Below are 72,089 nucleotides of genomic sequence, written 5' to 3' on the forward strand. Positions count from 1 at the left end.
AATAACAGTGAATCCAGATTGTCTAGGTTCTACACCATTCAAACCACTGACGAAAAACACAGCGACGGACCCCCGGCGTTACTGGACCCCGACAGCGGGGAGTGTGTGGACGACGACGCGAGCAGTGTGACGGCGTGTTCTTTTTGGGCAGAGGAGGAGACCGCCGGATGGTCAGAGAGACGCGAAGGAGCGGAGCTTCAGCAGACGGATGCCAATGAGCTGGGCTTGAGAAACCTGCGCTACCCAGAAGACGGCGAAGAGAACAAGGTCGGGGCCAAGTTGGAGCCTGAGACACAGCTGGCAGCCGGGGAACTGAGCAACGCCACGAGGGAGAAGTCACCTCAAAGGGAAGCGGCGAGGACAGAGTCGACAGAGAAGGACTCGCCGGTCAGCAGTGGGGAAGAGAGGTCACCCGAGTGTCTGGAGCTTAAAACTAAAGACCTGTGGAATGCTCTTGAGGATGAGGAGGAGGAGGAGGAGGGTGAGGGGGACGAGGAGGAAAGGAGAGGAGGCTGTGGAGGAGGAGTGGTGAAAGGAGAGTTCGATTGCCATCGCTTCAAACAAGGGGAATTACATTTGTGGCCCGCCGAAAATGACCAGTGGGCCTCTCCGGAGAACAGGAACCGAGATGCCGAACTAGGATCGGAACTCTTCTCAGGCTTCAATACAAAGGCCTGGGAGGTAGGAGAGAGGCTCGTTGTGGGCCGTGAGTTCTGGGAAACGGAGGAAAATGATGAGATGGCAGGGAGTGAACCTCACCCTGCTGTCCTCGGGGGCTGCGAGGAAACCGGTAATGATGAAACCCAGGGGCAAGTTGGCCAGCTCGCAGTCGAAGCAAAGTGGGATTCCAGCGACTCTGATCTCCTACAAGCTGTCCCACCTCCGGACACACAGCAAGAGGAAAATATTGAGAATCTAGAAGAGGTTGTTGATGAACAAGACAGTGGTCTGGAAGGTCGAGTCTCGGAGATTGAAGTCGAGAATGAAGAAATCCCGGAACGAGAGAGCTCAGACCACGGGGAGGAGCAAATTAAACCACACACAGAGCTGGTCAGCTCTAGTGAGGCCCGACTCCGCTCCACAGAGGAGGAGGAGGAGAATCAGAACTTTAATAGATGGCCGCAGAACACCCAAGAACCTGTTGAAAATATTGTACAAGAAAATATTTATTTTACAAACACGTTAGAGAATATAAGCTCGAATAGCTCTACGAATAGCATCCCTGAAGCTGCTCAAGAAGACTTATTAAGTTTGGAGGGTTTTGCACCGTTAATGGACTCAGGGATTGCAACGAGTCCTCAACTTGTAGGGCAAGAGATCCGGGGAGGTATGAGTGTCATGAATGTAAGGGAGGACCTTTCTCCTTCAACCGACGTCCTCTCTCGCCCCGGCGACAGTGGATTGTCAATAAAGGGCACCGATCAATGTTATGCACAGTTAGACAACTTTAGCTCTGTAGATTTCCCCAGTCCTCCGCCCAGCATAGACCTCGATGTCCAAGATGACAAGCTGGAGAGTTTAGACGACTCTTTCCCTAGTCCTCCGCCGTCTGTCGTAGAGGAAGAGTTTATTAGCCACATGGATTTGGAAGACTTTATAGCCAGCGCAGAGACACAGCCACATATTTCCCACACTTCAGACACAGACCCCTCAGAGCTTCCTCCACCTGCCATGACCCAAAGCCGAGGGATCTCAGCCAACCTGAGCGTTTCTCCTCCCGTGCACATAACGTTAGAAAGCGAGATCGACCACGTGCACCACCTCGTGAGTCACGACGAACAAAATGACCTGTCACACAAAACGCCCCTGACCACGCCGCCTCTAACCCGACCCTCCAACCACGACTCCCTCCCAGAGCTGCTGATCTCCGAGTGGAAGGATCTGGACGAGGAGCCCCTGGAGGATTTCGAGAAGCTGGAGAAGCTGTGCGGCATATCCGGGGACGGGGAGGACGACCTCTTCCTGGAGAACCTGGAGCTCCTGGAGTCTCTGAAGAGGACGCCGCCCGAGCTGAAGCCGCGCGGCGCGGGAGACGGCGACAGGGTCGAGGAGGCCACCTGCGGCTCCCCCTGTCCCGAAGGCAGGAGGGTGGACCTGAAGGAGGACATCGACGGCAGCTCTGAGAAGGTGACGGCGTCCACTCCGTACACGATCCCGGATTACCAAGACGACACGCCGTCAGCTCAGGAGGAGAGGTGTGACGCACAGAGCCCAGGATGCGACCAGGGGTCTCTGTCGAAGATGACTGCTAAAAATGGACTAATGATGCAGGTGAGCATGTGACCTCCGTGTAAAACGTCGATCAGTGACTATCTTCGCTTCAGATTAAATCAGCCTAGAGTCATAATTATTATATTATATCGTTGCTGTAGGGAGGAAACCACCTAACTCAATTTTTGAGGTGGTTTCTTTTGGGCATAAATCAGTGCTATTGAACACCCGTCACGTCTTAGGTTAAACAGATATTGAACCAATGGAAAGTATTAAAAAGCGCTTCGGTGTACCTCTTAACTCCATTGGACCCTCAAACGGTCCACTAAAACACCTAACTCCACCACCTCTCCCCCTCTCGTGCAAGTAATTGCCAATATATAAAATCACAACACCAACTTTGATGAGGCAGTATTGCTTTGTTTTCAAAATATAAGCTTTCCTTCATTTCCTGAAAAATGTATGTTTCATTTTGTGAAAAATGAACATTCTGCAGCTGGGTGGTTTCTTCCTGACAGCAGAGATATACAGTTATATATTTTTATTATTTACTATTATTTAGTCACAATATTATTGGTTAAATATTTATGAACCCCCCAGATAGACTTAACCACCTCCAACCTGGCGCCCTTATTGTGGACATGGTGATTATTTTCCAACTGTTTCCAAATTTCCACTTTGGCAACTAAAAAACACGGTGAGGCAGCTTTCTGCTTCTACGGGCCAACGGCGTGGAACAAACTCCCACTATACCTTCGACAGGCAGCCTCTGTAGACATTTTTAAAGCACAGCTCAAGACCTACTTCTACACTCTTGCTTTTAGCTGATCTTTTACATTCCTTATTATACATGTCTTCACTTACATACTTACATTTTTATCCCACGATTTTGTAACCCAGTTTTCTTTTCACCCAGTGCCAATTATCTAATGTAATCCTGGGCGCTACACTTCCTCTGCCAACCTGGGGGGGCAGCGGACTGACCTCATGCCTCCTTCTATGCATGAGGAGTCCAAGCTGCTTCTTTTCACCTGACAGAGGGGAATTTCCCCAGCCGGACGTAGCGCGCGGAAGGGACACGTTATTCCGACCAGTTCCTTTCCCCTCCATCAGGCGCCCCGGCTGGCCAGGGGGAGGTAGTTTTAGAGACAAGGATTACGGCATGTTTTTGTGAGGGTATCTACCCTAGGGGACACGGGGAGAACATGCAAACTCCACACAGAAAGGCCCTATCGCCAACCCCCGCCTCGGGTATACTGCTATTATTTTAATCTTTTATGCCTTGCTTTTACTTGCTTTTTATTATCCATTGCTCTGTGAAGCACTTTGAGCTGCATTTCATGTCAGGTGCTATACAAATAAAGTGTTATTATTATTATTATTATGAGTTGCGTTGTGAGCTCGTAGACAGCCTATGCTCACTACATTTGCATGACACTGTCTTACGACAAAGTTGCATGACAAAATAGGCCCTTTATTTAATTAAGTTGATTCATTACAAACATGTGACCTTATGTGACCGATATGATTTGTAACACTCCATTTTCTCCTTTCTCCAGGTGTGTGAGGAGAGGTTGCAGTTCTCCCTCAGTGAGAACGTCCAAACCAACAGGTTGTGGGGTACGACGGTCAAAGACACTGTGACTCTGAGGCCCTGGGGCGACCACAGCACAGACGCCAGTGAAGAGCCAGTCAGTGTGAAAGACAAACGTGACGACGAGAGGTATGACATGACATCTGACGTTTTACATTAGCCTGGAAACCAGACGAATCTGCCACAGGGAGAGAGAAAAGAATTATCCCTGGGGAGATTGGTCTGGCACTCCTCAGTTTGAATTACATATCCACTCACCCCCAGAGTTGACCAATCAGAGCCCACTATTCAAAGTCTATATTTTTGCTGTGATGTTTGAATCTGTTTGCAAATCCCCCTTTGGAAATGAATCTTCAACACCGAAGTTTCAGTCTGGCCATGCCAGGCTAGGTTTACCATTACTATTTTAGTTGCATTGAGTGATCAAAAGGTACTTAAAGTACCAAAAGTAAAAGTACTCATCATTTTGTAGAATGTCCCATTTCAAGTTTTTGTATGCAAATATTTTGAAAATAGCAGATCTACAAGCTCACAATGTGATGTAGGCCTACTGTATATAGGGCTGAAGTGTATAATGTATTTTTTGTAATAATAATCAAAATCGAATAACTAAAATAAATGTAGTGGAGTAAAAGTACAATATTAATAAGTAAATTGGAAATAAAAAATCACCCGTGTGAAGTGAGGGGCGCTAATATATTAAAGTCTAACTCATGTTGATTAGGTGACGTATTGATGTAAAACAAACGGTGCAAGCACAAACATCAAACGCCATCAACAATAAAGAGACAATATGACGTAAATGACACATTATGACGTAAATTTTCAATGCGTTTTACAAAACAAACATGGAACTAAAGACAAACCTGTGTATAGGAGGGGCTAGAGCTCCTCAAAGAAAATCCAGAGCAGAAAACTAACTTGAGTTGTATGAAATACTTGCCATTAATATAGTGGTTGCAACTGATTTAATTGATTGCCAGAGTCCTGTGGTGGGAGTTCTGCTCTGGTTTTGGTGAAATATCAAGTAGTTCCGGTCATTTTGTGGGGGGTACTGGGGGCCACGCAGTAAAAGTAAATTAATTCACAAAACTAACGTCATTTGTATTGTTGACCTATTTCTAAAATATTAGTGCAACTTTCGTTCTTTTTTTACCCCTCTATCACACAGAACTATGTTTTTTGTGTCCATATCACTACGCCCAATTTTTTTTCCATGTGATTAATTACGTTAATTTTGTGGATAAACTTTTACTGCGTGGCCCCAGTGCCCCCCACAAAATGACCGGAACTACTTAATATTCACTAAAACCAGAGCAGAACTCCCACCACGGGACTCGGGCAATCAATTAATACAGTTGCAACCACTATATTAATGGCAAGTATTTCATACAACTTAAGTTAAAAAGAATCTCAACTATCCCTTTAAGAGTCAAGCATTCTTCCTTTTTGCCCGCTATAGCCAAGAAGAGCATGAAGCTGCCTCCGGCCCCTGGCCTGGCGGTGACCGTGGGGACACTGCTCCTGAACCGCACACTGTGACTGAGCAGCCAGAGGCGCCGATCCCTCAGCCTGCTGGAAACCTGGCCATGAAAGGTACCTATGTTTTGTTAGTTGGTACACATAACATTATTACCCCACTATAGAGTATACCGAAGTCCTGACATCACTCGCTCATCCCCTGCGTCACAGACGTTTTTCTCTATGGAAAATAACATAACAACAAAGTCTTATTCACAACTGATAGGCTCAGAGACAGGTGCGTAGGCAGGGCTCAAAGTATTCAAAAAATGCACATAAAGTGCACAAAGACCCGCTCACTGTCTGCACTTGCAATACGAACACTATTATTAACAACGTTTCGGTCAAAGACCTTCTTCAGGGCCTGGGGGGCTGAGGCACCTATAGGCCGGTAACCCAGCCCGTCGGCCTTTGCCTTTGAGGGCCTTTGGCACTCAGCATCAAGGGTTGGATTGGGTCCCTGCAACATAAAATAGCCGATCTAAGTGTAGTAGTTGTTTTACAATGACGTGTATAGGTCTTAAGTGGTTAATGATTTTGATGTATTATCCTCGACAGTTGGGAGAAATTTAAATAGATTATAAATAAATTAAAACAGATGCAAACAGACTTGGAGCCCGGCGCTGAGCTTGTGTAAATGTTATCATTCCACAATGTGTCTCTCCCAAACTCGCAGCCAAACTGGCCCGTCTGTCTCTGGCGCTGCCGCCCCTCACTCTGACGCTGCCCGTGGCCACCGGCGGCAAGGGGGGCTTCGGGGACGGCGGCATCGGGGGTCGGCTCAAGCGGAGGAGAGGCCTGACGTCGCCGGGCAGCGACGTCGACGAAGACGAGGAGGAGGAGCCGGAAGATGAGAGCTCGAGGAGGGTGATCGTGGTGACAGAGACGGACGTGGACAAGCGCGTGGGCCTGCGGAGTCTGCTGAAGTCCCCCAAGGAGCCGCTGGCAGGGGAGAGGGACAGGGGGAGGAACGTGTCCTTTTTTGACGACGTCACGGTCTATCTGTTCAACCAGGTATCTATTGCTCCTAAAACGTTGTCCTATAGAAAATCCACACTCAAATCGGTGTTGATTTTGACTGCTAATTTTTAGTTTTAGTTTTAGTTGTTAGTCTCTTAGGTAGTTTTTAGAGATGTTTACTACTGTATCGTTATCGGCCCTTATTTGTCATATCGGGTCAAATCGGTATCGGCGAATATGCCAGTCTAACCACCATAGACACAGGGGTAAGCCGGGGTTGACACTATGGCAGGTAAATAAAATGTTGGGGCATGTGGAGTTTGCTTTCGAGTTGCCCAAACTGTAATTGCACTTTTGAGTGAGGTGTCTGTTATAAACACAACATGAGATATATAGCTAGCTAGATAGCTATAAACACAACACGAGATCCCAAACTGGTGTCGGTATTTGGTATCGGCTAACACAGAAATTGTGGTATCGGGATCGGATCGGAAAGGAAGGAAAAATCCCTAGTTCAGTCAGACAACTCACGAATAGATTAACCATTTATTGCAGAATGAGTAACAAGTGTGCATATGATATTTGACTTGGCGTTCGGCTCACCGGTGGTGCTGGGGTGGTGGTGGGAGAAAACATCACATACAACCGGGAACCATGAGCAGAGGAAGGCAGGAAGAGCATGGAGTCTAGTGAGCTTAAGTAGCCTGCCCAATTGGTCAGCTGACTGCCGCATCTGCGAATGAGACTTGCACACACTTATACGCCCACATAGTAATGCAGCATGTTAACCTCTTGAGTATAGAATGAGCCTTTGAGCATGGCAAGAACCCCCATTGAGGTTGACTGACTGAACTGACTCCGCGTTAGGGTGGCCAGACGCCCGGTTTCACGCCGGACAGTCCGGTTTTAGACCCACCTGTCCTCCTCCCACCTCATCCTCTGGCCGGACACATAATTGTCCGTTTTTTGTGATATACAGTGCTTGTGTAATTTACTGTCATTTACGTCGTCTGCCTGGGTATTAAAATCTCCGCAGCGCTGCTCAGCTCCGCAGCGAGCCGGCCACACTGTCTTAAAAAGAGAGAGGCGAGTGGAGACGTTCGGAGTGTTGCCATGTCCGCTTAATTATAAGCTTGTTTTATATAATAGGCTACTAAGCCTAGTCAGGCTTCTTTTGGGCTTGTTTTCATAGACATGGTTGCTTGGTTCTCTTCCAAAACCTGGCAACACTGCCAGTGGGATGGTCGGTTTGTTTGTTTGCTCTCACAATCACTTTAGTATAGTTAATGCAGAGATAAATAAACCAAATATGCCGAAATGAAAAACTACATTTAATGAGCAATGGAGCAAGGAACTCGACATCATAAAGAAAGGGAGGCTAAAGCACTGTGAACATATAGGCTACTGGCATCATTGTCCCACACCGATGTCCCACACCGATGACCATAAAACTGTATAAAAAGACCCACAAGAAAGAGATTAAACATAAAACATATCTAAACATGAAATAAAATAAACTGATTATAAAATGAATGGCCTTTGTGGTACCCTATAATTTAAAAAGGTTAATTTAATTAGCAAATATATGTTCTCTGTGGACATAATGCTGGAGATGATGGTGGTCAAAATCAGGTGCAATAGTAGTAGTAATAATATTAATATCTGGGGGGGGGGGGGGGGGGCAATCTGGGAGGGGGGGGGGGTTGGGGGAGCGAGCCCCGCAAAAGTGTCCTCCTTTCTGAAGTCTTGCAGGTGGCCACCCTACTCCGCGTGCTGCGTTTGATTAGTTTTAATTTAGTTTTAGTCACATTTTAGTCACCCGGAATGTTTTAGTGTCAACTAAATATCATACGATTTTAGTCGACTAAATCTACTGTTGATTTTGTCGACTAAAATGTATTTGGCGGGCCTCGATGCCATCATAATGACAGATTTTACACTTGAAAATAGCCGATCTGCAATCTCACAACGCGCCGTGACCTTGTAGATCTGCTATTTTTTTGCCTGCAACCAAGTGTAAAATGACTTATACTGGATCTCTTGTCCACTACCCTTCCTAACATTTTAGTCTAGTTTTTATTTGTTGACAAAATTGTCAATAAGTTTAGTCTTAGTTTTAATTTAGTTTCCATTTAGTTCAGTGAAAAGAGGTAGTCAATTAAAAAAAAATTGGTCATAGTATTAGTTGACGAAATCAAATATGTACAAACGCCTATTCTTTAGTGTTTGATTATTCTTACTTTATCTATAGTAAATCAGAGCCTACATATTGTACTGTTCCTCCCGCTGGAAAAGATGTTTGGGCAGAAGATAAATTGCGTTTTTAGTACCTTTATTCACTATACATGTTATGGCTTCATGTCAGTATTATGCCAGTACCATGTCAGTAACTCAGTATCATGTCAGTAACATGGTTAGTATCATGTAAGTATCATGTCAGTATCATGACAGTATCATGGTCAGTATCGTGGTTAGTATTATGTCAGTATCATGGTCAGTTTCATGTTAGTAATGTATCAAGTCAATATCTTGGTTAGTATCGTGTCAGTATCATGGTCAGTATCATGTCAGTAATCATGGTTAGTATCATGGTCAGTATCATGTCAACATTCATGGTCAGTATCGTGGTCAATATCATTCTTGTTTTTCTCTTTTCATGAAACAGGACACTCCCACCAATGAGCTGAGCGGTTCAACGCCCACCAGCCCAGCTCCAGCCTCTGCCAAAATCAGCAAGTTGGACTCACATGGTACGTATATTCATAAACACAGATCTCCGTGTGATTTTGTAAGTGGTGCAACTCCGTGTGGGGTCCCCGGGGGGTCCCTGGAACATCCAGACCCCCAGGAACGTGCGCAGGGGGCCGGGCCAGGCCGGTTCCGGCGAGCCGCCCTGCATCCGAAACGGTTGAGAAATTACAGAGTTACCATGTCCCTCTACTGTACTGTACTGTACTGATACACCTGAAATCATCATATATACAGTTAATATGTATGTGTGTGTTAGGCTGCACAACAGTGACACTTGGTTTTGAAAACCAACCAAATGCTATTTTCGTGCTCAGACACAGGTAGCCAGCCAGCCAGGCAGCCAGGCAGGCACACACAAAGCTACTTAAGTCATTCACTGCCACCAGGGGGCGCCAAAAGGCTCAGACCGCCACCATATATCATTTAAAAAAAAAAAAAAAATCTAAGAAAAAAGAAAAGAAGTGAAATAAGTCCTTGGCAGTCATTGAGTTTTAATGAAGTGGTTGCACCACTTCAAAATACATCTAGCATTCGTTATTATTTAGTCATATGCACTTTTTAATACTTTTCATTGGTTCAATATTTATAAAACCCACAGACACAAAATTAATTTTCAAAAATAACAAAAACAGCAGATATAGAAGCTCACAACTCATTGCATCATGCGCTTATAGATCAGCTAGTTTAGCTACTTGTTCCCCGATACCAGTAAGACGCCTGAGGGCGAGAAGGAAAATCTGATATCTCCATAATAATTTCGTGCACGCATCCGCCTGGGTGACAGCTGGGTGAGCGCTGGTGCTTTGGAATGGGGGGTCAGATCAACATATGGAATGAATTCGGTACTGGCCTATATGGAGCGTGTCTTGAGTGTACAGGGTTTGAAGAGGCCAGATGAAAATGTGGAATGTCAGAACAGGTCAGCTCCATATATGTGACCAAATTTGACTGAGAGACTTTGAATTTTCGTTTTTTCATGTCATATGAAAGTAGGGAATCATATATGATTCCCTACTTTCATATGACATGACATATGACATATGACAGCTATAGTTTGACATATTGGTTGTTCAGTTTGACCCACCAGTTTTGGAGATATGGCTTTTAGAGTAATGTCTTGCAGAAAACAGCGAGTTGAGAAAACAGGCTTGAAAGGTTCACTTCTGTGGTCTCTAACATTACACCTAGCTACATGTTTAAGCATTTATTTCATATTTACATGTCAATTTCAGCTCTGACACTTATTTCAGACATGCTCTAGTATGTGATCACAAATGGAGATCTAAGGGTGGCAGCGGGGGCAGAGTCTTGAGTGTACAGGGTTTGATGAGGGCCCTGGTAGGGCTAATTTTGTCTCCAGAAGTCTTCCAGTAGTCTCTCTCTCTCTCTCTCTCTCTCTCTCTCTCTCTCTCTCTCTCTCTCACATGCACTGGTCGCTTCATTTCACAGAATAATGAGAGTTTTAGTCTCAAGATTTGCCCCTGGGCTTGTGTGTTATTATTGGGGCAAACGCCACAATTTGTACTTCATCACAGGACGGTGTCTTGTGCCTAAAATATCAGATCTAGAAGCTCACAGCACGTGTATTGTGTATCACCACCCCTCCCCTCATGCACGGTGATGGCTGTGTGTGGGATTTGATTGTATTTGCCCGTGAAACCTAAAACCAGCTCCTGTGGGGGCACCTTGTTGACTCAGGCTGTAAGCTCTAATCTGAAAGAATTGTAGTTTTGGCAGAAGCATAAATGAGGCTTCGCTTTCTGACAGGCACAACACAAGCTGTGATGTTCCGACATCCAGATTCGGAACACTCTATAGATATACCCCCCTCTCTCAGTTGTCTTGTAAATACCTTTAAATATGTATCAATGCTGTCAGGAATGAATGAATGAATGAATGAATGAATGAAATAAAGAAAACCTTATATTTTGAAAACAGAACAATACTGCATGAGAGGGGGATAGGTGGTGGAGTTCGCTGCTTTGGCACAGTTTGTGGGTCCAATGGAGTTAAGAGGTTTTGTCCAAAGCGTTTTTTTACTACCTTCCATTGGTTTGTTTCCATTACCCCAATCCAACCCATGATACTGTGTGCCAAGCAGGCAGGCACATGAGGGTCCCATTTTTCATAGTCTTTTTTTTTGTATGACCCGTCCGGGGATCGAACCCCGACCTCCCAGTCCCAGGGCAGACACTCTAACCACGAGGCCACTGAGCTGAGGTTTAATATATACATTTAGAATAAAAAACAACTCCTCCTGTCTCTTTACATCAGGGGTGAACACCAAGGGCAAAGATTCCAGGAGAAAAGACGACCTGCCGTTCAAAGCCAGATCACCCGTGGGAGCCAGATCGCCTGTGGGAGCCAGATCACCTGTGGGAGCCAGATCGCCTGTGGGAGGAGCCCGGTCACCGGTGGGAGGAGCCAGATCACCCGTGGGGGTCAACCACCCCATGACATCGTCGCGCTTCACCGTCAGCCCTGCCGATGACCCCCACCTGGTGTGACGCCGCCGCGCTGCGTCGTCATGGGAAACCTTTCAGAGCTGCACCCTCTGAGACCGGTCAGTGAACCAGCACCAGCCACTCTCTCAGAGGCTATTTTTTTATTGAATAGGCAAGACGATTGGGAAAGGAAAGACTCCCGTTCTAGAAGCTGGGCACATTCCAGGTTTTACCAGCTACAGGAACGTTTTGTATATGTCAAAAGGGTTTGCCGCGCTCCTCCGTGCCACAGTTTATTCAGAGCCTCGTGGCTCGGCAAAAAGTCTTCTGTTGAGGAAGTATGCAGTATGATGCTATAGGAGGAGGAGGAGCCTGGAGCTTAGTAAAATCTGAAACAGATTTGACGGCTATGCAATGGGAGTCTTAACTGTGTACCAGCTTACCCTCTATTTTTTCCCCCCCGGCTTCGTTCTGTTGTATTTTCCCCCCATAATGTGCGGGGAGTGCACTTTCTTTGGTCATCTATCTTGTCTTATGTAATGCCTAATTTATGCTCCGCCATACTTTGCACGGCGGTGTCGCGTTCCCAGAAATAGCAGACCTACAAGTTCAAAGCTTGTAGGTCTGCTATTTTCAGGTTTGCGCCGGTGTCATGTGACAGAGTATGAATAGGGCTTAAGCGCTTTGTTAAAGAAAAGAAAAACTGTTTTTCATTGCAGTCCGTCAGTTATTCTCTCGTAGGCAGCCGTTGGGGACAGAAGATGCTTGACTCCTGTGTTTGAATCCTCATTCAGCATTTGTACAAATACCGTAATACAGGTGTATACAATATCATTTTAGAGCTGTTTAAGTTTAGATGTATTCTTAGACTGCACGAAAAAAAGAGAGAAAAAAAAAAGAAGCAATTAAGCTATGTTACTTTATACTTTTGAATTTCAAAAGGCTATTTCTATTATTTATTTATTATTTATTCAAATGCAATTTTCATGCTATGTAAATATTATTTATTTAGGTTTGCTTAATTTTTAGCTCTCAGAATTGTTTGGGACAAAACGCATCTAGGTTTAACTTCTCATGGTCTTCAAGACAAATAAATCAAAAATATTTTCCCGAACTTCTTAATTGCTAAAAAAGTATTTTGTATAATTTCACTTGTTGATATAATCCCATCCAGTATGGAGCTATGTCTTCTAATGTAATGTTTTATTTTTAATGTCAATGGATTTTTAGCTGTCTTTGTCATTCCTTTTACCTTGTTTGATGACAATTAATGTAGCTTAGCATGAAAAAAATGGAAGCTTATCATCGGTAAAAAACTTCATTTGTTGATGTCTGTGTTAATTTATCTAATTTTCTACTAATAGCAGCCAATCATACAGTCGAGGTCCAAATAGTCCCTTTGTTTAGTCTGTTTCAACGTTGGTTTAAAACCTTGTATTGTTTAAAGAATGGTTTTCAAGGGATACTGTATGAACAAGGGGAAATAAAGTCAACATAAAAACTGTGAAACTCTTATTGAACTGTTTAATGACAATAAATTGTATTGACGTATACGCACACAAAGGTGTTCCATTTAATACGAAAAATCTTTCTGAAAACTCTTGACATTCAACGGTCTTGTTTGCCACTGCATTCCACTCATGTTTTTGTTTTTTTTAAGATTTAGATTTGGCTTTTCTGTCTTTATTGATAGTTTCAAGTGAAGATACAGACAGGAAAGAGGGAGAGAGAGAAGGAGAGACACGCAGCAAAGGTCGTCATGAACGGGACTCGAACACGCGACACGCTGTCAGGCCCAGAGCCTATATGTGGCATGCGACTGGACCACTAGGCTAGCGGGTGCCCTTCATGTGTTTTCTTTGCCCACACAAATGAATCGTGTCAATTAAATTCCCAAAGTTCCCCCACACTGTCAGGCTCTGACTATAGTGCTGTGCATGGTACATGTCCAGTCAGGAAGCTCAGTGCACAGTTGCTGCTGGCCAACCATTGGTCAGACTCGGCAACCGTACGTAGGTCTCAGCCCCATGCTTCTATTCTCAACCAATCACACTCACATCATGGAGTGCTCCAATTAAAATGGGGAAGTTGCATTTCTCATTCCTTTCTGTTTGCTACCACCGTCTGTTCTGTTTTTTTTTTAACTTGCTGCCATCTTCTTGCTCTGCTCAGTCTGCTGTGCTGCCATGCTTGCGATGAAGGCCAGGTTGTATGGCCAAATTGTTCTTGGTAGATATTTAAAGACAAGCCTACTTGTAAACTGCCCACTGCCTTGTTTTGCTTACCCTCCCCCCTCACTGAGTCATTTGGATTCTAACAGACCCTTTTCACAGCAGGTCTGTTTCTGTGTGAGGTTACACCCTTTCAAACATGTCTGCTATGAAGTCAAGTCCGCTTATTTAGTTCAATTACAATTGACTAAAAGTATAACCAACACTCAGATTTATACAACCAATGTTAATGTCCAGAAAGCAGGAGAGAACATGGAAATATTGTGGCAGACAGTCTAGCGAAGTCCAACAATGAATGAGTCCACTGATCATCACAAGTAGAAAGAACTAGCAGAAGAGGATCCAGAGATACTCAGCCCCTAAACTGCTCCCGGTGAGTGCTACCTTGCACAGTTGCCTATGCTGTGTGTGTACAAATCTGTGTAAATGGTGAACTGTAATGCACTTTTAAGACACTATAGAAATGTAAACAACCCTGGTCAACAATAGGGCTCAGTATGGTTAGAGAATCATGCAGCTATACCTATGACATGGTATATTTTATGTCTTAGTTCACCATGGATGTAGGGCCTAAAGAAGCAAGGCCTGTACTCAGTATAGAAAACACCAATCATTTAGAATCCTCAGAAGTGTAAAATGACCCATTAAGTTCCATGTCTTATGCCCTTAAATTAACTTAAAAGGGATGCTTCACTTTCAAATAAACATTAAGAAAATATTGAAAAAATAAATTAAAAGGTTTAAAGTATAAACACGGCTCCCTCACGTATTAGGACAATATCAGTCCTAATAGAGCAAACATGTTTGAAAGTGAAATATCCCTTTAATTGACCAGATTCAATCTAATAATCTACGAGCAACTATGAGGACATGGAGCATCTCACCTGACCTTTAGTCAGAGACCGCTTCTTTTGACCAGTCACTGTGATGACCCGAGGCATGTAGAAAGCTCTACATTTGAGTTGACAAACTCCTTAACCTTCAATTTTGAAGGAAACTTGTTAGTTTTAGTCCAGTGGATTGTGTCTTACAAGATTGACTTAACCACTTGTCTTAGACCCTACTTCATGGACTGGGGTCCCCCAAGGGCCTACTCTATACTTAGTCCCCTCGTTTTTCGCCTCTTCAAATCAAATCTGATCCGCAAGCTCAAAACAACGCACTGCCTTCAGACATTTTGTGAGCTGGTGGAGCTGCCATGTTTGCATATTGACATTGACAGAATATGAAAGTTCCAAGCAGAAAAGGAAAGAAAATCATTACACTACAACGTTATTTTTCTTTAACTTTATTTGAACCGACTTCTGCAGTTGAAGTGCAAATGAAGAAAAAGTGACTCGTTCTGCTCTGTACAATTTTAGGGTACTTAACTTTCTAAACATGAACCCCTTTTTTTTTAAATGCAAAAAAACCCAACTCGTACTTGTAGCTTGAAACTATACAAAAAGAAAAATCAAATGTCAAGTAAATCAAAATCCATCCAACGATGCTCAAACTCAGGGGCTAAGGGGAGGGAGCAAACTCGAGGGCAACCTAGTGGGCAGATTGAAGGGCGTGGATTCGGGAATAGCGGGCTGAAGGGAACAATCGGTGGCCGGCTTGGCGGCGAGCTTCAGGGGAGACAAAGTCAGAGGGTGGTTATTAGCGGGATTAACGGGCGTCGGCTGGAGAATGAATATGGTTGGCTTCATAGCAGACTGAGGGCTGCCGCCCGAGTGGGCAGAGTTCGGTATCGCCGGACGCAGTTCCCTCCACTTCCGCTGAGGAGGGGTCGCCGGCGCGGGCTGGAGGGTCCGTAATAAGGCCGACTGGAGGGCGGCCGTCGAGACGGACTGGATTGGACTCGTGGTTGCCGTCGGCGCCGTTTGAAAGGTGAACGTGGTGGTCTGGAGAGGGGCCGTCGTCAGGGCAGGCTGGACGGTGAACGAGGCCGAGTTGAGGGGTAACCCCGACGCCGACTGAAGGGTGATGGAGTTCGGCTGGAAAGAGGCCGCCGCGGCGGGTTCCAGCGTGCTCGAGACCGTCTGGAAGGTGACCGTGGCGGGCGCCGCCTGAGCTCGCGTGACCTTCAGAGGGCCTTTGTATGTGGACCCCCTCGCGCCAAACTTGCGCTTTGTCCTGCCCATTTTGTTTCTCAGCAGAGACTTGGGTTGGGCGACGCCGGGGCCTTTGCGCTTTCGGTTCCCCGCGTCGAGTTCCATCGCCGCCTCCGTGATCATCGGCTGCATGTCGTTCAGAACGGTGGTCAGCTTCACGCTCAGGTCCTCGAGGGTGTTCTGGTCTTCTATGACGTAGAGATTGTCAAGAATTTGCTTGTTCAGACTGACACACTTCCTCCACGCCGCCATCTTCTTGGCACGTTTCCGCGGAACAGTGTGTCCACCGTCGATGACCTCTATCTCACAGGTCGTCTGGCCCCCTGGTGACGTGGACACTGAAAGGGAATTTTGATAAGAGATGGCAGTCATTTCTTTAAGTCCAACCCCTTTTGGTGTTTTAAAGCATTACGGTATACTTTTAGCTATTGAAAAATAGCAGATCCACAAGCTCATAGTGGGGCACAGAGTGTCGTGCTACGAACTTGTAGATCTGCTATTTTTTAAACTGAAATTGAAATTGTGAAACTGTGCCTCAAATCCTTATATATATATATATATATATATATATATATATTCTTTCATATATCTTTGCTTCTGGGGGGGTCCCTGGAACAACATATTTTCAGATGGGGGTCGGCGGCCAATTACATATATTTTTGGAGGTCCTTGACATGAAAATGTTTGAGAACCACTGACATAGAAACATTGGGTTTTCAGAAAACTGCTTTAGAAGACATTTGTAGAATCGTCCTCAGGTCTAAATGGGTCAAAAAGGAGCACATCACCCCTGCATCTTCATGTAACGGGTCCTTTACTAAAAAAAGCTCATTATCAAATGGCACTATTTCGGTTCGCTGCCTCACTCTATGGACAGTGGAGAAAAGGGATGGGGATTCCAAGCGAACAGAAACTACAGCCCCCTTCGTCTTCCTGGAAGGTTAGCACACTGAAAGTGTTCTTGCAACAATACAAATAAAACGTTTCAGAACTGTACAGAGCCCTCCTGGGAGACTGAGTAGACAGAAATGGGTGCCCATATAATGAGCATTAGTGAGGACCAATTATATGATAGGATGAAACATTTGGTGAAGTGGTCCCTTAATTTATACACTTTAATTGTCATTTCACAACACCATCTTGACTGACACATCTAGATGTTGGTTTATTATTTATGATGTATGCATTTACATTTCTCAGTTAAAGTTTCACCTGAAGCAAGCAATGCATAGATATTGCCCACGAGATCTTGTAGTAGCAGTGGTTAATCTCAACCTTTTCTGGATCAAGGCCCACATGGAGATGTTGAAAGCATTCGCGGCCCACCCATCTGACCACTTAACCCATTTAGACCCGAGAACTGATTCTACAAATGTCTTCTGAATCATGACAGTTTTCTGAAAAACCTATGTTTCTGTATCAGTGGTGCTCAACCTTTTTCATGTCAAGGACCACCAGGCAGCATTATCTGTATTTGGCTGCTGACCCCCCCCCCCCCCCCCCCATCTGTAAATATGTTGTTCCAGGGATCCTCCCAGAAGCAAATATTTGAGTTAAAACCAGTCACTGTGAAAGAATATATATTCAAAAGATGACCACACATTTTCACAATCTTTCAAAATGAGCAGATCTACAAGCTCGTAGCGTGGCACTCGGTGCTATTTTTCAACAGGTAAAGTTTTAAATAATTGTTAGTGGTTAATAGCTATAAGGCGACACTGATGCTATCAGATGGGTGGGCCACGTTCATTTCCAGAGCATGCTCATTTGTATATACGTACGTCGACACTAGGTGGCGTCATATCCCAAGTCCGTATATATACGTATCCCATTTCCAATGTATTATCCTTCTATATAATGGTTGATGCCTACGGAAGCCTTTAACATTGGTCCGGTTCCTATAGCAATGCCCCACCGTCCCAACTATGGGATGGCAAATATATTCACAGTGCAAGGCAGGTGAGAGCAGGATTTTCAAACCGCCATAAGTCGGATTCTTGGATCGCGGCCATCCACATTTCGGATTTTAATTTGTGCCTTTGTACCGCGACGCTGCCGCCATGTAAACGCTTCTGACGAGAGGTAAAGAGTGTGTGTGTGTGTGTGTTCCAATGATACTAGAGTGTGTGTGTAGCGAGTGTGTGGGGGGCAGGGGGCGAGCAAACTGACTTTTTAAAGTGAACGCGTATGCTGGCCCCTGGAACTGGGGTTCATGCTAACAGCTAGAGATAGTAATAATCAATCGATTATGTTCCACCTACCTCCTAACGTAGTATGCTGTAGGTTCTTATTTATTGGTATAATGTTTTTTGCTACATTATTGTTAAAAATCTTATGTGTTTTGACAATTATTTGGGCCATTGTGGAGGTACTTCGCCTACTTGCCTATTTACTGGCGGCCCACCGGTCGAGAACCATTGGTGTAAAGCAGTGGTTTTCGACCCGTTTTTATTTTTTAATTTGTTTACCAAGGCCCATTATTTATTGGGCATTTGAGCCACAGACCATTTTGATTAGATTTAGCCTCTCAGACCCAAAACTTTGAATATCTTGTTGTTGGATAAGATCTTGTCCACAATTCCATGCTGCATTAATGTTGGTACAACAGGAGAGATAACAGGCAAACATTGATCAAAATAATTCTCTAATTGTGTAGACTTCTTGTAAATTAAATAATGCAGATGTTTAACAATAATTTAACTCTTGAAGTTGAGAGCGTAAAACTGAACCCCTTCAAGGACTACAGGTGGTCCCCGGACCACTGGTCGAGAACCACTGGTGGAAAAGGGCAACACAAAACAACATTCACCTTCACAAGTGATAGGCTCTCCCACGTCGTCCATTGCCATGTCTTCTCCTTCAACAATAACTTGTTCAATGAGGCTGCCCGCGTCCAGCGTGTAGCGAGGAGCCAGATCAACTGGTGTCAGCTGTTGCCACGTCCAGCCCGGTATGAACTGGAAAACGGCAAATGAACACTGAGCTGCAGCACTTGATCCACACGGTGCGATGACTAGGATTTTATTTGTTATAAAGTGGCTATTAAAAAAATGCCCTATACATTATTTTATTATTTATACCGCCTGAATTCAATTATTTGAGCCAATAGAGCGTCGCAGTCCCGCCCCCTTTCATGACGACGCCAGGCCGAGGAAATAGTTCCCAATGCATTTTTTCCATAGACATTTCAAAACTTATTTTTTTAAAGACCTTATAAGTGTCGTACAAAGCCAACTCTTGTCGTGACAACTCATGACAACAAACACAATATTTTGGACCAAACAAATAATTACAAAGAAGAAAAACAAAAAGTGTTGTAACCAGCCGTTTTCTTCTTCTTTCTAATTATTTGTTCAGCCCGAAGAATTGTGTTTGTCGTCATGATTTGTCACGACAAGAGTTGGCTTTGTCCGCGGTGTAAACGTCTTTAAATACCGTAAATACTTTCTGAAAAGTCTATGAGGAAAATGAATTTATTTTCTCTCGAGGGGTGGGACTGCGACGCTATTGCAGTGATTTTGAATAATGGTTAGGGTTTCAATGCTGAAAATGCTTTCAAATAGAGTAGACGATTGACAATTTGATATGCTCAGATGTATTAGCAGATGTGCAAGCTTACTGACTGAGCTTGCAGATCGGCTAGCTGCCATTGTCACTGTTTTGTAACATTTCTTTTAAATAACATCAAGTATATGGCCCTGACAGAGAAATGTAACATGTTTCCATGTTCAATTCCAAAAAACACAATACAATCTTGAATCCGCAATCATTTGAATGACAATCGCCAACTCAATTTCAAGATTGTAATAGCCCCATCTAGTGTTTACCTCTCCTTCCAATGTGTGTCCAACATGTGCACTGGGGTTTGTGATTATGTAGATGTTCTCCCACACAACTGGATCCCTCCTCAGGGCCGTTCTGAGCGCCTTAGCAGTCATCTTTCTGGCTCTGTCAGTGTTGTTCTCCAGCTAACATGAAAAGGTGACAAATGCATCACATAGTTAAAAAAAAAAACAGACCTCGGGGCGCCCACTGGCCAAGCGGTCCAGGCAGGCGCATGCCACATATAGGCTCTGGCCTGACAGCGTGTCGTGTGTTCGAGTCCTGTTCATGACGACCTTTGCTGCATGTCTCTCCCCTTCTCTCCTTCCCACTTTCCTGTCTGTCTTCACTAATTACTATCAATAAAGGCAAAAAAACAGACCTCATCAGCTTAAAACAAAGTACTTACTAACCATAATTATGTATCATATCAGTGCAAGCACAGACATAGAACGTACACTTAAAAGGTATCTTTGCACAACATTAACTGAAAACTGTCTTATGTTGAAGCACCCAAATGCAGTGTCAATTTTGGCGACAGTTCTGTCGCATGGCTCTCAGAAAGCGGCATACCCATGTCCTCCTGGTTCCAGTTAGTTTTCCCATAGCTTAGTTTGATTGGCTCAGCAGCAGATTTGAAGAGCCTGTCACACAACAAGGCTATGGGAAAATGCACTGGAACAGAAACCACCTTCTGGGACAACAGTTATGCACAGATCCTATTCATGGGAGAAAAGGGGTCTGCTTCAATAACAGCGTTTGAATCTCAGGGGTAGCACATAAGACATACAGATTGCAGCTTTTATAAAAAGAGAATGTACCTACCGCATATCTGGGGAACCTCGCTATCCTGGTGACGTGTATGGAGGATGGACACCCCACCTTCTTCGTGTCCTGCCCTAAAGTCCTTCGCTTTTTAAAGCGATGGCCTTCGAGCTGCAAGATTAAATGATTCAAGTCAGGTTGTGAAACCTTTCGGTCTTCAAAAGCAATAAAGATGCACATTTACATAGAAAGGATGTTAGTTACCAGTGTGCCAATCAAAGTCAATTTGTGAAACATTTTGCGAATGAGGGCCAACTGAATATAAGAAATTATGATTATATTGTGGCGGAGACCAAATGTGGCTCTACTGTAGAAGATGCAGTCACCTGCATTAAACTCACCAGTTTCTTTGCTTTTTGCTCTCTATATCTTTGTTTCTTCATTAGAGAGAGGTCTTTCCCATGGTGGCAAATCATCTTCTTTGACCCAATGAACACAAATGGCACCCCTGTGTATTCGATAGCCGGCGTGCCAGCTCCGCGAGCCCACTGCCAGTAAATTCGACTTTTTGTCGAGGGCTGCCATGCTGTCGAAAACAAAAACACAGTAATAGTTACTTATAATTAGTGATAAGTATTAGTGAATCTACAGATTATAATAATCGATATTTCACTGTCTCAGTAACAGATCAAACTAAGCTACAATACGCAAGTTGTCGTCGTCCTCCTGACAGGAGTGGCAGTCGCAATGAGAACACCCAGGATTAATTTCAAATACGGGTCTCGTCAGTGCCTTATCCCTTAACTTCTTTGCCTTTTCTTTTTTACTATTTTGAAAAAAAAAATTGAATAGTTCAAATAGCCAATCTACAAGCTCACAACGTGTGGATGTACATCGGCTAGTTGGAACAAATTTAAAATGTTTTTCAAGGCCTGGGCAGTGGCTCAGCGGTCCAGGCACCTTGGCTGGTGATCCAGTCTGGCAGTGTGCCGTGGGTTCGACTCCCGATCCCGACGGCCTTTACTGCATGTCACTCCCCATCTCTCTCCCCATTTCATGTCAGCCTACTGTCTGTCCCTCCATAAAGAAATATAAAATCAAAGGCAAAAGCCACAAAAAAACATCTTGTTTTTCAAAAACCAATGCATTTGTGCTGGTATTAACTAAGTTATTAACATACTTATGACTATACAAACTTGATATGTAAATCTCACTGTTCAACTTCAATCCAGAAGAGCCAGTAGTAGGTAAGGTAGGTACAGTTTAAAATAGAACGAAGGAAGCGCTGCCTGGGTTCAGTCAGTGCCTTTTGCCAACAGGTGCTCTTTAGTAAAACAGGTAGGTATACTGGATGGAAGCATACAAAAACAACTACTGCAGCTTCGTCAGACCTGTTGAAGTGTTGGAGCATCCTCTGTTGCCTCGCTCAATACATTATTTTTGAGGGACGCTAGCCCATCCTATGCCCAGCTTTGAGGGTTTGTGTGAACACAAACATTGGCTGTGATGATTGGCTGATCACCCCATATAGCGATGATTTGATTGGCTGAGCAAAGTACATATTGAGGATAAAGTGAGGGCAGAAACACGCTGGGCACGATATGCGCAGTAGAGTGCATTGCTGGGACTTCTGCCAAAATCCTGTACAAGTGTTGTGATTGGTCGGAATGATATTGTATCCGGGGGAAATACATTTGCCGGATGTTCCGGACCGACACATCCGCCGATAGCGTCTCTGCCTTAGGTTGTGGCCAGCCTTTTCTTTTCACAGATGAGTAAGCCTGGGACTATATGTATGATAAGAGCGCCCCTCACTTCACACGAGTGTGATTTATTATTTTTTCTTTTACAAATGGTTCATTTTGTACAGTTACACAGAAAAGGTTGAGAAAGAATCTAGAGGTCAGTGGCTTCCAAATCATGTATACTCATAGTCGACTTTGGGGTTTGAATTAGCTCTGGTCCATAACTCTAATGCCAGAGCTATAGGTTTGAATAAGACTCCCGTCTGGTCTGGTCTCCCTTCACTACCCCCGTTCTGAACCCTGTATGCCTACTTTGTACTATTTGGGACTGTCATCCTAAAAATAAAATGTATACAGGGTTGAGGAAAGGGGCTATCCTCTGGGCTGTCACTCTCGCCAATATATATGTATATTATTTATAATAAATGTGGCGCGATCGCGTCAACACCCCTCCCCCGCCATTTGATTTTAGTTATAAAAATAAATAAACGCCATGTTGTTGATCGAGCGTCGTCGTGCAATAAGCAACGAAGCCTGCTACATAAAATAACACATTACATTTACCCCGACGTCACACCAGAACATCACATCATCACTAACTATTGTAACAAAATCAAGAAAGAAAGAAGACATAGTTCAACATAGTTAGTATTACTACGTGTTATTAACATGGTATTATTCATTTAAAGAACAGATGGACTTATATTAGCAGAAGCTAGTAGCAAGCAGCTGGCTAGTACTAGTACTGGCAGCGATTCGCCTGTACGACGGACGGTGTCGCGCGGCCGCGAAAATAGCAGATCTACAAGCTCGCAGCGGGTCGCGGAAGCGACGCGCTGTGAGCTTGTAGATCTGCTATTTTCGCACCAGCTAGCCCCCGGAGGCTAAAAAAAAGATGCTAATGGAAGAAAACAAGCCAAACCTCTGTCCTTGTAGCTCCTCTCCACGGAGTAGATGACAAAGCTGGACAGCGTCGCCTGCTCGAACAGCTTGATGTACTCGTCCACGTCGTCCATGTCGTCAAATTGTCGCGTCATGTTTGCTTTTAATTAGAGTTTTCCCTCACTGCTATCTCAATCTATCTGCAACTGTGCAACTCCTCCCGCCCTCCTCCTAGTAGAGTAGTAGTACCTCCGGCTGGATGGACCCAGTGTTGCCAGATTGCGTGAGCCATGCCCAAAAGAAGCGACTAGGCTACATGAGCTTAAACCACATTGATTGATTGATTGATTGATTGATTGATTGATTGATTGATTGATTGATTGATTGATTGATTGATTGATTGAAATGTTTAGAGTGTGATGTAATGATGATTAGAGTATATTTGTACGTCTCTAATTGTTATGATGAATTGAACATGGTGGGCCCTATTGTAAACAAGTGTAATGCTTTATCGTGTCGTCCACAGTTAACAGTTTTATTTTGAGTTGTGCTTGAAATGTACTGAAATTCTCCAATCTGTTAATAAATTCATCAATCAATCAATCAAACATGTATTTTTTTTGGGGGGGGGGGGGGTGTAGAGCCCAGGATCACATTAGATAATTGACACAGGGGTGAAAAATGGGTTACAAAATCGTGGGATAAAAATTATATAGAAAAACATGTATTTTTATTAACAGTTTGTAGAATGTGTAAAAAAACATTCATGCTTTATGGTGTCGTCCACACTTAACAGTTTTGTATTGAGTTGTGCTTGAAATGTACTGTAATTCTCCAGACTGTTTGCCAATTTTTTGGCCATGCACACCCGTTACCTCCTTACCTAGCTGACGCACCACGCCCACATGGAAATATAGATTGCATAAAGCTATAGAGACATACATTTCCTATTCATCCACATATATGCACATAGGCCTATATGAACCTGAATATGGCATATGCAGCTACATTCTGCATATACTTGCCATGTATTGGCATAATATGTTAATATATTTAAAATAAAACCATAGCCCCACCATTAGCCTTTTCATGCCGCGAAACGAAGTCCACACCCACAACACCAGAGGGAGTGCAACAAACCATGTACAACCCAGATTCGGCACAAACAAGGGACTAAATTATTTTCGCTCCTATGCCACCAAAATGTGGAACGCCCTATCAACAGTCATTAAGACATGTGAATCCCTTGACTCCTTCAAAACCGCTCTCAAAGGGCACCTACGGATGGCTGCAATTCGAAACTGGCCTCTGTAAAATCTGAATCCCCCCCACCCCCCCCACCCCATTTTCCCTCACTGTATATTGTATCTTTTCCCTTTTTTGCTTCCCATATGATGAATTTAGCTACATAGAAATGTCTATTTGTATGTCTCTAAATGTTTGTATGTCTTTAAATGTTTTGATGAATTGAACAATGTGGACCCTGTTGTAAACAAGTGTAATGCTTAATTGGGTCGTCCACTCACAGTTGACAGTCTTTGTATTGAGTTTGTGCTTAAAATGTACTGTAAATTCTACAAACTGTTAATAAATATTTCAATCAATCAATCAAAACCGCACACCGCCTAGAAGGCGCTCGCGCACCACAAGGGGTGCACGCACCCTGTGCGACTGGGGCTCAAGAGATAGAGCTGGGCGGTTTGAATCCCGGCTCCTCCATGTCTACATGTCGACGTGTCCTTGGGCAAGACACTGAACCCCAATTTGCTCCCGATGTGCTGGTTGGTATCTTGCATGGCTTCCGCCGCAATCAGTGTATGAATGTGTGTGTGAATGGGTGAATTTAATACACAATCTATGTAAAGCGCCTATGTGCTGCCTTAATGCAACAAAGTCATTTAATAGAGCTATTGACGGTATGGATCAGAGCTAACATTACATATATCTACTTGAAACTTGAACGGAACTGGGGTTGAGTCGTCCAAAAACAGTGGGCAAAAACCCTTTTCGCAGTATATAGTTTCCAAAAAGTAAAGGTATGTAGAGTAAGGTCCTTGGACAAATAGCCTACATTAATCTGGGGGTCCATGGCATGAAAATGTGTGAGAATCACTGGTTTTGAACAACATTAGGAAACAAGCCCAAATAAGGGCAAGCCTGCAACTGGCAACTACAGGAAAAACTAAAAAGCCCAACTACAGGAAAAACTAAAAAGCCCAAAGTTGCTTATAATAAGCAAACATGGCAACAGCTGCAACACTGGATGTATTCTAAAACTTGTCACCACCACCCAGTGGAATGGAGGGTAAGGTAAGACAGTAGGCTAGTACTTATAGTATGAGCATAGACTGTAAAAGTCAATCTACAATGTAGATTGACTCATACTATAAGTACAAGCCTACTGTCTGCCACATAAATAGAGCCTGCCACCTTTAAACTAATTTTAAATCTGAGTCTATTATTTTTGAGGGGCAGGTTTAATGTTTGTTTATAGTTCAATGTTTGTTTTAAAAAACACCATTGACAATGAAGGGGAAATTTACATCATCTTGTCCCTAAAACATGAAAGGTGCTATACAAATAAAGTTTTATTATTATTATTATTAAAACAAATATTTAAATGCCATTAACAATAAAGAGAATTTAATGTTTGTGTTGGCAACGTTTGTTTTCACCATTACATCACCATATCAACATAAGTTAGACTTTAATGTATTAGCACCCCTCACTTCACACAGGTGTGATTTTTGTATACTATTTCAATGGTTTTGAGTTCGCGGGGGGGGGGGGGGGGGGGGGAAGAAAAGGACCATTACTGCACCAAATGTGCTTTCCCTGGTTATGTCCTCAGTAGCAGTTTTTGTATTGACCTGTGCTATTCTACATACTGTGAATACAATAATCAATCAATCAATCAATCAATCAATCAATCAATCAATCAATCAATCAATCAATCAATCAGAATGCCGGAGATGGAGCTGGGGCCAAAGAGAAGAAGAGGAAGGCCAAAGAGGAGGTTTAGGGATGCGATGAGGTGAGAGAGGACATTCAGGTGGCTGGAGTGACAGTGGAAGACGCAGAGCACGAACAGACAGACAGACAGACAGACAGACAGACAGACAGACAGACAGACAGACAGACAGACAGACAGACAGAATTTAAGACAGTGTAACACAATTATAGTCCTATATTTTATTCAGATTTATTTTTTAATCCAGATTCCACTCCACTCCAGGAGGTGGCGATGGTGATTACTCACTTAATTTGGCTGCCGCCATAAAACAGCAACAGGAAGAACGGCTGACGTATATTTTGTGCGACGATACGGTAAACGGTGAGAACTTCAAGACGACGCGATGCCGTGGAGCACGAAGGACTGAAACATCGGGCTAAAGTTAATAACAACAAATAACAATACAACTGAAACCTTTGTCACACAACAGTGACAACACGTTGTTTTCTTGAACGACGGGGATATTACATTCCCGAGGTGAGTTACTTTGATATGCCATTAATTTATTGTGTGACTGAGTGAGTGTTGTGGTTCATGTAAACATTGGCTAACTAGCTTCTTCAGGCTCAGAGTCTAAATATTGGGCTACATTAGCCGCTCTCGGAACCCTCCATAAAGCTTTTCTGAAATGTTGATGTCACTTTATTGTAGGGTCCCTGTTCATAACTATATTTTCGTATGGGATTTTTTGAAAGGGGACATAAATATGCTCACTAACATCGTATCTGCGCCGTTTGACGGCCTGTTTTCATTTGAGGGCTTCTGAAATCGTGAACTATAAGTACCTATACAAACCGCTGCGAATATCTCCTGTGGCGCGGAAGCCGTTAAGTATTTTTAATCTTTGTTTGACCGATTTGGTCGCTTTATTTCTTCTTGTTTGTTTACCGTTTATTGTACCGCCTCCCGGTGTGCGGTTGGCTTGTGCGGCTACGTCCCTGCCTCTGATCTGCTCTGTCATAGCTATAGCGCCACTAGCTAGCCAGATAGGCGGTACAATGAGGTGTCAATAAACTAGCCCTGAAACATGACTGCCATGATGATTATCATGACAGTCATGCAGAAACTTAGCCCTGTTTTTGGCGCTCGCTGCATTTACAAGATTTCCGTATATATAAACATTCAGATTTCAAATATAAAGTACTCACAATTTGTCCCACGGGTGTTAGTTAGTAGCAGCGCCAGCGATTAGAATTGCTGCATCCCGCGTTGTTTAATAAAAAGCATTTTTGTCCGAGCGCCCCGGCTACTTTTTTCAAACTGGGTTCGTTTGGGAAATCCACAGTTGCACACCGGGAGCGCACTCGCCTATTAGTCTGTATTGGCAGGGCGGTCAGCGTACCTATATCGAACACTCTGAGTGCCACCCTCCTCCCGAACGATAGGGGCGCGTAGTTGAAAGCCAATGGCAAAATAACACCTCGGATAAAAATGCTTTTTATTAAACAACGCGGGATGCAGAAATTCTAATCGCTGGAGCTGCTACTAACTAACACCCGTGGGACAAATTGTGAGTACTTTATATTTGAAATCTGAATGTTTATATATACGGAAATCTTGTAAATGCAGCATTCGCCAAAAACAGGGTGAAGTTTCTTCATGACTCTCGTATGAATACGAGAGTCATGAACCATGGCTATCAATAAACAAGGAAGGAAGAGAAGAATCAAAGCGACCAAATCGGTCAAACAAAGATTAAAAAGACTTAACGGCTTCCGCGCCACAGGAGATATTCGCAGCAGCATGTATAGGTACTTATAGTTCACAGATTCAGAAGCCCTCACACGAAGAAAAAAAAGTCGTCAAAGAGCGCAGACAGGCCGTAAACACGGTGTTTATGTTTTATTATGTCCGCGTACCAGGTGGCAGGATACTGCTGCAACAGGACCCCATGGTCTGTGTCGTCAAAAATGTCAGAAACTTCAGTACCATTGGGTTCTGCTTGGAGGGCTAGGGCTACATTAGGCTATGGACCAGAGCTACTCTAAGCCCAGTATAGTACTCTACTCGGTGTACTCACTGTACTGGGTCACTTAATGTAATGTTTATATAGTAGCCTATCATTATAGTATCATATTAGACGCAGTCCATCTAATATGGAGCTCTGGTCCATAGCCTAATGCACTCCTATCCTAAATGCAACGGCAGCAAAGAAGCATTAGGGCTATGGACCAGAGCTACTAATATGATACTACTTAATTATATTATATTTTAATTTAATGATACTATACTTTTTATTACTTTTACTATACTATACAGTACTTTACATTTTGTAAGGGATGCCACTGTATCGTCAACCCTGTTGAGTTTATTGTGTAAATTCAGTCAAGGCACAAGCTTGGAGAAAGCATGATAACAATCAAATATTGAGGTTTAACACTAAATGCATATAATGCTTATACTCATATAATTGTCCAGCTCTTTAGCATTGGTTACAAAATGACTGTATACCCTAAATCAGGGGCCTTGTTGTTGTAGTCACTGGATTAACTTTGTACTAGTCATCGGCAGGAACCCTCAAACCAGCATTACCCCAAATTCCCTGTGATCAAGGGCATCATAATTTTAGGGCCTACCCAATAAAGGCCTCGATGCGGCGTATGAATCTGACAAGTTTCTTCGAGTACTTTGTGGGAATAGTTCGTTTGGTATATCTTTTTTTTTTTAAATTTCAACTCATAGCGATTGGCGAGACTAAAAACAAACGGGGGACCAAAACAAAGCGATGGCAAAAAAATGCGGAACCCTCAAACAGGAATAAGAGGGGTTTTTAATGTTTTATCAACCGGTCTAAACCTCACCTAGACCTGATCACACGGGCGATAAGTAACAAAAACAGACCAGGCTTTCCTCTGAGGTGGAAAGTCTGGTGACACGAGGTTTAACATTCCAGACAGTAGTAGAAACATAGCAGTCTTCAGCTTTATTCAATCACAGTAACTGCAATTAACAGTATCTGTTTGTTAAAGCAAAGTGATGGTGATTACAAAATCACGTAAGACAGAGTTTCTTTAAGTGGGGTCCTGCACAGGTCCTTGATTGGTTCCAGGGGTTCCTCATGAAAATGAACAATTTAAATACTTAAGCCCTGTGAGCTTGCAGATCAGCTATTTTCAAAGAATCTTGACAAATGGTGACAACATTTCTCTTAAGGGCGTCCCCTGGCACAAAACCTTTCAAATGGGAGTCACTCTGCACCCAAATGCGTCAAGTGTCCTGACACGAAAACACTTGAGAACCAGTCATGACCTAAGGAGCCCTTCCTACCTCAGGGCCGACAAGGACAAGATCAAGATCAAGATTCAAATGGAATTCAGTAACTGAATTAAGACGGTATTTATTTTCTCGTCCACAAGATGTCTCTAGCGGACGAGCTGCTGGCGGATCTGGAGGAGGCCGGAGACGAGGGCGAGGATGGGCTCTATCCCGGAGGAGAGGAGGAGGACAGCGATGGAGAGGCGGTGGAAGGGGGGAAGTCAGAAGGGGGCTTGGAGGACATCCCAGAGGAGATGGAGGTGGACTACAGTGGAGCTGAGAGTGTGGCGTCCATCGCCAAGCTGCGCAACAGCAAACAGGTTAGTTTGATAGCGTTTGTGGGTTTTTTTTACGTTTTAGCCACTTTCAACATTTCATTCCTATTTGTGAATGTCAGATTTTATCAGATTTTATTAGCAGAAATATCAGACCATACAATATCAAGCTTGTAGATTGGCTACCTAATATATAGGGCTTAACCCATTTTGGCGGGAACCCCTTTTGGTGTTTTAAACATTATGTTATAATTTAGCTATTGAAAAATAGCAGATCTACAAGCTCATAGCGCCACCGAGTGGCACGCTATGAGCTTGTAGGTCTGCTATTTTTGAAAAATCGTAAAAATGTGGCCCAAATCTTTGAATATATATTCTTTCAAAGTTAATGTTTTTAAATCGGGTCTAAATGGGTTAAGTGGTTAAGATTTATACGGCAATGCACCATTTCTCTTGTATAATTGTGTCATTTCGACCCATTTCATCTAATTGTAGCCAAAACATATATTCATATCGGCCGGGTGGTCAACCTTTCATATGGGGGTCGACTCGGGGGTCCCATGATGGCATAAATGGAAGTCTAGCCCCTGGGTTACCCCAGTGAGTGAGGCTAATGGTTATGCTATCAAGGTTACCTCGCGATGCCTAAGATGCTTGTGAGTGGATTTTTGTTGCAAGGTATGATGCTAGGTTCCTGATAAAGCTGGACTAATTAAAGAAACCTGTTTGTTATGAGCCGTCACTGATCCTGTGGCTTTGTGTATTTATGTCATTACTGAGGGTGCAACCCTGAAATGTTGTGGCTGGATGGAAGTGATATTTAAATGTTCTCCTGATAGAAATCATTGCTATAGAGTGTTTGTTCAGTAACAGGAGGTCTCTCATCTCTCTAGTCTCATCACTCCAGCACTTTAATGAGGATGAAATACATTTTCAGTTCAGGATGCCGATGCCAATGGCTACGTTTACATGGACAGTTAAATCCCCTTTTCATTCAGAATAAAAGTTAAATCCTATTAAAAGTTGTCATGTAAACACCTACAAAAACTTAAATCTGAATGAAAATGGCCAATCTGACTTAAACTTAGATCTGATGTAACTGACCGGATTATTACATTTTTAAATCCTATTGAAACAATTGTGGACTCATGTAAACACTCATTCGGATTTAAGTTCATTCTGGTCTTTCTGCGCATGCCTGTTTCCATGTAATTGGTATGGCTATATTATGCTCTTGTTTTGCGATTAATTATAAGAAACTAGACATGTTTAATTTCACATCTCTGAGAGCAACCTCTCATAGGCTACAGGATACATCAAATATAAAGTAATATGGCATAAAAGTGTTTTTTTATTATTATTTTGTTTTACCTGAAATGTAGTGGAGTAGAAGTAAAAGTATTGGAAATTGGAAATACTCAAGTAAAGTAGAAATACCTAATGTTTTTACTTTAGTAGAGTACTAAAGTAAATGTACTTATTTACTTTCCACCACTGGACGTAAACATATCCGCCCCGCCCCCCATCCAATCAGAAGCCTTCCCAGCCCCAAACCTGATGTGGAATGAAATAATGGGATTTAAAAGTATTGTCCATGTAAACACTCATTCGGAATGACCATTTCCCATGTAAACACGCAGCAAAAAACTTACTTCTGAATTAATTAATTCTGAAGTTTTCATTCTGAATGAAAAAGCCCTCATGTAAACGCAGCCATCGTATTTGCTCGAATCAGGATCAAATGCAGTACAAACATCTCTATATTTGCTCCAGAATAGGAACTCTAGGGTTCATGTGGTTAATAATCTATGTCTATAGTTTTCAGAAATCATGGAAAAAATTGATCGCTACGTTGGGAAGCAGCGCAAGAACTCGGAAGGTGAGAATGACCACAATGTTGATTTTCTGCTTTGCCCAACTGTCTGTAATGTTTCTTTCCCTCTGCGTTCATTGTTCTACTGGCCTGGGGTGGAAGAGCCATCTATTATACATTTTAGCATCCACGTTCCACAATTGATCATCATAATCGCAAAAATACGACTATTAGGGCCAAGCATGAAAATGCAAAAGACCTATGGTAATCAATCACCCTGTCTGAATGTCAGTTAAGACATTTATTATTTTATGTACGTGTGGCTGATTTGAATGCTATGATCTGATATCTGTCCTAGTTAATGACTGTCATATGGTTCTAGCTAAATTGTTGAGCAATCATTTTGCACTTCTAATCCGGTTCCATTTTATCTTCTTTTATGATGATGATTAATTCGATATTTAAATCCGACGTCATTTTGTAGTGCTACGTTACGGCCGGGTCCAAGTGGCACCAGCTCCCGTCCGCTTCTCATTGTAAATAGAATATCTAAACGCGTGAATCTTTTTACAATGACTTTATTTTTCAGAAAGGAAGCCATTGAGTGTTAAAATGTGTCTTAATGCTTCCAACTAGAGTAGAATTATTAATGTTAAGTGTCCATGATAAAGAAAATACATGATGTGGAGACAATAAAGACTATTATTATCATTATTATTGAAGATGGTAACAGTCCATTTGCTCAGTACAATATGTCGGGGGCATATTTAGAATGAAATAAAATGGCGATAGTATCCAGTGTGGGGCAGACGGCCTGTCACAGCCAGACTTGGGAGAGCAGCAGCTTTGTTGTCGCGAGGAAAGCGGTAAAATGAGACTTTCGTGTTTGTTTTCGTCTCAGATTTAGTCCGACGGAGTGTCACAATATAACTATGGGGACACAAAAGCGACACAAAAGTTGGACCCGGAAGTATCTCCGGAGGGGGCGCTCACGTCATGGCTAAAATACTGAATAGCGACATGTTCTGATGACATCTGAATGATGTGTTCCATTGTTTCCCCCTGCAGTGTCCGGCCCGGTCGAGTCTGACCCAGAATACAGACTGATTGTAGCTGCCAATAACCTCACAGTGGAGATCGACAATGAACTCAGTGAGTTTTATCTGTGATATTTCCTACTTCACAGAGCCTAGAAATAACAGATTTAATTTGATTATTTTCCATGCAAACAAATATTGACCTTCATTTTATTCTTCTTCATCAGATATCATTCACAAGTTTGTCCGTGACAAGTACTCCAAAAGGTTCCCAGAGTTGGAATCCCTGGTGCCAAATTCTCTAGATTACGTCCTGACAGTTAAGGTGAGTTTTCGGTCGAGATCGGTTTTCAAGTGACCGACTGTACAACAATTTCAGTGTCGACCTGTTCCGATAGGCGGTTGTCCCGAACCGCCGATCCATATGATATGCCATATATGGGCATAAAAGGGACACTGGTAGACGGACAGATACGAACTAGACAGATCTCTATATATGGGCACAAAAGGGACAAAGACATTTGGATGTGGTATTTTTGATTCATCCAAAAATGAGATGAACAGCAATTTGCGCATTTGTCACCGGAGTGCCTCTGATATGGACACAGTCTGTCTGATCAGTGGTGCAACGTAATTACTAGAGCCTCTCGTAGAATCCATCAGCCGGTTATGGCATCACTCACCACATGGTTTGGTAACCTGTCCGTCAAACTCAAATCCCAACTTCAAAACCTATAGTCGGAGGGCTGGTAAAATCATAGGTATGCAGCCCCCATGTTCTCTTCAAAAAATCTTTGGGAGAACAGTGAGGAAGCAGGGCCTCAAAATCACCCAAGACCCAAATCACATCTGCCGTCTGGCAGACGGTACAGGTCACCATACTGTAAGCTCAATAGATTCTCCTTTGTTCCACTGTCAATCAAAGCACTCGATAATAACAGATTACTAACCTATAGACTAACTACTGCCGGGAACGGGGAAGACCTTATGAAGGGAGAGTGCAATACTGTAATACTTGAACCTCTTGATATATTTGCACACTGTGGTGTATGAACTGTATATGTACAGTATGTCTGTCTGGAGTTGGTGCCCAAGACAAATTTCTCCTCGGAGACAATAAAGGCTTATTGAATTGAATTGAGATCACTTCATAGCAAACCTGAACAGCTAGTTTTAGTATAAGAGCACATGGCTGCATGATCTAAAGTTCTAAACAATATATCCTATTTGTGCTAAACATTTCAATAGCGAAATGTACCCAAATGATACCCAAATTCTATGTAATCAAATTGTTTTTGGGAGGGTGGTTTCCTAATGTTTAGAGGCTAGGGACGTGGCGATATCAAAAGCTGAATGTTAAAAAAACGTCCTCCAGCTTAATGACTCAAAATCAGAGGTGCTAGTATTTGGCCCCCCTCTCGCCAGAGTCCCAAATAGAAAAGGACCGTGGCCCCTTAACCATAAATCTCAGGCCCACTGTCAAACGTTTCGGCGTCACTTTTGATCCCGACCTCAACTTCGAACACCATATTAAGAAAGTCACTCAATCCTCATTTTATCATTAAGAAACATCGCCAAGGCCCAGGCCGTAGCGTAACGGTCTGGGCACCGGACTGGTGATCCAGTCGCGGTGTGCCGCGGGTTCGACTCCCGGACCCGACACGGCCTTTACCGCATGTCATCCCCCCATCTCTCTCCCGTTTCCTGTCAGCCTACTTTCTGTCCCTTAAAAAATCAATAAAAGGCGTAAGCCGCAAAAAAAAAAAGAAACATCGCCAAAATCAAATCATTTCTATCCACCTCTGATTTCAAACTCCTCCTCACCACATACAAGGCTAGGTCCGGTCTCGCTCCTCCCTACATCGCCGATCTAATTTCCCCCATGTCCCAACCCGTAGCTTGAGATCTTCAACTAAAGGGCTTCGTGATCCACAAGTCTGTAGGCTAAAATCAAGCTTGCAGATCAAGCGTGCTGATTCAGTGTTAAATCCCTTTTTTAAAACGCACTTTTATAGATTGGCCTTCAGTGCCAACTCCTATTCATACTTTGTATTTAGTTTGTTGATTTTCGCTGCTGCTGTTATTATTTTGCTGTTTTTTTGCAATGTTTTCTTCTGCTTATTTTCCTGTTTTGAATGTAAAGCACTTTGTAATTGCAATTTTGAAAGGTGCTGTAAAAATAAAGTTGTATTATATTATATTTCAGCCTCTCTAAAGAAGGACGTGTGTTTGCTTTTCAGGAACTGGGCAACAACCTCGACAAGTGCAAGAACAACGAGAACCTGCAGCAGATCCTGACCAATGCTACCATCATGGTGGTCAGCGTTACAGCCTCAACCACACAGGGGTCTGTACAGTGAATTTAAACACACAAAGCTTTGTACCCCTTTTGGGGTACAAACTTTGCTCACCGACTGTCGGCTTCTTTTGATCTCAGCTATATTCCATATTACTATTCGAGCAAGGCACATAAAGCCTAACTTGTCCCGGATGTGATATTAATGGCAGCCACTGCTCCTAACAGTTAGTTTCTACTAACTCACGCTAACATTTTTATCTATCTATCTTCAAATATGACTGTCATTGCCGGCTTGTTAAATGATATGAACTTGTGTGTGTGTGTGTGTGTGTGTGTGTAATCAAATAAAACAAAAACTGTTTTGATTGTCTTAGGACGATGCTAGGTGACGATGAGTTGAAGCGATTGGAGGAGGCCTGTCAAATGTCTCTGGAGCTGAACCAATCAAAACACAAGATCTATGAATACGTGGAGTCCAGAATGTCCTTCATTGCTCCAAATCTCTCCGTCATCGTTGGGGCGTCGACAGCCGCTAAGATCATGGGTAAGTGAAGACGGTCAACAATTATATGATAAAATGGGTCGTTATTATCGCGTTACATCTGGTGTGATGATTAACTGCTGTCAGTTACACTCATTGTGGTTGCAATTAAAATGAGAGATCTGCAGAAAAGGGCACGTCATGTATCCCAATCAACAAATGAGTAGCGATGCCTGGACGATGGATGCTTGGAGCATTGGCACAGAGCATTGGATGGTTTCGTCAGTTTAAAAAAAGAATTTGTACAGAAAAATGCAAATAGTTATACATCACCATCAAAAGGATAAATGCAAGAAAGCCAACGGCTTATTTCCATTGCAGTCCCTTAGTTGGGAATGAAACGCAACAATGAATGTGTATGAGTGTATGTTTTAGGAATGTGTTGTATCATAATTATTATGTTATTATTTTTGTGTTTTTCACCTTTTGTTGTTTGCATTATGTTATGCTTTAGCTATTGAAAAATAGCAGATCTACAAGCTCATAGCACGCCACTCGGTGAGTGGTGAGCTTGTAGGTCTGCTATTTTTTGAAAAATCGAAGAACGACTGACATGGAAACATAGCTTTTTCAGAAAACTGTCAGGATGTAGAAGACATTTTTAGAATCTGATCTCGGGTCATAATGGGTTAAATGGGGGCCTGTAGCCTATATGTATGTATGTGTACACAAGTTCCATCTCAACATTGTTTCTCGTGATCTGTGTGTGTGTGTGTATGTAGGTATTGCTGGTGGTCTAACCAACCTGTCCAAGATGCCGGCCTGTAATCTCATGCTCTTGGGAGCCCAGAGGAGAACCCTGGCTGGATTCAGCAGCACCTCACTGCTGCCTCACACGGGCTACATCTACCACTGTGACGTGGTGCAGACGCTGCCCCCGGTCAGTGCACACACAGGTTTTCACACGGTCGCTCTGACAGCTCCTCTTTTTTTTTCTTTTGTAGACTTTAACCCATTTAGACCTGAGACAGTTTTCTGAAAAACCTCATGTTTCTGTGTCAGTAGTTCTCAGTGTTTCATGTCAAGGACCCCAAACATTATTATGTAATTGGCCGCCGACCCCCATCTGAAAATATGTTGTTCCAGGGACCCTCCAGAAGCAAAGATTTGAGTGAAAAACGTTCGCTCTGTAAGAATATGTTCAAAGATTTGAGGCACATTTTAACGATTAAAAGAAATAGCAGATCTACAAGCTCATAGTGCGGCACCGCGCTAAGAGCTTGTAGATCTGCTATTTTGCAATAGCTAAAGCATAACATAATGCTTAAAAAAACACCAAAAGGGGTTCCCGCCCAGAATGGGTCGGACTAGTGACCATTCGATTCACAGACGGCACCTCTACTCACAGAGTTACTGTTGCCAACATTGCTGAAAACAACTTTGAACGTTATTAGGCTTTAATGTCACACAACAATAGATTTTGGATGTGGGCAACATCTCTATCATTAGTGTGGTTGTCCTAACGGGGCATTACTATAGTAATTACCTGACTTTATTTATAGACTAACCTCAAAAAGTCTATTTATTATTTCCACCCCCTGTGACATCATGTGGGTCAATATCATTATACTGTACTTGGAGATCTATTTGAGCCAAAACAGTGCAACCACACTCGCAATTTCCCAGAATTGCGCCATTCTAGTTGAATTTAATTTTGGGAGACCCATTGTAGTTAAACAATGACAGTACCGAGTGGCGCGCTACGAGCTTGTAGGTCTGCTATTTTTGAAAAATCGAAGAACGACTGACATAGAAACATAGCTTTTTCAGAAAACTGTCAGGATGTAGAAGAACTTTTTAGACTCTGATCTCAGGTCATAATGGTTTAAATGGGGGTCCGTAGCCATATTGCATATCAAACTGAGGGTGGTTGAAATTAAAGCAAGTTGAGAATCACTGCTAGAGCCGTAAAAATGTTCTCTTATGGGGTCCCTGGCATATCTTTCCTAATGGGCGTCTGCGCGCTAATTAGTGTCCATTTGGGGGTCCTTGACATGAAGGAGTTTGGGAACCACTGTACATTGTATGAATTGTATATTATATTTTGCCCTCGTGTGTGTTTTTCTTTAGGACTTGAGGAGGAAGGCAGCTCGTCTGGTGTCTGCAAAGTGCACCCTGGCCTCCAGAGTGGACAGCTTCCACGAGAGCGCAGACGGCAAGGTGAGGAGCAACACGAAGCAACATCCCCGTTTCGTTCATGTTCAGCCTTCCTGTTTGAAAGGAAGGAATCTCTCATTCAACTGATATTTCACAATGTTTGATTCGGGTTTCTTCTTGGTGGGTGACACCTTTTTTTTTTAACCTCCGACCACTACAACAGTATTTTAGCAGTGCATTGAAGCTTTAAGGGGCATACAAACTCTTCTAAAGGAAATAGAGCATGCATCTCCACTCTAGCCCAGGTGCTAGACAAAAGGCAGTACAAGAGAAAACGTTTGATTCAACGTTTCGATCCCTTCGGATCTTCTTCAGGAATTCCTGAAGAAGATCCTAAGGGATCGAAACGTTGAATCAAATAAACCAGTGGAGCTGAGTTTTTCATACCAGTGTTGCAGACTCTATTTTTTCTCTCATACAAACTCTTCTCCCTTCTGGCTCCAAAACTGTGCAATGCACTTCCCATTGCAGTCAGAACTGCAGCGTCACTCCCAATCCTCCGCCGTAGTCTGAAAACCCACCTTTTCAGACTCCATCATGGCACCCATAGCACCTACCCTACCCCCTTAGATAGCATTTCTGTAGACTTGGATAGCATTTGATACAGACTTATAGCATGTTATGTAGACGGCACTATAATTGTATGTAGTCATAGCACGTCATAGTACATATGTATAGCATAGTATAGTGTATATATGTATAGTTTCATTATATATTCCACTGTTACGTTCTTAGCTTATGCATGTTTCATGATAAATGCTTTTTTATGTGATGTCATGTATCCCATGCCTTTTTGTTCTTGCTTAATGTATGTCGCTCTGGATTAACCCATTCTGGGCGGGAACCCATTTTGGTGTTAGCACTATGTTATGCTTCAGCTATTGAAAAATAGCAGATCTACAAGCTCATAGCGCGCCACCAAGTGGCGCGCTACGAGCGGCGCGCTACAAGCTTGTAGGTCTGCTATTTTTGAAAAATCGAAGAGCGACTGACATTTTTAGAATCTGATCTCAGGTCAGAATGGGTTAAGAGCGTCTGCTAAATTGTTATGTATGCCTGAACAGAATTTGAGGTTCAATGTGAACACGGGCAAATGCCATCCCCTGAATCCCCAAATGTGAGCCACCATTCCTATCCCGACCGCCACCTGGCCTGTTGTGTTTCTCTGCAGGTGGGATACGACCTGAAGGAGGAGATTGAGAGGAAGTTTGATAAATGGCAGGAACCTCCTCCAGTGAAGACGGTGAAACCACTACCAGCCCCACTGGATGGACAGAGGAAGAAGAGGGGAGGAAGGAGGTATATACACACACACTCTTAGAAACCTTCGCACTGCATAGGTCATAATTAGAACCACTTGAATTCTAGCCGTCACGATTATACATTTTATGCAACGATTAATTGTCGCACAAATAATTGCGATTAACTTTTTTTTTTTTTTTTTTTTTTTTCTTTTCTTTTTTTTTTTTTACAAATTACAAACTCTTTCAGTGCCACCTGGTGGTCACCAGTTTAGGCTCTGAGTGCCAATTCTCCCATTATAAAGAAAGAAAGAATTTGTAATTATATTATGCATGTAATGTGCATGTCATCACCTGTACACCAGATTAGAGGAATTTTCAAAATATGGTTGAAGAAAAATAATAAGAATAAGAATAAAAAACGGCAATAAGACGGGATAACGTCCCTGGCACTTAAACAGTTTTAATAATATAAATTATAATTTCATGTATATGAATAATAATAATAATGGATTGCATTTTTATAGTGAATGGTGGAGAAATGGCTGTTCTACAAGTTCACAACGCATCTCGATCCAGCGCATTGCGATGCGTTGTTGGCTTGTACATCTGCTATTTCCACTACTTTTTTAATATGTTGGAACGATTATGCAAAATAATTGCTATTATCTCAAATAATTTGCGATTTGACGATTATATGTAATAATTGTGACAGGCCTACCTAGGATCCCTGTTCCCGGAGCCAACAAAGTAAATTGGGTTTAAGTGGTTAAGACTAGGGATGGAGCTCGATAATCGCTGTAAGCCTGTTATCGAGCATAGCGCCCCATGACGTCATGTTTAAACAATCAAGACAAGAGGCGGTCAAGAAATAAATGTAATAATCCATGCTGGCACAAACATGTCGGTCTTAAAGTGCTGTCCGCATAAACGAAATTACGCTTTTAGAGTGACGGTACACATATTAACCAGTTAACAGTTTCTTTAATATTATTTTATTGGTAAAAAGGTCAACTGCCTTTTAAAAGTAAAATATACTTGTTCTGTTCAGAATTTATTGTCTCCCGTATTTCCACAAAACAATAATTAAATTATGCTCGATAGTGGGCTCAATAAGAACCCGGCTCAACAAGCCTGATCGATAAGGTGCTCGTTATCAATAAAGATTAACGAGCTCCTTCCCTAGTTAAGACAGAGAGCCTTGCTGGAAAAGCTCCCCCCTCACCCCACATCTAGTTTTCATAATTAACCTTGGAATTGACCACAGCTGTTTTTTGTTTCCTCCTCAAGGTATCGTAAGATGAAGGAGCGTCTCGGACTGACGGAGATCAGGAAACATGCCAACAGGATGACGTTCGCCGAGGTCAGGAATGGGATTCGGTGTTTCTCAAAATGCTGCCACGTTAAACACTCTGGTTTATTATGGATGGGGAGGGTTTAATAATTGAATCGGTCTTTGTGTTTTTCAGATTGAGGACGATGCGTACCAGGAGGACCTGGGCTTCAGTCTGGGTCAACTGGGGAAGAGTGGCAGTGGGCGCGTCAGAGGCCCCCTGGTCAATGACGCCACCAAGGCCAGGATCTCCAAGTCCCTCCAGGTATACAGCCAGACCACCTGGATTAAAGTTCTCAGTCGATACATGAGTTTTTGAAGTGATAAAACTAGCAATAGAATACAAGTTTTAGAAGCACCTTCCAGAAACATGACTGGTCTCAGAAATGTCATAAAAGCAACCTTAGTGGCCTCAAATATGTGATTTCTTCAGCTGGTCGGCCTAAAACATTTCATTTTCAGTCTTGATATTTAATTGTTCTTTATTCCATGAGACCACACCTGAGAAACATGATGTGTAATGTAGGAACTAGGGGTGGGAAAACTACATCGATTCTTAGATTAATCATGATTGATTAATTATTTTACAAAAAAAGGACGCTACATCTCTGAACTACTGCATCTCCTTGGCAACGTGACGTCTCTCAGGTCTTCTGAGTCGGTCGGTCGCAAAAGCTAGACGCAAAACTAAGGCCATGTTTACATGGCAACGATCAGAATGGAAAAAGACAAAGTGCCGTTGCGTTCTCGTTCAACCCCCGAAAATACTGAGACCGTTGGTGTCTAAATGGAAGACACATTTGATACTTCATTTGGCCTTTTTTCTTGTTTTTCCTCTAAAAACTGAGACTTTGCAGTAGTTTCTCCCATACCGTCTCCCCTTGTGTCAGTTGACTGCTTTCCTATGCCCACTTAGCACTAGTCTATTTTATCACTGTATAGCACCTTGTAAGTGTTTTAAATGGCGCTTTATAAAACAATGTTTACTTACTGTAATGTCTTGAACATGCCGTCTTGTGTTTGATTTTCCCTCCCAGAGGACACTGCAGAAGCAGAGCATGACGTATGGAGGGAAGTCCACCGTCAGAGACAGGTCGAATGGAACCAGCTCCAGTGTAGCGTTCACTCCTCTCCAGGTACCAAAGATGACCCACTGCACATGGGATTGGTTGTTCGGTGGGAGGGGCAGCGGTGGCCGAACGGTTTGCGGAGCGGTCTTGATATCGGAAGGTCGCTAAAAATCAAATTGAGCTGTGCTGGCGGAATAAGTAAAATAAGGCACGTGCTAAAACACCCAGGTTCCATTTAAGAAACCATGATTGAAGTAGTAGTCGGGGCTTAACCCATTTGGCCTGAGCTCGATTCTACAAAATGTATTTTCTGAAGAACCCTATGTTTCTATGTCAGTGGTGCTCAAACTAAATTATATGTATTTGCCCCCCCCCCCCCCCCCCATGTCAAAATATGTTGTTCCATGGACCCACCAGAAGCAAAGATTTTAGTTAAAAATGTTCGCTCTGAAAGAATATATATTCAAAAGTTTGCGCCACATTTTCACAATTTAAAAAAATCGCAGACCTACAAGCTCGTAGCGTGGCACTTGGTGCCGCGCTATGAGCTTGTAGATCTGCTATTTTTCAATGGCTAAAGTATAACATAATTAAACACCAAAAGGGGTTACCGCCCCGGAATGGGTTAAAGATTACCACGGTTGTTACTTATTCCTAACGGCTGTTTCCCTCTGTTGTGGTCAGGGTCTGGAGATCGTGAACCCTGGGGCAGCAGAGAAGAAGGTGGCTGAGGCCAACCAGAAATACTTCTCCAACATGGCAGAGTTCCTCAAAGTCAAGAAAGAAGAGAAGATGTAACTGTAAAACCATACAGTACCCCCCCAACCCCCCCTTTACTCAACCACAGTGAAGAGATGGGTTTTTTTTTATGTGTATAAGTTTGCTTCTGTATTTTATGTTATACCTTTTGACTTATTTTTATTCTATTTTTGGTCCAATTTGAATAAATGCAATGCAGACTTTTGACATGTTCTCGTAATTTGTATAATGGCATAGCAAAGTGTATGGTTCTACCTAGACTGATGGATCACTGTGATGATTCTGTAATATAAATATACATCAGAATTCTATAGCAACTGTTACTGAGTTAACAATTGACAGTCCTCTATAACTTTATAATAAAAACTGAAGAAATAATCAAACTCTAAGGTAATGTGCATACTATATTATTAACCTCGACACATTTGAAAAACATTTGATACTGTTCTTAGTTTAAAGCAATGAACACCAAATGTCAACAAGGCAGACATTGATACAAACAAGACTTGTCAGTCCAGTTTTTCTACAGTGCTGCTCCTATTTTTCCAATGCATGCAGATGCTTTGACGGTAGACAGATGAATAACATGACGGAACTATGTCAGGAAATCCACATATCCCTCACATTTTGTACATGATGAGACACATTTGACATATTGGTTATTCTTTCAAAGTTCACTGAAGGGATATTCCTGGTGGTGCCACAAGATGACCACATGGTGGCAGTAAGACCTGAAGATTTAATCTGCATTTGTATTTGGTGGAAAAAACAATACTGTAAAGGCGTTTGTAAATGTATTATAATTGGTAATAAGATATCACAAGTTGCCTCTGATAAATTCTTAGGAGTCTTAGTAGACGAGAAACTTGGCTGGAAAGAACACATCAATTTCATTTCCATAAAGGTTTCCAGTCACTCAGAGTCATCAGGTAAAAAACAGAACTGTCTGCTTTATACTATAGCTTGATTTATCCACATCTAACAACATAATGCAACATTGTCTGGGCTGGTACACATGTTTCTTACCTCCACAGTATTTACTACAGAAGATTGTTAGTACTGTTTTACTTTTTACTAATGCTACTAGTCCTACATACTTACACCTAGAAACCCCATTCAAACCTATTTATGTTCATCTTACGGTTACTTACATGTTTACCTGAAAAGGAATCTTTGACGTGCCAAAATCTGCCATTGAGCCCCATTATAAAAGTCTCAAATTTGAAAGCACTATATTTCTAAAACTATGACACCTTTCAAAGATTCCTTTTCAGGCAAACATGTCCACCGTAAGATGAAACTAAGTAGGCTAGAATGGGGTTGGTAGGTTTAACCATCTAAGACCCAGCGTTGCTTTAGCAACACATTTATTTTAATTAATTACTAAATTATTATTTAATTTTTCTGTTCTTTTTTCACCTAAACGTCATCAGTGATGTTCATTGCAATGCCATTGCAATGCCATTGGTCATGATATTTGCATATAAATACTCCCCCACAGAGGCTGAAATTCACACAAATTAAAAATGTCTGGACTCTGTGCGATTTTGAACATTTTTTAACCTAAGACTTTTGACCTTTACCCTAATAAAAGTAGATAAAATAATTGTAATATATGTTATTTTGTGATCATTAGAATGTCTAGAACATGTTTTATTCATTATTGTGAAAGATATCCCCCAAATTATTAATTTATTATAATTATTATTATATAATTATTATATAATTATTATAAATCATCAAACTTTATTTTTTTATTTCTTTTAACATATTTTTTAGTCTTAGTCCTAGTAGTACAAAGTAGTAGTAAGGTTGAAATCAATTTTTTGCAAGTAGAAATTAATGCGGGTGTTAGAGGGTTAAGTATGTAGGACTAGTAGCATTCCAAAGTTTGTGCTATTGCCATAGAGAATGCATTGAGCGTTTAAGTTAAATAACTCAGAAACTATAAAACATTTCAAAGTAAAAAAGTTCCAGCATGTGTCTCCACAGTAAGCTGAATAATAAAAAGTGTGAATGGAGTTTCTAGGTGAAAGTGATTTTTGACGTGCCAATGTCTGCCATTGAGCCCCATTGTACATTTGAAAGCACTATATTTCTAAAACCATGAAACATTTCAAATATTCCTTTTCAGGCAAACATGTCCACCGTAAGATGAACCTCAGTAGGCTAGAATGGGGTTGCTAGGTGTAAGAATGTAGGCTTCTATGTTGTTAGAAAAACATCATCATGGGTGTTGCGGAGGATGAGAAACAGTTTCTCATCCTCCGCAACACCCATTCTCATACACCGCTATGCTTTTAAGTATGTTGCGGTAGAGATCATTTTGGACCATGGGCTATAGCCCATACCGTACGGCATACTATAGCACGCCGTTTTTCATCATTTTTGAGGATTTGAAAAAAACAAAAAAAAACATGGGTTATAGCCCATCGCTTTTAGATTTTTTAATTTTGTTTTTATCCTCGTTTTTCATCATTTTTGACCATGGGCTATAGCCCATACCGTACGGCATACTATAGCACGCCGTTTTTCATCATTTTTGAGGATTTGAAAAAACAAACAAAACATGGGTTATAGCCCATCGCTTTTTGATTTTAGATTTTTTTTTAATCCTCGTTTTTCATCATTTTTGAACATGGGCTATAGCCCATACCGTACGGCATACTATAGCACGCCGATTTTCATCATTTTTGAGGATTTGAAAAAAATTCAAAATTTAAAAAAACATGGGTTATAGCCCATCGTTTTTTGATTTTTTTTTTTTTTTTTTTAGCCTCGTTTTTCATCATTTTTGAACATGGGCTATAGCCCCTACCGTACGGCATACTATAGCACGCCGTTTTTCATCATTTTTGAGGATTTGAAAAAAAAATCAAAATTTCAAAAAACATGGGTTATAGCCCATCGTTTTTTGAAATTTTGATTTTATTTTTTTCTCGTTTTTCATCATTTTTGAACATGGGCTATAGCCCCTACCGTTCGGCATACTATAGCACGCCGTTTTTCATCATTTTTGAGGATTTGAAAAAAATTCAAAATTTCAAAAAACATGGGTTGTAGCCCATCGTTTTTTGAAAATTTGAATTTGTTTTTTAACCTTCCTCCGCAACACTCCGCAATTCCTCCGCAATACTCCGCAATTCCTCCGCAACATAGCAGAAGAATGGATTACAAGAGCAATAATTTTTCATCATTTTTGAACATGGGCTATAGCCCCTACCGTAGGGCATACTATAGCACGCCGTTTTTCATCATTTTTGAGGATTTGAAAAAATTTAAAAATTTCAAAAAACATGGGTTATAGCCCATCGTTTTTTGAAAATTTGATTTTTTTTTTTAACCTCGTTTTTCATCATTTTTGAACATGGGCTATAGCCCCTACCGTTCGGCATACTATAGCATGCCGTTTTTCATAATTTTTGAGGATTTGAAAAGAATTCAAAATTTCAAAAAACATGGGTTATAGCCCATCGTTTTTTGAAATTTAGATTTTTTTTTTTACCTCGTTTTTCATCATTTTTGAACATGGGCTATAGCCCCTACCGTTCGGCATACTATAGCACGCCGTTTTTCATCATTTTTAAGGATTTGAAAAAAAAAATCAAAATTTCAAAAACATGGGTTATAGCCCATCGTTTTTTGAAAATTTGGAAAAAAAAAATAACCTCGTTTTTCATCATTTTTGAACATGGGCTATAGCCCCTACCGTAGGGCATACTATAGCACGCCGTTTTTCATCATTTTTGAGGATTTGAAAAAATTTAAAATTTTCAAAAAACATGGGTTATAGCCCATCGTTTTTTGAAATTTTGATTTTTTTTTTTAACCTCGTTTTTCATCATTTTTGAACATGGGCTATAGCCCCTACCGTTCGGCATACTATAGCATGCCGTTTTTCATAATTTTTGAGGATTTGAAAAAAATTCAAAATTTCAAAAAACATGGGTTATAGCCCATCGTTTTTTGAAATTTTGATTTTTTTTTTTTACCTCGTTTTTCATCATTTTTGAACATGGGCTATAGCCCCTACCGTACGGCATACTATAGCACGCCGTTTTTCATCATTTTTGAGGATTTGAAAAAAACAAAAAAAAACATGGGTTATAGCCCATCGCTTTTTGATTTTTTAATTTTGTTTTTATCCTCGTTTTTCATCATTTTTGACCATGGGCTATAGCCCATACCGTACGGCATACTATAGCACGCCGTTTTTCATCATTTTTGAGGATTTGAAAAAACAAACAAAACATGGGTTATAGCCCATCGCTTTTTGATTTTAGATTTTTTTTTAATCCTCGTTTTTCATCATTTTTGAACATGGGCTATAGCCCATACCGTACGGCATACTATAGCACGCCGATTTTCATCATTTTTGAGGATTTGAAAAAAAAATCAAAATTTCAAAAAACATGGGTTATAGCCCATCGTTTTTTGAAATTTTGATTTTATTTTTTTCTCGTTTTTCATCATTTTTTAACATGGGCTATAGCCCCTACCGTTCGGCATACTATAGCACGCCGTTTTTCATCATTTTTGAGGATTTGAAAAAATTAAAAAATTTCAAAAAACATGGGTTATAGCCCATCGTTTTTTGAAATTTTGATTTTTTTTTTAACCTCGTTTTCATCATTTTTGAACATGGGCTATAGCCCCTACCGTTCGGCATACTATAGCATGCCGTTTTTCATAATTTTTGAGGATTTGAAAAAAATTCAAAATTTCAAAAAACATGGTTTATAGCCCATCGTTTTTTGAAATTTTTATTATTTTTTTTACCTCGTTTTTCATCATTTTTGAACATGGGCTATAGCCCCTACCGTTCGGCCTACTATAGCATGCCGTTTTTCATCATTTTTGAGGATTTGAAAAAAAATCTAAATTTCAAAAAACATGGGTTATAGCCCATCGTTTTTTGAAATTTTGATTTTTTTTTTAACCTCGTTTTTCATCATTTTTGAACATGGGCTATAGCCCCTACCGTTCGGCATACTATAGCATGCCGTTTTTCATAATTTTTGAGGATTTGAAAAAAATTCAAAATTTCAAAAACACGGGTTATAGCCCATCGTTTTTTGAAATTTAGATTTTTTTTTTTTACCTCGTTTTTCATCATTTTTGAACATGGGCTATAGCCCCTACCGTACGGCATACTATAGCACGCCGTTTTTCATCATTTTTGAGGATTTGAAAAAATTTAAAAATTTCAAAAAACATGGGTTATAGCCCATCGTTTTTTGAAATTTTGATTTTTTTTTTAACCTCGTTTTTCATCATTTTTGAACATGGGCTATAGCCCCTACCGTTCGGCATACTATAGCATGCCGTTTTTCATAATTTTTGAGGATTTGAAAAAAATTCAAAATTTCAAAAAACATGGTTTATAGCCCATCGTTTTTTGAAATTTTTATTATTTTTTTTACCTCGTTTTTCATCATTTTTTAACATGGGCTATAGCCCCTACCGTTCGGCCTACTATAGCATGCCGTTTTTCATCATTTTTGAGGATTTGAAAAAAAATCTAAATTTCAAAAAACATGGGTTATAGCCCATCGTTTTTTGAAATTTTGATTTTTTTTTTAACCTCGTTTTTCATCATTTTTGAACATGGGCTATAGCCCCTACCGTTCGGCATACTATAGCATGCCGTTTTTCATAATTTTTGAGGATTTGAAAAAAATTCAAAATTTCAAAAAACACGGGTTATAGCCCATCGTTTTTTGAAATTTTGATTTTATTTTTTTCTCGTTTTTCATCATTTTTGAACATGGGCTATAGCCCCTACCGTTCGGCATACTATAGCACGCCGTTTTTCATCATTTTTGAGGATTTGAAAAAATTTAAAAATTTCAAAAAACATGGGTTATAGCCCATCGTTTATTGAAATTTTGATTTTTTTTTTAACCTCGTTTTTCATCATTTTTGAACATGGGCTATAGCCCCTACCGTTCGGCATACTATAGCATGCCGTTTTTCATAATTTTTGAGGATTTGAAAAAAATTCAAAATTTCAAAAAACATGGTTTATAGCCCATCGTTTTTTGAAATTTTTATTATTTTTTTTACCTCGTTTTTCATCATTTTTGAACATGGGCTATAGCCCCTACCGTTCGGCATACTATAGCACGCCGTTTTTCATCATTTTTGAGGATTTGAAAAAATTTCAAAATTTCAAAAAACATGGGTTATAGCCCATCGTTTTTTGAAATTTTGATTTTTTTTTTAACCTCGTTTTTCATCATTTTTGAACATGGGCTATAGCCCCTACCGTTCGGCATACTATAGCATGCCGTTTTTCATAATTTTTGAGGATTTGAAAAAAATTCAAAATTTCAAAAAACACGGGTTATAGCCCATCGTTTTTTGAAATTTAGATTTTTTTTTTTTACCTCGTTTTTCATCATTTTTGAACATGGGCTATAGCCCCTACCGTACGGCATACTATAGCACGCCGTTTTTCATCATTTTTGAGGATTTGAAAAAAAAATCAAAATTTCAAAAAACATGGGTTATAGCCCATCGTTTTTTGAAATTTTGATTTTTTTTTTAAACCTCGTTTTTCATCATTTTTGAACATGGGCTATAGCCCCTACCGTTCGGCATACTATAGCACGCCGTTTTTCATCATTTTTGAGGATTTGAAAAAAATTCAAAATTTCAAAAAACATGGGTTATAGCCCATCGTTTTTTGAAATTTTGATTTTTTTTTTAACCTCGTTTTTCATCATTTTTGAACATGGGCTATAGCCCCTACCGTTCGGCATACTATAGCACGCCGTTTTTCATCATTTTTGAGGATTTGAAAAAAAATCAAAATTTCAAAAAACATGGGTTATAGCCCATCGTTTTTTGAAATTTTGATTTTTTTTTTAACCTCGTTTTTCATCATTTTTGAACATGGGCTATAGCCCCTACCGTACGGCATACTATAGCACGCCGTTTTTCATCATTCTTGAGGATTTGAAAAAAAAAATCAAAATTTCAAAAAACATGGGTTATAGCCCATCGTTTTTTGAAAATTTGAAAAAAAAATTAACCTCGTTTTTCATCATTTTTGAACATGGGCTATAGCCCCTACCGTTCGGCATACTATAGCACGCCGTTTTTCATCATTTTTGAGGATTTTTAAAAAATTAAAAATTTCAAAAAACATGGGTTATAGCCCATCGTTTTTTGAAATTTTTGATTTTTTTTTTCTCGTTTTTCATCATTTTTGAACAAGGGCTATAGCCCCTACCGTTCGGCATACTATAGCACGCCGTTTTTCATAATTTTTGAGGATTTGAAAAAAATTCAAAATTTCAAAAAACATGAGTTATAGCCCATCGTTTTTTGAAATTTTGAATTAGTTTTTTTACCTCGTTTTTCATCATTTTTGAACATGGGCTATAGCCCCTACCGTACGGCATACTATAGCACGCCGTTTTTCATCATTTTTGAGGATTTGAAAAAAAAATCAAAATTTCAAAAAACATGGGTTATAGCCCATCGTTTTTTGAAACTTTGATTTTTTTTTAACCTCGTTTTTCATCATTTTTGAACATGGGCCATAGCCCCTACCGTTCGGCATACTATAGCACGCCGTTTTTCATCATTTTTGAGGATTTGAAAAAATTTAAAAATTTCAAAAAACATGGGTTATAGCCCATCGTTTTTTGAAATTTTGATTTTTTTTTTAACCTCGTTTTTCATCATTTTTGAACATGGGCTATAGCCCCTACCGTTCGGCATACTATAGCATGCCGTTTTTCATAATTTTTGAGGATTTGAAAAAAATTCAAAATTTCAAAAAACATGGTTTATAGCCCATCGTTTTTTGAAATTTTTATTATTTTTTTTACCTCGTTTTTCATCATTTTTTAACATGGGCTATAGCCCCTACCGTTCGGCCTACTATAGCATGCCGTTTTTCATCATTTTTGAGGATTTGAAAAAAAATCTAAATTTCAAAAAACATGGGTTATAGCCCATCGTTTTTTGAAATTTTGATTTTTTTTTTAACCTCGTTTTTCATCATTTTTGAACATGGGCTATAGCCCCTACCGTTCGGCATACTATAGCATGCCGTTTTTCATAATTTTTGAGGATTTGAAAAAAATTCAAAATTTCAAAAAACACGGGTTATAGCCCATCGTTTTTTGAAATTTTGATTTTATTTTTTTCTCGTTTTTCATCATTTTTGAACATGGGCTATAGCCCCTACCGTTCGGCATACTATAGCACGCCGTTTTTCATCATTTTTGAGGATTTGAAAAAATTTAAAAATTTCAAAAAACATGGGTTATAGCCCATCGTTTATTGAAATTTTGATTTTTTTTTTAACCTCGTTTTTCATCATTTTTGAACATGGGCTATAGCCCCTACCGTTCGGCATACTATAGCATGCCGTTTTTCATAATTTTTGAGGATTTGAAAAAAATTCAAAATTTCAAAAAACATGGTTTATAGCCCATCGTTTTTTGAAATTTTTATTATTTTTTTTACCTCGTTTTTCATCATTTTTGAACATGGGCTATAGCCCCTACCGTTCGGCATACTATAGCACGCCGTTTTTCATCATTTTTGAGGATTTGAAAAAATTTCAAAATTTCAAAAAACATGGGTTATAGCCCATCGTTTTTTGAAATTTTGATTTTTTTTTTAACCTCGTTTTTCATCATTTTTGAACATGGGCTATAGCCCCTACCGTTCGGCATACTATAGCATGCCGTTTTTCATAATTTTTGAGGATTTGAAAAAAATTCAAAATTTCAAAAAACACGGGTTATAGCCCATCGTTTTTTGAAATTTAGATTTTTTTTTTTTACCTCGTTTTTCATCATTTTTGAACATGGGCTATAGCCCCTACCGTACGGCATACTATAGCACGCCGTTTTTCATCATTTTTGAGGATTTGAAAAAAAAATCAAAATTTCAAAAAACATGGGTTATAGCCCATCGTTTTTTGAAATTTTGATTTTTTTTTTAAACCTCGTTTTTCATCATTTTTGAACATGGGCTATAGCCCCTACCGTTCGGCATACTATAGCACGCCGTTTTTCATCATTTTTGAGGATTTGAAAAAAATTCAAAATTTCAAAAAACATGGGTTATAGCCCATCGTTTTTTGAAATTTTGATTTTTTTTTTAACCTCGTTTTTCATCATTTTTGAACATGGGCTATAGCCCCTACCGTTCGGCATACTATAGCACGCCGTTTTTCATCATTTTTGAGGATTTGAAAAAAATTCAAAATTTCAAAAAACATGGGTTATAGCCCATCGTTTTTTGAAATTTTGATTTTTTTTTTAACCTCGTTTTTCATCATTTTTGAACATGGGCTATAGCCCCTACCGTACGGCATACTATAGCACGCCGTTTTTCATCATTCTTGAGGATTTGAAAAAAAAAATCAAAATTTCAAAAAACATGGGTTATAGCCCATCGTTTTTTGAAAATTTGAAAAAAAAATTAACCTCGTTTTTCATCATTTTTGAACATGGGCTATAGCCCCTACCGTTCGGCATACTATAGCACGCCGTTTTTCATCATTTTTGAGGATTTTTAAAAAATTAAAAATTTCAAAAAACATGGGTTATAGCCCATCGTTTTTTGAAATTTTTGATTTTTTTTTTCTCGTTTTTCATCATTTTTGAACAAGGGCTATAGCCCCTACCGTTCGGCATACTATAGCACGCCGTTTTTCATAATTTTTGAGGATTTGAAAAAAATTCAAAATTTCAAAAAACATGAGTTATAGCCCATCGTTTTTTGAAATTTTGAATTAGTTTTTTTACCTCGTTTTTCATCATTTTTGAACATGGGCTATAGCCCCTACCGTACGGCATACTATAGCACGCCGTTTTTCATCATTTTTGAGGATTTGAAAAAAAAATCAAAATTTCAAAAAACATGGGTTATAGCCCATCGTTTTTTGAAACTTTGATTTTTTTTTAACCTCGTTTTTCATCATTTTTGAACATGGGCCATAGCCCCTACCGTTCGGCATACTATAGCACGCCGTTTTTCATCATTTTTGAGGATTTTAAAAAAAATCAAAATTTCAAAAAACATGGGTTATAGCCCATCGTTTTTTGAAATTTAGATTTTTTTTTTTAGCCTCGTTTTTCATCATTTTTGAACATAGGCTATAGCCCCTACCGTTCGGCATACTATAGCACGCCGTTTTTCATCATTTTTGAGGATTTGAAAAAAAATCTAAATTAAAAAAAACATGGGTTATAGCCCATTGTTTTTTGATTTTTTTTTTTTTTTTTTTTAGCCTCGTTTTTCATCATTTTTGAACATGGGCTATAGTCCCTACCGTTCAGCATACTATAGCATGCCGTTTTTCATCATTTTTGAGGATTTGAAAAAAAATCAAAATTTCAAAAAACATGGGTTATAGCCCATCGTTTTTTGATTATTTTTTTTTGCCTCGTTTTTCATCATTTTTGAACATGGGCTATAGCCCCTACCGTTCAGCATACTATAGCATGCCGTTTTTCATCATTTTTGAGGATTTGAAAAAAAATCAAAATTTCAAAAAACATGGGTTATAGCCCATCGTTCTTTGAAATTTTGAATTTTTTTTTTAACCTAGTTTTTCATCATTTTTGAACATAGGCTATAGCCCCTACCGTTCGGCATACTATAGCACGCCGTTTTTCATCATTTTTGAGGATTTGAAAAAAATTCAAATTTTCAAAAAACATGGGTTATAGCCCATAGTTTTTTGAAATTTTGAATTTGTTTTTTAGCCTCGTTTTTCATCATTTTTGAACATGGGCTATAGCCCCTACCGTTCGGCATACTATAGCATGCCGTTTTTCATCATTTTTGAGGATTTGAAAAAAAATCTAAATTAAAAAAAACATGGGTTATAGCCCATCGTTTTTTGAAATTTTGAAAAAAAATGTAACCTCGTTTTTCATCATTTTTGAACATGGGCTATAGCCCCTACCGTTCGGCATACTATAGCACGCCGTTTTTCATCATTTTTGAGGATTTAAAAAAAATTCTAAATTTCAAAAAACATGGGTTATAGCCCATCGTTTTTTGAAATTTTGAAATTATTTTTTAACCTCGTTTTTCATAATTTTTGAACATGGGCTATAGCCCCTACCGTTCGGCATACTATAGCACGCCGTTTTTCATCATTTTTGAGGATTTGAAAAAAAATCTAAATTTCAAAAAACATGGGTTATAGCCCATCGTTTTTTGAAATTTTGAAAAAAAAATTAACCTCGTTTTTCATCATTTTTGAACATGGGCTATAGCCCCTACCGTTCGGCATACTATAGCACGCCGTTTTTCATCATTTTTGAGGATTTGAAAACATTTCAAAATTTCAAAAAACATGGGTTATAGCCCATCGTTTTTTGAAATTTTGATTTTTTTTTTTTAGCCTCGTTTTTCATCATTTTTGAACATGGGCTATAGCCCCTACCGTTCGGCATACTATAGCATGCAGTTTTTCAACATTTTTGAGGATTTGAAAAAAAATCAAAATTTCAAAAAACATGGGTTATAGCCCATCGTTTTTTGAAATGTAGAATTTTTTTTTAACCTCGTTTTTCATCATTTTTGAACATGGGCTATAGCCCCTACCGTTCGGCATACTATAGCACGCCATTTTTCATCATTTTTGAGGATTTTAAAAAATTTCAAAATTTCAAAAAACATGGGTTATAGCCCATCGTTTTTTTAAATTTTTGATTTTTTTTTTCTCGTTTTTCATCATTTTTGAACAAGGGCTATAGCCCCTACCGTTCGGCATACTATAGCACGCCGTTTTTCATCATTTTTGAGGATTTAAAAAAAATTAAAAATTTCAAAAAACATGGGTTATAGCCCATCGTTTTTTGAAATTTTGAATTAGTTTTTTTACCTCGTTTTTCATCATTTTTGAACATGGGCTATAGCCCCTACCGTACGGCATACTATAGCACGCCGTTTTTCATCATTTTTGAGGATTTGAAAAAAAAATCAAAATTTCAAAAAACATGGGTTATAGCCCATCGTTTTTTGAAACTTAGATTTTTTTTTAACCTTGTTTTTCATCATTTTTGAACATGGGCTATAGCCCCTACCGTTCGGCATACTATAGCACGCCGTTTTTCATCATTTTTGAGGATTTGAAAAAAATTCAAAATTTCAAAAAACATGGGTTATAGCCCATCGTTTTTTGAAATTTTGAAATTATTTTTTAACCTCGTTTTTCATAATTTTTGAACATGGGCTATAGCCCCTACCGTTCGGCATACTATAGCACGCCGTTTTTCATCATTTTTGAGGATTTGAAAAAAAATCTAAATTTCAAAAAACATGGGTTATAGCCCATCGTTTTTTGAAATTTTGAAAAAAAAATTAACCTCGTTTTTCATCATTTTTGAACATGGGCTATAGCCCCTACCGTTCGGCATACTATAGCACGCCGTTTTTCATCATTTTTGAGGATTTGAAAACATTTCAAAATTTCAAAAAACATGGGTTATAGCCCATCGTTTTTTGAAATTTTGATTTTTTTTTTTTAGCCTCGTTTTTCATCATTTTTGAACATGGGCTATAGCCCCTACCGTTCGGCATACTATAGCATGCAGTTTTTCAACATTTTTGAGGATTTGAAAAAAAATCAAAATTTCAAAAAACATGGGTTATAGCCCATCGTTTTTTGAAATGTAGAATTTTTTTTTAACCTCGTTTTTCATCATTTTTGAACATGGGCTATAGCCCCTACCGTTCGGCATACTATAGCACGCCATTTTTCATCATTTTTGAGGATTTTAAAAAAATTCAAAATTTCAAAAAACATGGGTTATAGCCCATCGTTTTTTTAAATTTTTGATTTTTTTTTTCTCGTTTTTCATCATTTTTGAACAAGGGCTATAGCCCCTACCGTTCGGCATACTATAGCACGCCGTTTTTCATCATTTTTGAGGATTTAAAAAAAATTAAAAATTTCAAAAAACATGGGTTATAGCCCATCGTTTTTTGAAATTTTGAATTAGTTTTTTTACCTCGTTTTTCATCATTTTTGAACATGGGCTATAGCCCCTACCGTACGGCATACTATAGCACGCCGTTTTTCATCATTTTTGAGGATTTGAAAAAAAAATCAAAATTTCAAAAAACATGGGTTATAGCCCATCGTTTTTTGAAACTTAGATTTTTTTTTAACCTTGTTTTTCATCATTTTTGAACATGGGCTATAGCCCCTACCGTTCGGCATACTATAGCACGCCGTTTTTCATCATTTTTGAGGATTTGAAAAAAATTCAAAATTTCAAAAAAACATGGGTTATAGCCCATCGTTTTTTGAAATTTTGAAAAAAAAAAATTTACCTCGTTTTTCATCATTTTTGAACATGGGCTATAGCCCCTACCGTACGGCATACTATAGCACGCCGTTTTTCATCATTCTTGAGGATTTGAAAAAAAAAATCTAAATTTCAAAAAACATGGGTTATAGCCCATCGTTTTTTGAAAATTTGAAAAAAAAATTAACCTCGTTTTTCATCATTTTTGAACATGGGCTATAGCCCCTACCGTTCGGCATACTATAGCACGCCGTTTTTCATCATTTTTGAGGATTTTTAAAAAATTAAAAATTTCAAAAAACATGGGTTATAACCCATCGTTTTTTGAAATTTTTGATTTTTTTTTTCTCGTTTTTCATCATTTTTGAACAAGGGCTATAGCCCCTACCGTTCGGCATACTATAGCACGCCGTTTTTCATAATTTTTGAGGATTTGAAAAAAATTCAAAATTTCAAAAAACATGGGTTATAGCCCATCGTTTTTTGAAATTTTGAATTAGTTTTTTTACCTCGTTTTTCATCATTTTTGAACATGGGCTATAGCCCCTACCGTACGGCATACTATAGCACGCCGTTTTTCATCATTTTTGAGGATTTGAAAAAAAAAATCAAAATTTCAAAAAACATGGGTTATAGCCCATCGTTTTTTGAAACTTTGATTTTTTTTTAACCTCGTTTTTCATCATTTTTGAACATGGGCCATAGCCCCTACCGTTCGGCATACTATAGCACGCCGTTTTTCATCATTTTTGAGGATTTAAAAAAAAATCAAAATTTCAAAAAACATGGGTTATAGCCCATCGTTTTTTTAAATTTAGATTTTTTTTTTAGCCTCGTTTTTCATCATTTTTGAACATAGGCTATAGCCCCTACCGTTCGGCATACTATAGCACGCCGTTTTTCATCATTTTTGAGGATTTGAAAAAAAATCTAAATTAAAAGAAACATGGGTTATAGCCCATTGTTTTTTGATTTTTTTTTTTCTTTCTTTTTAGCCTCGTTTTTCATCATTTTTGAACATGGGCTATAGTCCCTACCGTTCAGCATACTATAGCATGCCGTTTTTCATCATTTTTGAGGATTTGAAAAAAAATCAAAATTTCAAAAAACATGGGTTATAGCCCATCGTTTTTTGATTATTTTTTTTTGCCTCGTTTTTCATCATTTTTGAACATGGGCTATAGCCCCTACCGTTCAGCATACTATAGCATGCCGTTTTTCATCATTTTTGAGGATTTGAAAAAAAATCAAAATTTCAAAAAACATGGGTTATAGCCCATCGTTCTTTGAAATTTTGAATTTTTTTTTTAACCTAGTTTTTCATCATTTTTGAACATAGGCTATAGCCCCTACCGTTCGGCATACTATAGCACGCCGTTTTTCATCATTTTTGAGGATTTGAAAAAAATTCAAATTTTCAAAAAACATGGGTTATAGCCCATAGTTTTTGGAAATTTTGAATTTGTTTTTTAGCCTCGTTTTTCATCATTTTTGAACATGGGCTATAGCCCCTACCGTTCGGCATACTATAGCATGCCGTTTTTCATCATTTTTGAGGATTTGAAAAAAAATCGAAATTAAAAAAAACATGGGTTATAGCCCATCGTTTTTTGAAATTTTGAAAAAAAATGTAACCTCGTTTTTCATCATTTTTGAACATGGGCTATAGCCCCTACCGTTCGGCATACTATAGCACGCCGTTTTTCATCATTTTTGAGGATTTAAAAAAAATTCAAAATTTCAAAAAACATGGGTTATAGCCCATCGTTTTTTGAAATTTTGAAATTATTTTTTAACCTCGTTTTTCATAATTTTTGAACATGGGCTATAGCCCCTACCGTTCGGCATACTATAGCACGCCGTTTTTCATCATTTTTGAGGATTTGAAAAAAAATCTAAATTTCAAAAAACATGGGTTATAGCCCATCGTTTTTTGAAATTTTGAAAAAAAAATTAACCTCGTTTTTCATCATTTTTGAACATGGGCTATAGCCCCTACCGTTCGGCATACTATAGCACGCCGTTTTTCATCATTTTTGAGGATTTGAAAACATTTCAAAATTTCAAAAAACATGGGTTATAGCCCATCGTTTTTTGAAATTTTGATTTTTTTTTTTTAGCCTCGTTTTTCATCATTTTTGAACATGGGCTATAGCCCCTACCGTTCGGCATACTATAGCATGCAGTTTTTCAACATTTTTGAGGATTTGAAAAAAAATCAAAATTTCAAAAAACATGGGTTATAGCCCATCGTTTTTTGAAATGTAGAATTTTTTTTTAACCTCGTTTTTCATCATTTTTGAACAAGGGCTATAGCCCCTACCGTTCGGCATACTATAGCACGCCGTTTTTCATCATTTTTGAGGATTTAAAAAAAATTAAAAATTTCAAAAAACATGGGTTATAGCCCATCGTTTTTTGAAATTTTGAATTAGTTTTTTTACCTCGTTTTTCATCATTTTTGAACATGGGCTATAGCCCCTACCGTACGGCATACTATAGCACGCCGTTTTTCATCATTTTTGAGGATTTGAAAAAAAAAATCAAAATTTCAAAAAACATGGGTTATAGCCCATCGTTTTTTGAAACTTTGATTTTTTTTTAACCTCGTTTTTCATCATTTTTGAACATGGGCTATAGCCCCTACCGTTCGGCATACTATAGCACGCCGTTTTTCATCATTTTTGAGGATTTGAAAAAATTCAAAATTTCAAAAAACATGGGTTATAGCCCATCGTTTTTTGAAATTTAGATTTTTTTTTTTTGGCTCGTTTTTCATCATTTTTGAACATGGGCTATAGCCCCTACCGTTCGGCATACTATAGCATGCCGTTTTTCATCATTTTTGAGGATTTGAAAAAAAATCTAATTTTCAAAAAACATGGGTTATAGCCCATCGTTTTTTGAAACTTTGAATTTTTTTTTTAACCTCGTTTTTCATCATTTTTTAACATAGGCTATAGCCCCTACCGTTCGGCATACTATAGCACGCCGTTTTTCATCATTTTTGAGGATTTGAAAAAAAATCTAAATTAAAAAAAACATGGGTTATAGCCCATTGTTTTTTGATTTTTTTTTTTTTTTTTTTAGCCTCGTTTTTCATCATTTTTGAACATGGGCTATAGTCCCTACCGTTCAGCATACTATAGCATGCCGTTTTTCATCATTTTTGAGGATTTGAAAAAAAATCCAAATTTCAAAAAACATGGGTTATAGCCCATCGTTTTTTGATATATATATATATTTTTTTTGCCTCGTTTTTCATCATTTTTGAACATGGGCTATAGCCCCTACCGTTCAGCATACTATAGCATGCCGTTTTTCATCATTTTTGAGGATTTGAAAAAAAATCAAAATTTCAAAAAACATCGTTCTTTGAAATTTTGATTTTTTTTTTAACCTAGTTTTTCATCATTTTTGAACATAGGCTATAGCCCCTACCGTTCGGCATACTATAGCACGCCGTTTTTCATCATTTTTGAGGATTTGAAAAAAATTCAAAATTTCAAAAAACATGGGTTATAGCCCATCGTTTTTTGATATATATATATATATTTTTTGCCTCGTTTTTCATCATTTTTGAACATGGGCTATAGCCCCTACCGTTCAGCATACTATAGCATGCCGTTTTTCATAATTTTTGAGGATTTGAAAAAAAATCTAAATTTCAAAAAACATCGTTCTTTGAAATTTTGAATTTTTTTTTTAACCTTGTTTTTCATCATTTTTTAACATAGGCTATAGCCCCTACCGTTCGGCATACTATAGCACGCCGTTTTTCATCATTTTTGAGGATTTGAAAAAATCCTCAAAATATGGGTCAAAACTATGGGTTATAGCCCATAGTTTTTTGAAATTTTGAATTTGTTTTTTAGCCTCGTTTTTCATCATTTTTGAACATGGGCTATAGCCCCTACCGTTCGGCATACTATAGCATGCCGTTTTTCATCATTTTTGAGGATTTGAAAAGAAATCTAAATTAAAAAAAACATGGGTTATAGCCCATCGTTTTTTGAAATTTTGAAAAAAAATGTAACCTCGTTTTTCATCATTTTTGAACATGGGCTATAGCCCCTACCGTTCGGCATACTATAGCACGCCGTTTTTCATCATTTTTGAGGATTTTAAAAAAATTCAAAATTTCAAAAAAACATGGGTTATAGCCCATCGTTTTTTGAAATTTTGAAATTATTTTTTAACCTCGTTTTTCATAATTTTTGAACATGGGCTATAGCCCCTACCGTTCGGCATACTATAGCACGCCGTTTTTCATCATTTTTGAGGATTTGAAAAAAAATCAAAATTTCAAAAAACATGGGTTATAGCCCATCGTTTTTTGAAATTTTGAAAAAAAAATTAACCTCGTTTTTCATCATTTTTGAACATGGGCTATAGCCCCTACCGTTCGGCATACTATAGCACGCCGTTTTTCATCATTTTTGAGGATTTGAAAACATTTCAAAATTTCAAAAAACATGGGTTATAGCCCATCGTTTTTTGAAATTTTGATTTTTTTTTTTTAGCCTCGTTTTTCATCATTTTTGAACATGGGCTATAGCCCCTACCGTTCGGCATACTATAGCACGCCGTTTTTCATCATTTTTGAGGATTTGAAAAAAAATCTAAATTAAAAAAAACATGGGTTATAGCCCATTGTTTTTTGATTTTTTTTTTTTTTTTTTTAGCCTCGTTTTTCATCATTTTTGAACATGGGCTATAGTCCCTACCGTTCAGCATACTATAGCATGCCGTTTTTCATCATTTTTGAGGATTTGAAAAAAAATCCAAATTTCAAAAAACATGGGTTATAGCCCATCGTTTTTTGATATATATATATATTTTTTTTGCCTCGTTTTTCATCATTTTTGAACATGGGCTATAGCCCCTACCGTTCAGCATACTATAGCATGCCGTTTTTCATCATTTTTGAGGATTTGAAAAAAAATCAAAATTTCAAAAAACATCGTTCTTTGAAATTTTGATTTTTTTTTTAACCTAGTTTTTCATCATTTTTGAACATAGGCTATAGCCCCTACCGTTCGGCATACTATAGCACGCCGTTTTTCATCATTTTTGAGGATTTGAAAAAAATTCAAAATTTCAAAAAACATGGGTTATAGCCCATCGTTTTTTGATATATATATATTTTTTTTTTGCCTCGTTTTTCATCATTTTTGAACATGGGCTATAGCCCCTACCGTTCAGCATACTATAGCATGCCGTTTTTCATCATTTTTGAGGATTTGAAAAAAAATCTAAATTTCAAAAAACATCGTTCTTTGAAATTTTGAATTTTTTTTTTAACCTTGTTTTTCATCATTTTTTAACATAGGCTATAGCCCCTACCGTTCGGCATACTATAGCACGCCGTTTTTCATCATTTTTGAGGATTTGAAAAAATCCTCAAAATATGGGTCAAAACTATGGGTTATAGCCCATAGTTTTTTGAAATTTTGAATTTGTTTTTTAGCCTCGTTTTTCATCATTTTTGAACATGGGCTATAGCCCCTACCGTTCGGCATACTATAGCATGCCGTTTTTCATCATTTTTGAGGATTTGAAAAGAAATCTAAATTAAAAAAAACATGGGTTATAGCCCATCGTTTTTTGAAATTTTGAAAAAAAATGTAACCTCGTTTTTCATCATTTTTGAACATGGGCTATAGCCCCTACCGTTCGGCATACTATAGCACGCCGTTTTTCATCATTTTTGAGGATTTTAAAAAAATTCAAAATTTCAAAAAACATGGGTTATAGCCCATCGTTTTTTGAAATTTTGAAATTATTTTTTAACCTCGTTTTTCATAATTTTTGAACATGGGCTATAGCCCCTACCGTTCGGCATACTATAGCACGCCGTTTTTCATCATTTTTGAGGATTTGAAAAAAAATCAAAATTTCAAAAAACATGGGTTATAGCCCATCGTTTTTTGAAATTTTGAAAAAAAAATTAACCTCGTTTTTCATCATTTTTGAACATGGGCTATAGCCCCTACCGTTCGGCATACTATAGCACGCCGTTTTTCATCATTTTTGAGGATTTGAAAACATTTCAAAATTTCAAAAAACATGGGTTATAGCCCATCGTTTTTTGAAATTTTGATTTTTTTTTTTTAGCCTCGTTTTTCATCATTTTTGAACATGGGCTATAGCCCCTACCGTTCGGCATACTATAGCATGCCGTTTTTCATCATTTTTGAGGATTTGAAAAAAAATCAAAATTTCAAAAAACATGGGTTATAGCCCATCGTTTTTTGAAATGTAGAATTTTTTTTTAACCTCGTTTTTCATCATTTTTGAACATGGGCTATAGCCCCTACCGTTCGGCATACTATAGCACGCTGTTTTTCATAATTTTTGAGGATTTGAAAAAAATTCAAAATTTCAAAAACATGGGTTATAGCCCATCGTTTTTTGAAAATTTGAAAAAAACATTTAACCTCGTTTTTCATCATTTTTGAACATGGGCTATAGCCCCTACCGTACGGCATACTATAGCACGCCGTCTTTTATCATTTTTGAGGATTTGAAAAAAAATCAAAATTTAAAAAAACATGGGTTATAGCCCATAGTTTTTTGAAATTTTTAAATGTTTTTGTAACCTCGTTTTTCATCATTTTTGAACATAGGCTATAGCCCCTACCGTTCGGCATACTATAGCACGCCGTTTTTCATCATTTTTGAGGATTTGAAAAATTTTCAAAATTTCAAAAAACATGGGTTATAGCCCATCGTTTTTTGAAATTTAGTTAAATTTTTTTAGCCTCGTTTTTCATCATTTTTTAACATGGGCTATAGCCCCTACCGTTCGGCATACTATAGCACGCCGTTTTTCATCATTTTTGAGGATTTGAAAACATTTCAAAATTTCAAAAAACATGGGTTATAGCCCATCGTTTTTTGAAATTTTGATTTTTTTTTTTTAGCCTCCTTTTTCATCATTTTTGAACATGGGCTATAGCCCCTACCGTTCGGCATACTATAGCATGCCGTTTTTCATCATTTTTGAGGATTTGAAAAAAAATCAAAATTTCAAAAAACATGGGTTATAGCCCATCGTTTTTTGAAATTTTGAAAAAACAATTAACCTCGTTTTTCATCATTTTTGAACATGGGCTTTAGCCCCTACCGTTCGGCATACTATAGCACGCCGTTTTTCATCATTTTTGAGGATTTAAAAAAAAATCAAAATTTCAAAAAACATGGGTTATAGCCCATCGTTTTTTGAAATTTTGAAAAAAAAATTAACCTCGTTTTTCATCATTTTTGAACATGGGCTATAGCCCCTACCGTTCGGCATACTATAGCACGCAGTTTTTCATCATTTTTGAGGATTTTAAAAAAATTCAAAAATTCAAAAAACATGGGTTATAGCCCATCGTTTTTTGAAATTTTGAATTCTTTTTTTTAAACCTCGTTTTTCATCATTTTTGAACATGGGCTATAGCCCCTACCGTTCGGCATACTATAGCATGCCGTTTTTCATCATTTTTGAGGATTTGAAAAAAAAATCGAATTTTCAAAAAACATGGGTTATAGCCCATCGTTTTTTGAAAATTTGAAAAAAAAATTAACCTCGTTTTTCATCATTTTTGAACATGGGCTATAGCCCCTACCGTTCGGCATACTATAGCACGCCGTTTTTCATCATTTTTGAGGATTTAAAAAAAATTCAAACATTCAAAAAACATGGGTTATAGCCCATCATTTTTTGAAATTTTGAATTCTTTTTTTTAACCTCGTTTTTCATCAATTTTTTAACATGGGCTATAGCCCCTACCGTTCGGCATACTATAGCACGCCGTTTTTCATCATTTTTGAGGATTTTAAAAAAATTCAAAATTTCTAAAAACATGGGTTATAGCCCATCGTTTTTTGAAATTTTGAAATTATTTTTTAACCTCGTTTTTCATCATTTTTGAACATGGGCTATAGCCCCTACCGTTCGGCATACTATAGCACGCCGTTTTTCATCATTTTTGAGGATTTGAAAAAAAATCTAAATTTAAAAAAACATGGGTTATAGCCCATCGTTTTTTGAAATTTTGAAAAAAAATGTAACCTCGTTTTTCATCATTTTTGAACATGGGCTATAGCCCCTACCGTTCGGCATACTATAGCACGCCGTTTTTCATCATTTTTGAGGATTTTAAAAAAATTCAAAATTTCAAAAAACATGGGTTATAGCCCATCGTTTTTTGAAATTTTGAAATTATTTTTTAACCTCGTTTTTCATAATTTTTGAACATGGGCTATAGCCCCTACCGTTCGGCATACTATAGCACGCCGTTTTTCATCATTTTTGAGGATTTGAAAAAAAATCAAAATTTCAAAAAACATGGGTTATAGCCCATCGTTTTTTGAAATTTTGAAAAAAAAATTAACCTCGTTTTTCATCATTTTTGAACATGGGCTATAGCCCCTACCGTTCGGCATACTATAGCACGCCGTTTTTCATCATTTTTGAGGATTTGAAAACATTTCAAAATTTCAAAAAACATGGGTTATAGCCCATCGTTTTTTGAAATTTAGATTTTTTTTTTTTAGCCTCGTTTTTCATAATTTTTGAACATGGGCTATAGCCCCTACCGTTCGGCATACTATAGCATGCCGTTTTTCATCATGTTTGAGGATTTGAAAAAAAAATCAAAATTAAAAAAAACATGGGTTATAGCCCATCGTTTTTTGAAATGTAGAATTTTTTTTAACCTCGTTTTTCATCATTTTTGAACATGGGCTATAGCCCCTACCGTTCGGCATACTATAGCACGCTGTTTTTCATCATTTTTGAGGATTTGAAAAAAATTCAAAATTTCAAAAACATGGGTTATAGCCCATCGTTTTTTGAAAATTTGAAAAAAACATTTAACCTCGTTTTTCATCATTTTTGAACATGGGCTATAGCCCCTACCGTACGGCATACTATAGCACGCCGTTTTTCATCATTTTTGAGGATTTGAAAAAAATATCAAAATTTAAAAAAACATGGGTTATAGCCCATAGTTTTTTGAAATTTTGAATTTTTTTTGTAACCTCGTTTTTCATCATTTTTGAACATAAGCTATAGCCCCTACCGTTCGGCATACTATAGCACGCCGTTTTTCATCATTTTTGAGGATTTGAAAAAAATTCAAAATTTCAAAAAACATGGGTTATAGCCCATCGTTTTTTGAAATTTAGATTATTTTTTTTTAGCCTCGTTTTTCATCATTTTTTAACATGGGCTATAGCCCCTACCGTTCGGCATACTATAGCATGCCGTTTTTCATCATTTTTGAGGATTTGAAAAAAAATCAAAATTTCAAAAAACATGGGTTATAGCCCATCGTTTTTTGAAATTAAAAAAAAAAAATTAACCTCGTTTTTCATCATTTTTGAACATGGGCTATAGCCCCTACCGTTCGGCATACTATAGCACGCCGTTTTTCATCATTTTTGAGGATTTAAAAAAAATTCAAAAATTCAAAAAACATGGGTTATAGCCCATCGTTTTTTGAAATTTTGAATTATTTTTTTTAACCTCGTTTTTCATCAATTTTTGAACATGGGCTATAGCCCCTACCGTTTCGGCATACTATAGCACGCCGTTTTTCATCATTTTTGAGGATTTTAAAAAAATTCAAAATTTCAAAAAACATGGGTTATAGCCCATCGTTTTTTGAAATTTTGAAATTATTTTTTAACCTCGTTTTTCATCATTTTTGAACATGGGCTATAGCCCCTACCGTTCGGCATACTATAGCACGCCGTTTTTCATCATTTTTGAGGATTTGAAAACATTTCAAAATTTCAAAAAACATGGGTTATAGCCCATCGTTTTTTGAAATTTTGATTTTTTTTTTTTTAGCCTCGTTTTTCATCATTTTTGAACATGGGCTATAGCCCCTACCGTTCGGCATACTATAGCATGCCGTTTTTCATCATTTTTGAGGATTTGAAAAAAAATCACAATTTCAAAAAACATGGGTTATAGCCCATCGTTTTTTGAAATTTTGAAAAAAAAATTAACCTCGTTTTTCATCATTTTTGAACATGGGCTTTAGCCCCTACCGTTCGGCATACTATAGCACGCCGTTTTTCATCATTTTTGAGGATTTAAAAAAAAATCAAAATTTCAAAAAACATTGGTTATAGCCCATCGTTATTTGAAATTTTGAAAAAAAAATTAACCTCGTTTTTCATCATTTTTGAACATGGGCTATAGCCCCTACCGTTCGGCATACTATAGCACGCCGTTTTTCATCATTTTTGAGGATTTTAAAAAAATTCAAAAATTCAAAAAACATGGGTTATAGCCCATCGTTTTTTGAAATTTTGAATTATTTTTTTTAAACCTCGTTTTTCATCATTTTTGAACATGGGCTATAGCCCCTACCGTTCGGCATACTATAGCACGCCGTTTTTCATCATTTTTGAGGATTTTAAAAAAATTCAAAAATTCAAAAAACATGGGTTATAGCCCATCGTTTTTTGAAATTTTGAATTCTTTTTTTTAACCTCGTTTTTCATCAATTTTTTAACATGGGCTATAGCCCCTACCGTTCGGCATACTATAGCACGCCGTTTTTCATCATTTTTGAGGATTTTAAAAAAATTCAAAATTTCTAAAAACATGGGTTATAGCCCATCGTTTTTTGAAATTTTGAAATTATTTTTTAACCTCGTTTTTCATCATTTTTGAACATGGGCTATAGCCCCTACCGTTCGGCATACTATAGCACGCCGTTTTTCATCATTTTTGAGGATTTGAAAAAAAATCTAAATTTAAAAAAACATGGGTTATAGCCCATCGTTTTTTGAAATTTTGAAAAAAAATGTAACCTCGTTTTTCATCATTTTTGAACATGGGCTATAGCCCCTACCGTTCGGCATACTATAGCACGCCGTTTTTCATCATTTTTGAGGATTTTTTAAAAATTCAAAATTTCAAAAAACATGGGTTATAGCCCATCGTTTTTTGAAATTTTGAAATTATTTTTTAACCTCGTTTTTCATAATTTTTGAACATGGGCTATAGCCCCTACCGTTCGGCATACTATAGCACGCCGTTTTTCATCATTTTTGAGGATTTGAAAAAAAATCAAAATTTCAAAAAACATGGGTTATAGCCCATCGTTTTTTGAAATTTTGAAAAAAAAATTAACCTCGTTTTTCATCATTTTTGAACATGGGCTATAGCCCCTACCGTTCGGCATACTATAGCACGCCGTTTTTCATCATTTTTGAGGATTTGAAAACATTTCAAAATTTCAAAAAACATGGGTTATAGCCCATCGTTTTTTGAAATTTAGATTTTTTTTTTTTAGCCTCGTTTTTCATAATTTTTGAACATGGGCTATAGCCCCTACCGTTCGGCATACTATAGCATGCCGTTTTTCATCATTTTTGAGGATTTGAAAAAAAAATCAAAATTTAAAAAAACATGGGTTATAGCCCATCGTTTTTTGAAATGTAGAATTTTTTTTAACCTCGTTTTTCATCATTTTTGAACATGGGCTATAGCCCCTACCGTTCGGCATACTATAGCACGCTGTTTTTCATCATTTTTGAGGATTTGAAAAAAATTCAAAATTTCAAAAACATGGGTTATAGCCCATCGTTTTTTGAAAATTTGAAAAAAACATTTAACCTCGTTTTTCATCATTTTTGAACATGGGCTATAGCCCCTACCGTACGGCATACTATAGCACGCCGTTTTTCATCATTTTTGAGGATTTGAAAAAAAAATCAAAATTTCAAAAAACATGGGTTATAGCCCATCGTTTTTTTAAATTTTGAATTTTTTTTGTAACCTCGTTTTTCATCATTTTTGAACATAGGCTATAGCCCCTACCGTTCGGCATACTATAGCACGCCGTTTTTCATCATTTTTGAGGATTTGAAAAAAAATCAAAATTTCAAAAAACATGGGTTATAGCCCATCGTTTTTTGAAATTAAAAAAAAAAATTAACCTCGTTTTTCATCATTTTTGAACATGGGCTATAGCCCCTACCGTTCGGCATACTATAGCACGCCGTTTTTCATCATTTTTGAGGATTTAAAAAAAATTCAAAAATTCAAAAAACATGGGTTATAGCCCATCGTTTTTTGAAATTTTGAAATTATTTTTTAACCTCGTTTTTCATAATTTTTGAACATGGGCTATAGCCCCTACCGTTCGGCATACTATAGCACGCCGTTTTTCATCATTTTTGAGGATTTGAAAAAAAATCTAAATTTCAAAAAACATGGGTTATAGCCCATCGTTTTTTGAAATTTTGAAAAAAAAATTAACCTCGTTTTTCATCATTTTTGAACATGGGCTATAGCCCCTACCGTTCGGCATACTATAGCACGCCGTTTTTCATCATTTTTGAGGATTTGAAAACATTTCAAAATTTCAAAAAACATGGGTTATAGCCCATCGTTTTTTGAAATTTTGATTTTTTTTTTTTAGCCTCGTTTTTCATCATTTTTGAACATGGGCTATAGCCCCTACCGTTCGGCATACTATAGCATGCAGTTTTTCAACATTTTTGAGGATTTGAAAAAAAATCAAAATTTCAAAAAACATGGGTTATAGCCCATCGTTTTTTGAAATGTAGAATTTTTTTTTAACCTCGTTTTTCATCATTTTTGAACATGGGCTATAGCCCCTACCGTTCGGCATACTATAGCACGCCATTTTTCATCATTTTTGAGGATTTTAAAAAAATTACAAATTTCAAAAAACATGGGTTATAGCCCATCGTTTTTTTAAATTTTTGATTTTTTTTTTCTCGTTTTTCATCATTTTTGAACAAGGGCTATAGCCCCTACCGTTCGGCATACTATAGCACGCCGTTTTTCATCATTTTTGAGGATTTAAAAAAAATTAAAAATTTCAAAAAACATGGGTTATAGCCCATCGTTTTTTGAAATTTTGAATTAGTTTTTTTACCTCGTTTTTCATCATTTTTGAACATGGGCTATAGCCCCTACCGTACGGCATACTATAGCACGCCGTTTTTCATCATTTTTGAGGATTTGAAAAAAAAATCAAAATTTCAAAAAACATGGGTTATAGCCCATCGTTTTTTGAAACTTAGATTTTTTTTTAACCTCGTTTTTCATCATTTTTGAACATGGGCTATAGCCCCTACCGTTCGGCATACTATAGCACGCCGTTTTTCATCATTTTTGAGGATTTGAAAAAAATTCAAAATTTCAAAAAAACATGGGTTATAGCCCATCGTTTTTTGAAATTTTGAAAAAAAAAATTTACCTCGTTTTTCATCATTTTTGAACATGGGCTATAGCCCCTACCGTACGGCATACTATAGCACGCCGTTTTTCATCATTCTTGAGGATTTGAAAAAAAAAATCTAAATTTCAAAAAACATGGGTTATAGCCCATCGTTTTTTGAAAATTTGAAAAAAAAATTAACCTCGTTTTTCATCATTTTTGAACATGGGCTATAGCCCCTACCGTTCGGCATACTATAGCACGCCGTTTTTCATCATTTTTGAGGATTTTAAAAAAATTAAAATTTTCAAAAAACATGGGTTATAGCCCATCGTTTTTTGAAATTTTTGATTTTTTTTTTCTCGTTTTTCATCATTTTTGAACAAGGGCTATAGCCCCTACCGTTCGGCATACTATAGCACGCCGTTTTTCATAATTTTTGAGGATTTGAAAAAAATTCAAAATTTCAAAAAACATGGGTTATAGCCCATCGTTTTTTGAAATTTTGAATTAGTTTTTTTACCTCGTTTTTCATCATTTTTGAACATGGGCTATAGCCCCTACCGTACGGCATACTATAGCACGCCGTTTTTCATCATTTTTGAGGATTTGAAAAAAAAATCAAAATTTCAAAAAACATGGGTTATAGCCCATCGTTTTTTGAAACTTTGATTTTTTTTTAACCTCGTTTTTCATCATTTTTGAACATGGGCCATAGCCCCTACCGTTCGGCATACTATAGCACGCCGTTTTTCATCATTTTTGAGGATTTGAAAAAAAATCAAAATTTAAAAAAACATGGGTTATAGCCCATCGTTTTTTGAAATTTTGAAAAAAAAATTAACCTCGTTTTTCATCCTTTTTGAACATGGGCTTTAGCCCCTACCGTTCGGCATACTATAGCACGCCGTTTTTCATCATTTTTGAGGATTTAAAAAAAAATCAAAATTTCAAAAAACATGGGTTATAGCCCATCGTTATTTGAAATTTTGAAAAAAAAATTAACCTCGTTTTTCATCATTTTTGAACATGGGCTATAGCCCCTACCGTTCGGCATACTATAGCACGCCGTTTTTCATCATTTTTGAGGATTTTAAAAAAATTCAAAAATTCAAAAAACATGGGTTATAGCCCATCGTTTTTTGAAATTTTGAATTCTTTTTTTTTAACCTCGTTTTTCATCATTTTTGAACATGGGCTATAGCCCCTACCGTTCGGCATACTATAGCACGCCGTTTTTCATCATTTTTGAGGATTTTAAAAAAATTCAAAAATTCAAAAAACATGGGTTATAGCCCATCGTTTTTTGAAATTTTGAATTCTTTTTTTTAACCTCGTTTTTCATCAATTTTTTAACATGGGCTATAGCCCCTACCGTTCGGCATACTATAGCACGCCGTTTTTCATCATTTTTGAGGATTTTAAAAAAATTCAAAATTTCTAAAAACATGGGTTATAGCCCATCGTTTTTTGAAATTTTGAAATTATTTTTTAACCTCGTTTTTCATCATTTTTGAACATGGGCTATAGCCCCTACCGTTCGGCATACTATAGCACGCCGTTTTTCATCATTTTTGAGGATTTGAAAAAAAATCTAAATTTAAAAAAACATGGGTTATAGCCCATCGTTTTTTGAAATTTTGGAAAAAAATGTAACCTCGTTTTTCATCATTTTTGAACATGGGCTATAGCCCCTACCGTTCGGCATACTATAGCACGCCGTTTTTCATCATTTTTGAGGATTTTTAAAAAATTCAAAATTTCAAAAAACATGGGTTATAGCCCATCGTTTTTTGAAATTTTGAAATTATTTTTTAACCTCGTTTTTCATAATTTTTGAACATGGGCTATAGCCCCTACCGTTCGGCATACTATAGCACGCCGTTTTTCATCATTTTTGAGGATTTGAAAAAAAATCAAAATTTCAAAAAACATGGGTTATAGCCCATCGTTTTTTGAAATTTTGAAAAAAAAATTAACCTCGTTTTTCATCATTTTTGAACATGGGCTATAGCCCCTACCGTTCGGCATACTATAGCACGCCGTTTTTCATCATTTTTGAGGATTTTAAAAAAATTCAAAAATTCAAAAAACATGGGTTATAGCCCATCGTTTTTTGAAATTTTGAATTCTTTTTTTTTAACCTCGTTTTTCATCATTTTTGAACATGGGCTATAGCCCCTACCGTTCGGCATACTATAGCACGCCGTTTTTCATCATTTTTGAGGATTTGAAAAAAAAATCAAAATTTAAAAAAACATGGGTTATAGCCCATCGTTTTTTGAAATGTAGAATTTTTTTTAACCTCGTTTTTCATCATTTTTGAACATGGGCTATAGCCCCTACCGTTCGGCATACTATAGCACGCTGTTTTTCATCATTTTTGAGGATTTGAAAAAAATTCAAAATTTCAAAAACATGGGTTATAGCCCATCGTTTTTTGAAAATTTGAAAAAAACATTTAACCTCGTTTTTCATCATTTTTGAACATGGGCTATAGCCCCTACCGTACGGCATACTATAGCACGCCGTTTTTCATCATTTTTGAGGATTTGAAAAAAAAATCAAAATTTCAAAAAACATGGGTTATAGCCCATAGTTTTTTGAAATTTTGAATTTTTTTTGTAACCTCGTTTTTCATCATTTTTGAACATAGGCTATAGCCCCTACCGTTCGGCATACTATAGCACGCCGTTTTTCATCATTTTTGAGGATTTGAAAAAAATTCAAAATTTCAAAAAACATGGGTTATAGCCCATCGTTTTTTGAAATTTAGATTTTTTTTTTTTAGCCTCGTTTTTCATCATTTTTTAACATGGGCTATAGCCCCTACCGTTCGGCATACTATAGCATGCCGTTTTTCATCATTTTTGAGGATTTGAAAAAAAATCAAAATTTCAAAAAACATGGGTTATAGCCCATCGTTTTTTGAAAAAAAAAAAAAAAATTAACCTCGTTTTTCATCATTTTTGAACATGGGCTATAGCCCCTACCGTTCGGCATACTATAGCACGCCGTTTTTCATCATTTTTGAGGATTTAAAAAAAATTCAAAAATTCAAAAAACATGGGTTATAGCCCATCGTTTTTTGAAATTTTGAAATTATTTTTTAACCTCGTTTTTCATAATTTTTGAACATGGGCTATAGCCCCTACCGTTCGGCATACTATAGCACGCCGTTTTTCATCATTTTTGAGGATTTGAAAAAAAATCTAAATTTCAAAAAACATGGGTTATAGCCCATCGTTTTTTGAAATTTTGAAAAAAAAATTAACCTCGTTTTTCATCATTTTTGAACATGGGCTATAGCCCCTACCGTTCGGCATACTATAGCACGCCGTTTTTCATCATTTTTGAGGATTTGAAAACATTTCAAAATTTCAAAAAACATGGGTTATAGCCCATCGTTTTTTGAAATTTTGATTTTTTTTTTTTAGCCTCGTTTTTCATCATTTTTGAACATGGGCTATAGCCCCTACCGTTCGGCATACTATAGCATGCAGTTTTTCAACATTTTTGAGGATTTGAAAAAAAATCAAAATTTCAAAAAACATGGGTTATAGCCCATCGTTTTTTGAAATGTAGAAATTTTTTTTAACCTCGTTTTTCATCATTTTTGAACATGGGCTATAGCCCCTACCGTTCGGCATACTATAGCACGCCATTTTTCATCATTTTTGAGGATTTTAAAAAAATTACAAATTTCAAAAAACATGGGTTATAGCCCATCGTTTTTTTAAATTTTTGATTTTTTTTTTCTCGTTTTTCATC

At 38.4% G+C, this 72,089-nt stretch overlaps 3 protein-coding genes across 3 annotated transcripts in view; 2 read left to right on the plus strand and 1 right to left on the minus strand.

The window, feature by feature from the left end:
- Positions 1 to 11,544, plus strand: part of lmtk3 (lemur tyrosine kinase 3) — a gene marked incomplete at both ends in the record, with an annotated part of 12,447 nt that extends 903 nt beyond the window's left edge. Inside the window, 6 exons of the mRNA XM_083762072.1 lie at positions 1 to 2,271; positions 3,771 to 3,934; positions 5,268 to 5,401; positions 6,003 to 6,340; positions 8,952 to 9,036; positions 11,312 to 11,544. The exon at positions 1 to 2,271 is cut by the window's left edge and continues 903 nt beyond it. Coding sequence (XP_083618198.1) covers positions 1 to 2,271; positions 3,771 to 3,934; positions 5,268 to 5,401; positions 6,003 to 6,340; positions 8,952 to 9,036; positions 11,312 to 11,544 — 3,225 coding nt within the window. The remainder of the gene's footprint in view (positions 2,272 to 3,770; positions 3,935 to 5,267; positions 5,402 to 6,002; positions 6,341 to 8,951; positions 9,037 to 11,311) is intronic.
- Positions 11,545 to 15,011: 3,467 nt separating this feature from the next.
- LOC310855528 (uncharacterized protein) lies at positions 15,012 to 23,238 on the minus strand. The gene is made up of 6 exons (XM_083760562.1): positions 23,063 to 23,238; positions 20,797 to 20,981; positions 20,456 to 20,566; positions 19,636 to 19,776; positions 18,618 to 18,765; positions 15,012 to 16,146 (listed from the first exon to the last, which is right to left on the minus strand). The coding sequence occupies exons 1-6, from the start codon at positions 23,175 to 23,177 to the stop codon at positions 15,209 to 15,211; spliced, it is 1,638 nt and encodes a 545-aa protein (XP_083616688.1). The 5' UTR covers positions 23,178 to 23,238; the 3' UTR covers positions 15,012 to 15,208.
- A 3,131-nt stretch (positions 23,239 to 26,369) lies between these two features.
- Positions 26,370 to 42,022, plus strand: prpf31 (PRP31 pre-mRNA processing factor 31 homolog (yeast)). Its single transcript, XM_083760984.1, has 14 exons — positions 26,370 to 26,512; positions 29,392 to 29,610; positions 31,384 to 31,444; positions 32,447 to 32,530; positions 32,643 to 32,740; positions 34,656 to 34,762; positions 35,089 to 35,258; positions 35,978 to 36,135; positions 37,326 to 37,415; positions 38,584 to 38,711; positions 39,944 to 40,016; positions 40,123 to 40,251; positions 41,024 to 41,122; positions 41,741 to 42,022. The coding sequence occupies exons 2-14, from the start codon at positions 29,392 to 29,394 to the stop codon at positions 41,852 to 41,854; spliced, it is 1,530 nt and encodes a 509-aa protein (XP_083617110.1). The 5' UTR covers positions 26,370 to 26,512; the 3' UTR covers positions 41,855 to 42,022.
- Positions 42,023 to 72,089: the final 30,067 nt, after the last annotated feature.

Source organism: Protomyctophum parallelum, assembly GCF_964188405.1.
Source record: "Protomyctophum parallelum genome assembly, chromosome: 3".
Classification (NCBI taxonomy): Eukaryota; Metazoa; Chordata; class Actinopteri; order Myctophiformes; family Myctophidae; genus Protomyctophum; species Protomyctophum parallelum.

What these genes read in the sequence shown, in the direction of transcription:
- LOC310855528 (XM_083760562.1), bottom strand. Translation starts at nt 23,177, where the DNA reads ATGACGCGACAATTTGACGACATGGACGACGTGGACGAGTACATCAAG. An exon ending in CGAGGTTCCCCAGATATGCG is followed by an intron (nt 19,777 to 20,455) that starts GTAGGTACATTC and finishes TTTTCATGTTAG; the next exon opens with CTGGAGAACAACACTGACAG. An exon ending in GACACACATTGGAAGGAGAG is followed by an intron (nt 18,766 to 19,635) that starts GTAAACACTAGA and finishes GCCGTTTTCCAG; the next exon opens with TTCATACCGGGCTGGACGTG.
- prpf31 (XM_083760984.1), top strand. Translation starts at nt 29,392, where the DNA reads ATGTCTCTAGCGGACGAGCTGCTGGCGGATCTGGAGGAGGCCGGAGAC. An exon ending in AGCTGCGCAACAGCAAACAG is followed by an intron (nt 29,611 to 31,383) that starts GTTAGTTTGATA and finishes CTATGTCTATAG; the next exon opens with TTTTCAGAAATCATGGAAAA. An exon ending in ACGAGAGCGCAGACGGCAAG is followed by an intron (nt 37,416 to 38,583) that starts GTGAGGAGCAAC and finishes GTTTCTCTGCAG; the next exon opens with GTGGGATACGACCTGAAGGA.